This window comes from Perissodus microlepis, chromosome 13, assembly GCF_051167445.1.
Source record: "Perissodus microlepis isolate ML-2025 ecotype Zambia chromosome 13, ASM5116744v1, whole genome shotgun sequence".
Taxonomy (NCBI): domain Eukaryota; kingdom Metazoa; phylum Chordata; class Actinopteri; order Cichliformes; family Cichlidae; genus Perissodus; species Perissodus microlepis.
In genome coordinates this window covers 23,271,720-23,342,345 of record NC_140473.1, presented here as the reverse complement: position 1 = coordinate 23,342,345, position 70,626 = coordinate 23,271,720, and the positions used below count along the sequence as shown (strand labels likewise).

The window sequence follows — 70,626 nt, the reverse complement described above, 5'->3', positions numbered from 1 at the left end:
CACATTTTGGGTTATTTAGACCAAAATATTGAATTTTGCTCTACAAGGGCCTGATATCCACTTACCAGGACATTATACTGCTACAGTTTTATCAAAATTTTAAACGAATATCCTCATATTGATATGTTTTTCTTAAAAACAAAAATAAGGTTAAAAAAAATCTGGTAATTATTTGTTTTTACGTTCATCGGGCCCCAATGTGACCAAATATCAAAGAGAAATTAAAAATGCATGCCGTGGAAGAGTTCGGGTCTTAGAGGAGGTTAAAGTCTTTTTTTAAAGTTGGTATGTTCGGAATCTTTAATGCAGCTTGAAATTAGAGTTACTATTGAATAATTCTGTGTTGTTAACACTGGAAAAAATAAAATTATGCATGCACTAGTTAGGATATTTTGGGTGAAAATCGATACTACTGTTTAAATAGAATTTATTATTAAAAATCTTTAGCACACAACCTTTAACCAATTAGGCATACGATGAACATCAGCCATTGCTTGGTAAATACTGGTAAATTCAATTACCAATTAATTATTTTCAGGGTTTCTGAAAAGTTTGAAAGGCCCACGGATGTTTAATCAGTGTACCTGATTAATATTTATGACTGAAACAAACACTCCCGTTTCAGGATGCTTCAAACATTTAAATGGAAACAACAATTTTCATCACTGGGTTTTATTGAGCCTGTTCTTACATGGAAAACATGAATAAGACACTCTTTCCCCAATTCTGCCATGATTCCCACTGCTTGACAAACAAAAGCTCTACAATGCAGATAATGTACAGGGTGGTTAAGTTCACACCCTGCCTGGAATGTGTTAAGTAGCTCTTTCGCTGAAACCAGTGGGGGAAGCTGGGGGATGTAATGTAGGTTTATTTCCAGACACTGTCTCAGCTTTTTTCTCTAACACTTTTCTGTTATTTAAGTCATAAAAAACACAATCAGGATCTCTGTATAATTTAATATTTACAGGACAGTGAAATGGGAATTGTTGATCAACTGGGAGAAAACATGAGAGAGGGTCACTGAAGATGTATGTGAGGGCTCATTTTGCATACTGGAGTCCACCCTGATAAGTTTAGTCTCTTGATCCTGTTGTCAAACTCTAATTTACAAGTTTAGTCGTTCTGGTTGAAAGCTGTCCCAGATACATTTCAAAGCAGCTTAAAGTCAATAAAATGCTCAGGTGACAAAATCGTTTTTGTAAAAGCCACAAAGGCCATTCTTTGCTATTTAGCTTACAGTTTCTGCAAGCTAAATGTGTATATGTACTAATGTTATTTAACAGTCTGTTGTATACGACTTTAAACTTTAAAAGTTTGTGAAATTTAATTTTCCATTAAATTTCACATAGTGGGGAAACTGCGTGCTATTTTTCCTGGTGTCTATTTCGAGCACTGAACAATCTACTGTGGGCCAGAGCAAGCAGTAAAGTATGCAAAGTATGTACCAAGAAAAATGATGTGTTTGTATTGATGTGTTGATGCTGATATTAGAGAGTTTTGTTCATGCATGTGTGCTGATGAATTATTGTTTGTATGCACATACATTCCCAGATTTAAGACAGAACACAGTGAAATACCTGCACCCCAGACCACATATGGTCCCTGCTCATCCTCTTGATTGCCAATTACTTCCAGTATAATATGGGTTTCAGCATTATATTCAAGTGGCATGTTAATTAATCCTAATGATTCACACCATGCCCAAGCAGTGGGGGGTCTACAATTCACATGCAATATCATTGACTCCAAATGCCATGAGAGGCCACTCGAAACCCCCCACCCCACAGTTAATTAAAAACAAAGTAGCCTTGTTAATTAGTAGCAGCAAGATTATGCAAGACTGATTAGTATAATTATATATGGAAGGATATGTTTATCTTGGGGGTCAGGGATTTATTAACATTACACATTTGCACATCCAATAGGCTAAATTCATTAAACTGTATTTCTAAAATATAATTTATGACAGTATATCTGATATTTGTCTTTTCCTTGTCTGTTCAAGTAGCATTTACAGTGTGGATTTTGTTGACAAGTTCATCAAGGATGGGAAACTTACTGAATTTAGTATTCATTTATATCATTAGCTCAAAGAAGAAGGTGTGCTCATATCTAAGGTTAGTTTCAATAAGTTTGGTCAAAGAATAACATGGGGGTCATTCCATCTTAAATTCTTTTTTATAGAAGTCTAGGGAGATTTGAAAGAAACAAATTGGACTTCTTTAAGTTATATGAAGACGGTTTACCTCTCATCTGAGAGGCTTCTTCAGTTGTGACAGTTTCTGAAGGGTAAATAGTTATATCCTTCAGAAATGGGTAATAAACATGTTGAATGACATGAAATTCTTAGTCACAAATATGAAGAAAATGCCATTTTTATTCAACTTTCATATTCTTTGAGAATATATGATAAATTATACCATAAAAAAACAAAAACATCAGTATGTAGTCTAATTTGAATTAGACTATCTCTTCCAAGTTAACAAATTGGTAGTCAGAAATTAGAAGTAAATATGAAATTACAGTCAAACTGAAGCTGGAAGCATAATGAAATCAGAAGAGGTTTAAAAAAAAAAGGTCAAGTTACTACAGTAAACTTGCAAGCTTATGGCTAAATAGTTGAGTAGAGCTACTGTGTCTGTGCATGGGAACAGCGTTATTATCATTATCATTATTGTTGTTGTTATTGTTGCTGTTGTTATTGTTTACCACAATTTCAGATCATGTGCGGTAACCCATTCTTTAGTTTCTCATTGTGGCCAGGTGCAGTACACAGCACCATCCAGGAGGTGGCAGCAGTGAACTGTAAAGCTGTTTCCCAACCGCAAGAAATATGAAAAAAAGAAGAAAATGTTCAATATGTCTGCGCCCTTTAGCAAGGTGGTAACGACGCAAGCTGTCTGTAAATGATGTTAATAGGACGTTTCTAGACAATGTTTAAAGAATTAATGACTGGAGCCTGTTCCGATGTAGCCACCGCTAACTGGAAAAATGGATTAAAGCATTCGGCAGCTTGACATTTGATTTCATGATCACGTTGAGCTAGCAGGGAACCTTCAGTGAGTTGTTTACCTCCTCAGATATTCATATCATGTTTTTGTAGATTAGTTCAGACTTAATAGTAAAACCCCCGCCCATCAGCCATGTTTTGTCAAAGATTTTCTAAATCCAAAAGAATAATCTGTTGTTGGTTGTAGTATTCCGCATTATAGCTGCTCACCACTGACTTGAACCTGTTACAAAATTTTAAAAAAGTAAAATTATCACTACCGTGTTATATTTACGCCGAGTTGAAGAATTTTTCTTCACTATATAGGCTGTATCGTAACCCTTGAGTTGTCCTCGGGTCAAAAATGGTCCCTAGCATCTGGGAGTAATTTATTTGTGTTAAAACATAAATAAATACCAACTTTTGTATTTTTGAATGAGATTTGGCTAAATGGACTAGAGACCGGCAAGAATCAAGTCTGTTTACTACGCAGTGAATATTTCAGCCACATCTACATGTAAAATGGCTTACAGAAGACTTGTAAACCTTCTGCCCAGAGTAAAAGAGTCTGCCTATAACCTATGGATACCTCACTTTCAAAAACCACCATATGTCTTAAACCAAACTGTTGAAAATAGAGCTAAAAGAACTCTTTACACCAGCACACCACTGATGGTGAAGTTGCTGTCAGTGGATGAGATTTTTGCCAGGAAGTCTCTGCAGGAGCACCTGAGGAAGACTGAGGCACAGTACAGCGAATGTTTACAAGCCATCAGTGGTAATTTGGGAGAGGAGCAGTGCAGTGAGGATGAACTGAAGGCCAAGAGGACCAAAGTGTCCCTTCTGGCTCCTCTTATCCAGACCATCAGAGAGCTGGACACCAAGCAAAAAGAGATTGCAGAGACTGAGATGCTTCTGAAAGGTTTGTGGAGAAAGATCTCTAATTAATAAGCCACAGTTGGCTCTCACTTTGTGAGAGTAGAATCACTCTCAGATTATGGTAAAAATTGTATTTGTGTCTGTTTTTCCTCAAAGATGAAGACCCATCTTTGCGGGAACTGGCAGAGGTGGAGAGAGCAGGCTGTTTGGAAGATATTCAAACTCTTAGACAAAAGGTAGAAACTTGATTTTTCACTTTGTGATATCAAGGTCTCAACCGTGCTGTTGGTAAATCTTATTGAGTGCGCTGACAGCGTTTCTCTTTGCTTTTTCAGTGTTGTTATACTTGTCGCACAGCTGACACATTATCACATTTCTCTTGTTAATCAACATGCATCATCAAATCAGATTCTGGATCTATTGATTCCAGAGGAGGAGACTGATCTGAGTGACCTCGTCCTGGAGGTCACCGCTGGCGTTGGTGGTCAAGAAGCCATGCTGTTCACTGCTGAGGTCAGGAAGTACATATGTGTATTAGTTATTTTAAATTGAATATTGCTATTGCAGCAGGCCAAAAACGGGATGCTCACAGACACACATGCCATCTGCAATAAAGAATAAAGCAAAATGTTTTTTTTCTGTATTTACATGCCAACTTCCTCTCCCCTTAAGGTGTTTGACATGTACCAGGGCTTTGCTCATCACCACGGCTGGTCCTTTGACATCCTGGAGCACACAACCAGTGAGCTAGGTCAGTGGACACATACATTTCTATTACAAAATCTTCCACATATTTATTTTTGCCATCATATCATTGTTAAACCTTTTAAGAAAACTATCATTACAGTTTTTTTTAAAAAAAAGATTCCCTTAATTTATTTATTGGATTTCCAAATGAAGGAAAGAAATTAAAATAGATCTGTTCAGTTAAAGACACAAGCTCAGCATCATATATATGAAATCATGTAGTTTACAGAAGCCAAATTTCAAATTACTATATTTACTCATAGCAAAGTAATAATCCTAAAAGACAAAAGAAAGCACAAACAAAAATAATGCCATGCACTAAGAAAACTTCACAGAGAAACAGAAATGCTTGTTTAACAAATTTGAGAGAAGAATCAAAACTAATCAAGAATTATTCTTGATTAGTTTTCGGTGGTCTCAGTCACGTGGTCACTCTTACGCTTTTATGGATTTTCTCTTGTTTAGTATCTGTCAGAATCAGAGTGAACTCAAATTTATGTGTCCTTTCCACATGAAAAAGACAGTGTTTGGCAATTTTTCAGCTAGTGACTGAAATTTAGGTTATGAGGTGATGTCTAATTAAAAAAAGAAGAAAAAGTAGATTTGTAAAATATGTATTTACAAAAAACAGCAAAGGCCTGAAGCTTTGATTTAGTAAAATTGTAATAACTTATATCAAGCACAAGAGGGAGCCCTTGTGTCACAGAGATGCTGAATGTTTGGCGGTATGGATTCAAATAGTGCCAGTAAACAGTGAGCAAAAGTTCATTTTTAAACTTATAATCTAAAAACATGCACCAAAACAAATACTTTATTCATGGTCACATTAAAAGACTCAATTCACTCAATTCATACCTATTTTTTTCCATCTGTTTTTGTATTAGAGTAGTGACATTTAAGCGGTTGTTATAATAAAACAACATCAGGGAATTCAGCTTTTTTATGCTACAGTGCTTAACAAATTCCTTAGACCACCAGTTGTAAAAAAAACCCCAAAAAAAAACAAACCCAAAAACAAGAATACACAAATATTACATTTATTTATGTTAATCTATGTTAATTATTTGCCAAATAAAAAACTGAATTCACATTTTTTCACTGCTCACATATGAACAGGTGGACTACGTCACGCCTCAGCTAGTATCAGCGGCCCTCAGAGCTACAAAAGGATGAAGTTTGAGGCAGGAGTTCATCGCGTTCAGAGGGTTCCCAAGACTGAAAAACAGGGCCGAATGCACACCAGCACCATGACTGTGGCTGTGCTGCCCCAGCCCACTGAGGTACAGCTGCACACGATAGATGGATGAATCTAAACAATAAGGATGCCGTTAAAACAGCTCAGTTTCCTCAAATGAATCCTCAATAAACTTACAAAGTTTCCAGAGTGTTTTGTTCTGTTTAGCTGCTGCTTATCTAAATATATGTAGTATATGTAATTTGTAGAGTTTGTGTGTGTTCTTGTCAGATCTCTTTCACGATAAACCCAAAGGATCTCAGGATAGACACTAAGAGGGCGAGTGGAGCTGGAGGTCAACATGTCAACACCACAGACAGCGCTGTCAGGATTGTTCATCTTCCTACAGGTAAAAACTGTACAAACTGAATGCAATACATGGCAAACAAGTTTCGGGCATCTTTTATTCTTTCCACTAATGGGGAAAATAGACTGTTTTTCATAGACTATTAATGAAAGGAGATGACAGTGCTGTTTAAAGTGGTTGAAAGGAGCTAGGTTAATTGGTGATTGTAAGCTGACTGTAGGTGTGAATGTGAGCGTGAATGGTTGTTTGTGCATATGTATTAGCACTGCGACAGACTGGCAACCTATCCAGGCTGTACCCTGGCTCTTATCCAGTGGATAGGCTCCAGATCCCCCACGACCCTGAATTAGATAAAGGGAAAAAGATGTAAGGATGGATAAATGCAGTAAAGTAGATCTTTATTGTGTGTTTGTTGGGCAGGTGTGGTTGCGGAATGCCAGCAGGAGCGGTCCCAACTGAAGAACAGGGAGAAAGCCATGAAGTCCCTGAGAGCAAAACTGTACAGCATGAAGCTGGAAGAGGAGACCAGCAAACGCTACAACCAGCGGAAAATACAGGTGGGACACAGTGAGATACAAAGGACAGTTAAAGGTAAACCACAGGTGGAAACCATAAAATACAGATGTGATGCTTTGTCTCTAAAACACTGACATGATGTTGAATTTGACTGGTGTGAAAATATAATGAAAACAGGGGTAAGATATTAGTGGTTTTGTTGCTAGAAGTAACAAACATTGCTAAATTCAGTGCTTCTCCTCTTCCTTCTCCTCCAGATCGGCACTAAAGGACGATCAGAGAAGATTCGGACCTACAACTTTTCCCAAGATCGCATAACAGACCACCGGATCGGCTTGACTCTGCACGATTTAAAAAGCTTCCTGCTGGGAGAGGATCTTCTGGATGAGATGAACTCCTCACTTCAGGAGTTTTCCAACCAGGAGATTCTCATGGAACTGCTGGGAGAAAACAGTCAGGACAGCTCATGAGTTTGTCTCTGACAGAATGTGCATTTATTTCAGATAATAATGTAATGCTGGTCATTCCTAGACTGTGAAAACTGTGCGGGGAAAAAGAAGATGATGCATTGAAAGTGGGCACAAATCTCAGCAGTGCCTGATACGAGATGCGTATCTGAAAGTGATAAGCAGCGTCACAACAAACAAAAAAAAAGTGGCAAATAAAATGTATGAGCTGCACAGTGATCACAAAGTCGTATGTTTTGGTACCTCATGAGTTGAAGAAAGAGAAATTCAAAAATGTAATTCTGACACGTTTCATGCAACAGAAATGAAAATGAACACAGCAGATTCTTCATCTGTTTTCATTATAATAGCAGATGGATTCTCCAGTGATTGTCTCATGCTGGGCAGCCTTCAAAAAATGCTGCCAGATGTGTAACAAGTATTAACTGGACAGGACAAGGCAGGAATCTGCTGCCAGGAAAGTCTGAGCTCTTCTGCAGGGGGTGCGTTGAGATGGAGGGCAAGGTGGCCCTAGCCCCTCCTGATCTATTACCCAACCCCAATAAGCCAAATCACCGAATCACACATATGAAGCTACCCACTCACTGTGGTGACTCACTGTGACCAAGGGAGGAGCTGAAAAAAACTTTAGGTGATTTTTTTATGTTAAATGTTCGTACTGCTTAAGCAGGATTATAAATTTTCTCTGCTTCCTTACTACCCAAGAGGTCATCACAGCAGATGGATCTATATATTTGATTTGGCACAGATGTGACACCAGATGCCTTTCTACAACCCTCCTATTTATCCAGGGTTATGACCTCTGGTCTCAAACTAGGGATGTTTTTAGGCAAACATGCTAACCACTAGACTATGGAAACACTTCAGTAAAGACTTTAAAAACTTGTTCCACCAAAATGCAAAACAGTTATTCAGTACAACATGCTATTTAATCTCTTGCACAGTGCTATTAATCATATGCTGTCATCTATATTGGAGCATGGGGTGGCAAAAAAAAGTCTGAAAATCAAGCCCAGTGCTTAATAAATTTATTAGACCATCTGTCCTAAAACCAAGGAAACAAATATTTTAGAAATCTTTTAAAAACTTGTTTAAAAGTTTAATTTTTATTTATTATTTAAATAAGTAAGTAAGTAAAGTTTATTTATTAAGCGCTTTTCATAGACAGGTAGTCACAAAGCGCTGCACACAGAGATGAAAATAAACAGTACGATAAATAGCAAAATGCACAATATACACAATATAGAGTTTAAATGTAAATTAAAAATGTAAAAAGCATTGGTCAACAGAAAGCTTGTTTAAACAGTAAAGTTTTTAACTGTTTTTTAAAGGATTCCACAGAGTCAACCAAACGTAGTTGTAGAGGTAGACTGTTCCACAGCCTTGGTGCCACAGACTGAAAGGCTCTTCAGACGTGTTCTGGGAGCAACCAACAAACTCTGAGTCTGTGAGCGGAGACGGCGAGCAGTAGTGTATTTTGTGAGAAGCTTGGATAAATAATCTGGGGCTTGGCCATTTAGTGCTCTGTACGTTAAAACAATAATTTTAAAACGAATTCTAAAATCTATTGGCAGCCAATGTAAAGAACATAAAATAGGAGTGATGTGAGCTCGCTTGCTAGAGCAAGTTAGTAGTCTGGCTGCTGCGTTTTGTATAGCTTGGAGGCGAGAAAGAGATGATTTATGATTTATCCAAGCTGGTAAACAGGGAATTACAATAATCTAAACGCGATGACACAAATGCATGGACAATTTTTTCCAGTTCAGCTAAGGAGACCATATGTCGCAGTTTAGAAATATTCCTTAAATGCAAGAAACAGGAACGAGACAGAGATTTTACGTGTGAGTCAAGGCCCAAAGAAGAGTCAAATATTACTCCAAGATTTTGAATATTTGGCTTAGCAGAAGAACAGAAAGGGGCAAGAACCTGACTGATTTTAGAATATAGATCAGGAGGAGCTATGATCATGGTCTCTGTCTTGTTCATGTTTAGAACAAGGTAATTGTTAGAAAGCCAATCAGAGATTTGAGTTAAAGCCTGGACTAGGGTGGACAGCCTATCCAGCTGATGAGGACATATACAGCTTAAATGTCATCGGCATAGAAATGATAAGACAGGTCACGAAAAGACTGAATAATGCCAGCTAAAGGAAGCATATAAAAAGAAAATAATAATGGACCCAAAACTGAACCCTGTGGAACCCCGCAGGTTAGGGCAGCAGTGTTAGAGGAGAACCTATCAGTCCTAACAGAAAAAGTCCTGTCTGATAAGTAGGAAGAAAACCAGTCTAAGGCGGTGCCAGATATACCAGCCAGAACCTTCAGCCTGTTGAGTAGGATTTTGTGGTCGATGGTATTGAAGGCTGCGCTAAGATCTAGCAAAATGATCACGGAACAATTTCCTGCATCAGATGCCATTAGTAGATCAGTATAGACCCTTAAGAGAGCGGTCTCCGTAGAGTGCTGCTTTTGAAAGCCAGACTGAAAAGGGTCAAAAATCTGCAATCGGCATAGTAAGGACCTGAACTGATTTTCTACAATCTTTTCTAGTAATTTACTTATAAATGGCAATCTTGAAATAGGACGATAACTACTAGGGGAGGTAGGATCTAGATTCTGTTTTTTTAACAGAGGGGTTACCTCAGCATGTTTAAAATAGGACGGAACACAGCCTTGCCTCAGTGAATTGTTGATGATGGATAGTAATGTGGGACCAATGCTGGTGAGAGTCCCAGACAGGACAGAGGGAGGTAATATATCTAAGGAGCATGATGAGGATTTCATTTTACCTATTACTGCAATTAAGTCATTGAGTGTGATTGGAGAAAAAGAAGTAAATGACCCGGGACAACAAGGGGCATCTTCATAAGGGGAGGCACTTGAGGAGATTTTGGATCTCAAGTCCATCACCTTATTTACAAAGTAATTGAGGAAAGTGCTACAGTCTTCGTCAGAAAGTAACACAGCATGCTGAGTTGGAGGAGAAACAATACTATTGATAGTATCAAATAGAATTCTTGGGTTATTTTTATGACGATTTATGCGATTATTGAAGTAAGAGGATCTGGCCTCTTTAACTGACTCATTATATAAGTGAAGAAGTTCTTTGAAGTGTTCCCGATGGACAACCAGCCCAGTGGACTTCCAGAGACGCTCTGCTTTTCGACAGGAAGACCACGGGTTTGATTATTTAACCATGGTGTGCAGGAGCTAACAGTGCAATGACTAGTTTTGAAAGGAGCAACCTGATTAAGAATGGCAAGACAGTGTTCATTAAAAGAATTAATAAGGATGTCAACCTCGTCAGAAGAAGGTTTAAAATTAAAAAGAGAAGAAAACTTTAAAATGACAGAGTCATCAATAAAGCGCCTGCGCCTAATAAAACTTTGGAAACTGTGAATTGAACGATACATTACAAAAGACTGACTTATGTTAAAAGAAACATCATTTAAGTTCATGTGGTCAAGGGAAACACCACAGGTGAAGACCAAGTCCAGAGTATGCCCAGCTGTGTGAGTAGGACCTGATACATGTTGAACAAAATTGAGAGTCCATAATGCTCAGGAACTCCTTAGTGGTACTATTTGATGAGTCCTCTGCATGAATGTTGAAGTCACCAACAATGATGACCTTGCCCAGTTTAATCGTGGAAGTTAAAAATTCTTGTAGGTCTGACAGAAAAGATGCAGCAGACCCAGGTGGACGATAAATTAAAATGCCGTATATGGGCTGTTCTCGTCCAATTTTTATCATAATCATCTCAAAAGAGTTGTAACAGTTTGAGGAGATCATCTGGCATAAGAATGTCTTTTTGAAAATTACCGCTGTTCCACCCCCTCGTCCAGATATCCGAGGTGCACAGAGAAATGAACAGTCAGCGGGACACAGCTCTAAAAGATGTGAGACTTCATTCTCACGCTGCCACGTCTCAGAGATAAACATAAAATCAAGCTTCTCCGTACAGAACAAGTCATTTAAGATATAAGACTTGCTGGCAATTGAGCGCGCATTAATTAACATCCATTTAACGCTGCGACCCACCGGGACAGGGGTAGAGTTTCCAGGAACAGAGTTCGTACTATGCGGTAAGCTGCGCAGCAAAACAGGGTTCCTGCCGCGATGAGGCATTGCTTTCCATAGCAAACTGAATTCATGTTTGTATACCTCAATTTGAGCTCACTCACTGGTTACAAATGAATCAAGCATAACTAATTTTTCTGCTCAGGAATGCAAGTGGATTACTTTAATTTGGCATCTTAATAAAAAAATAACATGCTTTACTGTTTTACAAAAAAACAGAAAAAATAGTAGATTCGTGGACCAGAACAATAATTAGATTTTAGCATTAAAAATACAATTTTGATTAAAGAGCTTGCACGTACTGGTGAATTAACCATTACAGAAGCACATAAAATTATTTTGGTAACTACCAATACTGGTAATTTAAGGCAGCTGTTGCATAAACTTTAGATTGAATGGTAGTATAATACATTTGTTAAAAACTGTATACACCATTCTTGTTGAACTGAATCTGATCAAATATTCTGATTTTCAATTTCCAGTGGACCCCCTTAGCAACCTAATTTTATTTATTTATTTTTAAGTCTTTGAGTCACCCTGTTTCTTGTGGGATCTTGCTCTAATTCAATCAAAATGACCTAAGTACTGTTCTCTCTCTGTCTCTCTTTGTTTTTAAGATATGGGCTATTGTGCTTTATTTTTATATGGATGGAAAATACATTAAAAGAACCACCCTAAACCACATTTGCACTTTCTGTATTAAATAGTGCAAACTCTACTTCGTTTATTTAGAAAATACACTGCTCAAAAAGAAAATACAGGGAACACAAAAATAAGACATCCCAGATCTGAATGAATGAAATATTCTTATTAAATACTTTGTTCTTTACATAGATGAATGTACTGAAAATAAAATTACACAAAAATTATTAATAGAAATCAAATTTAGCAACCATGAAGATCTGGATTTGGAGTCACACTCAAAATTAAAGTGGAAAAACACACTACAGGCTGATCCAACTTGATGTAATATCCTTAAAACAAGTCAAAATGAGGCTCAGTAGTGTGTGTGGCCTCCACGTGCCTGTATGACCTCCCTACAACGCCTGGGCATGCTCCTGATGGGGTGGCGGATGGTCTTTTGAGGGATTTCCTCCCAGACTGCCAACTCCTGGACAGTCTGTGGTGCAACATGGCGTGGGTGGATGGAGCGAGACAAGATGTCCCAGATGTGCTCAATTGGATTTCAGGTCTGGGGAATCTTGCAGGAACTGCTGATACACTCCAGCAATATGAGGTCTAGCATTGTCTTGCATTAGGAGGAATCCAGGGCCAACCGCATCAGCATATGGTCTCACAAGGGGTCTGAGGATCTCATCTCGGTACCTAATGGCAGTCAGGCTACCTCTGGCAAGCACATGTGGCTGTGCAGCCCCCAAAGAAATGCCACCCCACACCATTACTGACCCACTGCCAAACCGGTCATGCTGGAGGATGTTGCAGGCAGCAGTCTCCACGGCATCTCCAGACTCTGTCATGTCTGTCACGTGCTCAGTGTCAACCTGCTTTCATCTGTGAAGAGCACAGGGCACCAGTGGCGAAGTTGCCAATCTTGGTGTTATCTGGCAAATGCCAAACGTCCTGCACGATGTTGGGCTGTAAGCACAACCCCCACCTGTAGATGTCGGGCTCTCGTGCCACCCTCATGGAGTCTGTTTCTGATCGTTTGAGCAGACACATGCACATTTATGGCCTGCTGGAGGTCATTTTGCAGGGCTCTGGCAGTGCTCCTCCTGTTCCTCCTTGCACAAAGGCAGAGGTAGCGGTCCTGCTGCTTGGTTGTTGCCCTCCTATGGCCTCCTCCACGTCTCCTGATGTACTGGCCTGTCTCCTCCATGCTCTGGACACTACGCTGACAGACACAAAAAATCTTCTTGCCACAACTTGCATTGATGTGCCATCCTGGATGAGCTGCACTACATGAGCAAATTGTGTGGGTTGTAGACTCCGTCTCATGCTACCACTAGAGTGAAATTTTCTCCATCAACTCCCCACGCTGCCACCTACAGAAGTTCTCTGACGACTCTGCCATAGTCGGCCTCATCACAGGTGAGGACGACTCAGAGTACAGACAGTGGACTCTGGACTTTGTTGACTGGTGTCAGCAGAACCACCTGCTGATCAACGCTGGGAAAACCAAGGAGTGGACTTCCGGAGACGCAGACCCACCACACTGACACCGGTGAACATCCAGGGAGTGGACATTGAGATAGTGGACTCTTATAGGTACCCGGGTGTTCACCTGAATAATAAACTGGACTGGAGCCACAACACTGATGCTCTTTACAGGAAGGGTCAGAGCAGACTCTACCTGCTGAGGCGGCTGAGGTCATTTGGAGTACAGGGAGCGCTTTTAAAGACCTTCTATGACTCTGTGGTGGCATCTGTCATTTTTTACTGTGTTGTATGTTGGAGCAGCGGTTTATCGGCAGCTGAGAGGAAGAGGTTGGATAAACTCATCAGGAAGGCCAGCTCTGTTCTGGGATGCACCCTGGACCCAGTGCAGGTGGTGGGAGACAGAAGGACTCTGGCCAAAATAACATCTCTGATGGACAGAGTCTCCTACCCCATGCATGTAAATGTTGCTGAACTGCAGAGCTCCTTCAGTGACAGACTGCTGCATCCTAGATGCATGAAGGAGCATTTCCGCAGGTCCTTCCTCCCTGCAGCTGTCAGACTGTACAATCAGAACTGCTCCCAACAAACATAGATGTTTACATCTGCGCTGTAACTGCAATAAGTTAATTAACTGATTCGCACTAGAACCTGGTTTGCCTCTTATCTGTAGTTATTTTTATTTAATTTAATAACTGTACAGTACTCTCTGTATATAGTAACCACTGTCCTTAATCTAAATATGTAAGAAAAAATGTGTATGTTTCTGTTCTGTGTCCTGTGTACTGTTTGTTTGTATATGTGTCTTTTTGGCTGCTGTTACAACCAAATTTCCCCTTGTGTGACAATTAAAGGATTATTCTATTCTATTCTAAATCACTGCCAGCATTCAAAAGTGACCAAAAAATCATCCAGAAAGCATAGGTATTGAGATCTGTGGTCACCAAATGAAAAACCCTTCCTTTATTGGGGATGTCTTACTAATTGCCCATAATTTCCACCAGTTGTCTATTTCATTTTCACAACAGCATGTGAAATTGATTGTCAGTCAGTGTTGCTTCCTAAGTGGATAGTTTGATTTCACAGAAGTGCGAATGACTTGGAGTTACATTGTGTTGTTTAAGTGTTCCCTTTATTTATTTATTTATTTATTTATTTATTTATTTATTAGCAGTGTAGTTTGGTTGGGCGCTCGTTTTCTTTATGAACTACATCACCCATAATGCTCAGTGCGCTAAGGGAGCTTAATAGAGTGATGGGCTCATCGGTCTACTCCTCAACATCGTCCAATTTCTCCCAGCAGTCGCATCCTGCCTGCAGCTCCATTGCTACCGTTAGCCGGGGCTAATAAGGGAGTAGCAAGTCATTTTTTACACAGGGAATTTCCTTTTTATGTACCTACATTATGTTATTTAACTAAGCAGTTTGTTTGGGAAAATGAATTTGACTTTTTTCCGCGGCACGGCGTCTTCTGGAAGAGAAAATTCTCCCTGTAAAGTCAGTGTTTTTTCGCGGCGACCTCGGTAGCCGACCGGGTTTAGCAAGTCAGTTTTGGTAACCGATAGATTCATCTGTCCGCCTCTGCTGCTTCTCTGTCGGGGGAGAAAATCAGTCAGATGTTGGACGGTGAAAACATCATCGGAACTCTAACATTTTTACACCGGGTTGCGAAGTTGAATTACCAAGGTGAACATCTTTCGAGAAAGAGCCAGCAATAATAATAATAAGAGGAGGAGAGCGAGAGTTTGGATCTCGCACCGAAGGAAGAGAACCCGGAGAGAAGAAGGGACGCTAGGGGAAGAAAATCCTGATGCCCAGTGATGGCAAACGAGCCGATTATCCTAAATGTCTATGATATGGTAAGTAGAAGCGGAAACGTGAACGTTTTCTTGCTTATTTGTTATCACTTGATCTAAGAAGTATGTTTGAGAGGAGTATTATTTATCCAGGACACAACGCTGAAGCGCGTTATAAAAATGCTATTTTAATTCATCGTTGGTTATCAGCACATGTACAATAATGGAAGAAAAACACTTAAAAGCATTTTCGCGTAATTACGAACCACTCTTCAATTCGGCATACTCACACAACACCAAAGCAATTGCCGTTTAATGCAGTTCCATCTTTAGTAATTAGTTTGCTTATTCCCCCTCAGTTGTTTTCTTGCAAAACACAGTGAGTGAGTCAGGGTTGCAAGCGGTTGAACCAATTCATGTACGCTTTATTGTCGTATGATCCTTTTCGAAAGGTTTTTGTCTATTTGTATTAGATCCAACATTGTTTTGGTGTCTGTTCAGTGCAAACAAAATAAGCCGGTTTGCAAATGGCGACAGGAAAAGCAGTGTGAAAAGAATCAAGAACGAAAATTAAGCAACTTGAAACCCACAGCTGATTTGCTAGTCCATATATTAAATCTCCGTTTGTTCTGGCTATCTTTTATGTATCTTCCATGATAGGACTGCCAGAAAACTGGTCCACTGTGGACTACAGACAAAAAACAAAGCAAAAAAACTAGTAAAAGTTTAGGCTTTACAGGAAGTCACTATTTAACTAAGCCTAGTTTTGCATCTTAAGGATTTCAGTTCACTCTAAACACCAAACCAAAAGCAGATGTGAAAGTCGCATGGTAATTTCTACTGCATAGAACGTGCTATCGACTCTTTGTTATAGCATTAGTCTGAGGTTCAATAATTTGAGTCACTATGTTGTCACCATGCTGGGATGAGTCAGTGGGGATGGGTTCTGGAAATTGATGTATTGATGAATCATTGATTGATATGGCTTTAATATGGCTGAAGATTACATTTAAAGTGGGTCTTGCTTGAGGTTATAAAACAGATCGGGGTAGTGCTCTGGGACAGTGTGCATGAACTCCTGGCTGGAAAACCACAACATCCTTTGTATGTACACTTGGCTTTTGCTGCATTTAGATGGTGTTATTTCTTTGTGACCTGTGCATCGTAAATCATGACGGTCTTCCTTACTTGAACATGTTACTCCCTGGTAAAATATAAATGGCCTTTTTTAGGACTCGATTCTTTTCTTCTTGGTCCTGCTTTTGTTCTATTTATTGATGCAGCTGCTGGTCAATATATCTGCAGAGGTTTGGGGTCACATGGGTTGAAATGGATTAACACTGAAAGCCAGAGAGTCATTAAACAGACCTTTGAGAGTCAGTAGAAAGAGTAGTGTGTTGCACGATTACAAATTATATACATTGGTATATATTCATTCCTTTCTTCCTTAGTTTCTTATTCTTTATTCCCCTTTTTCTCTCTTCCTGTTCTCTTCATTACTTTCTTTCACTTTCTCTTGCTTTCCACATGACTTGCATTCTCTGTAAAGTCTGAAGAGCTTTTATTTCTGTCTTGCTTCCATTCATGTGAATAGCTGCAGGGGCGGTTGCTTTAAGAAGCTACTCATACACATCTAAAAGACACATGTGTAGGATTTTTAGAATATATTTGAGAATCAACAGTAGAGACGGAAGGACATATTTTCCATACAGAAGAAACTGTGTTTTTTGCTTCTGCCTAACGATCCGCTCTGAACCATGCATATTTGCAATGTTTGTGTGGAAACTGGTGCCGCGGCAAACATTCACACTGTGGCAGGAGTCCAGTCCTTCATTCCAGCACTTTTTAAAGGCTTCCTCTTTCTTTTAATCAGACAGTTCAGACCTAAGTACTGTAGGAGGGGTGACCTGCTAGTGGCATGATCACTAACTGGTGGGTACATTTTGCTGTCTGCTGGTTGTTAATTGGCTTCCTTTCCTTCACTTTTGACAGTTGACCTAAATAAAAATCAGTTTTGCTTTGTACATGCATTGACCCCCACGATGATAATAACGGTACAGCAGAACTAATGGTTTTGCACCTCGGTTTGAGTGTAAGTATACAGTACTGTGCAAAAGTTTTTGGCAGGTGTGAAAAAATGCTGTAAACAAAGAATGCTTTCAAAAACAGAAGTGCTAATCATTTATTTTCATCAAGCAACAAAATGGAGTGAATAAACAAAAGAGAAATCTGAATCAAATCAATATTTAGTGTGACCACCCTTTGCCTTCAAAACGGCATCAATTCTTCTAGGCACACTTGCACACAGTTTTTGAAGGAACTCGTCTGGTAGGTTGTTCCAAACATCTTGGAGAACTAACCACAGATCTTCTGTGGACATAGGCTTCCTCACATCCTTTTGTCTCTTCATGTAATCTCAGACACACTCGACTTCCAGTACTTCTTGTTCTTCTTTACGTGGAAGCTAGTTCTTAATGACTTTGGCTGTATATTTGGGGTCGTTGTCCTGCTGCAGAATAAATTTGGGCCCAATCGTATGCCTCTCTGATGGTATTGCGTAATTCTATATTTCTCAGCATTGAGAACACCATTAATCCTGACCGAATCTCCAACTCCATTTGCAGGAATGCAGCCCCAAACATTCAAGGAACCTCCACCATGCTTCACTGTTGCCTGCACACACCCATTATGGTACCGCTTTCCAGCCCTTCGATGAACAAACTGCCTTGTGCTACTGCCAAATATTTCAAATTTTGACTCATCAGTCCAGAAAATCTGCTGCCATTTTTCTGTACCCCAATTTCTATGTTTTTGTGCATACTTGAGTCGCTTGGCCTCGTTTCCACGTCGGAGGTATCGCTTTTTGGTTGCAGCTCTTCCATGAAGACCACTTCTGGCTAGTCTTCTCCGGACAATAGCTGAGTGTACTTGGGTCCCACTGGTTTCTGCCAGCTCTGAGCTGATGGCACTACTGGACGGCATCTAATTTTGAAAGGTAACAAGCTCGATGTTCTTTCATCTGCTGCACTAAGTTTCCTTGGCCAACCACTGCGTCTACGATCCTCAGCATTGCCAGTTTCTTTGTGCTTCTTCAAAAGAGCTTGAACAGAACATCTTGAAACCCCAGTCTGCTTTGAAATCTTTGTCTGGGAGAGACCTTACTGATGCAGTAAACTACCTTGTGCTTGTTGATGTGCTCAATCTTGCCATGAAATGAAACTCTTTCACCTTACCTTTGTAGCAGAGGCTGTTCCTCACCCAGTTTTAAGCCTCCGACACAGCTGCTTCTGTTTCAGTTAATGACTGTTTCAACCTACGTGCGACATTGATGATCATTAGCACCTGTTTGGTATAATTGGTTGATCATACCTCTGACTATGATCCTACAAAATCCCTGACTTTGTGCAAGTGTACCTATAGGAATTGATGCTGGTAGTAACACCAAATATTGATTTAAAAAAAAAAAAAACTGATAAAAAATATTATTTATATTTCTGGAACCATTCTTTGTCTACCACCATTTTTTTCACACCTGCCTAAAACTGTGCATAATACTTCACTTGTATGGAAGTTCTGTGTAAATGTGTTTTGCATTCAAGGAAAAAACATCAATTTTGCTCTACTGCACCATAGATCAATTCCAGTGAGTGTTGTTTGACTGATTTGCTTGGAGGCTGGTTGAGTCACTTGGTGGGGGACCATCAGTTTATAGGTTGAGTCACTGTTACTGGGCCACCAGTAACAGGGTTTTCTTTTACTTGTGTTCTATGCATATTTTAGCCATGAATCTTTACCAGTACCAAGTACCAGTCCACATTGGAAAGCTACAAGTTGAAGTTATCTGTGGAGCTTTTTCCCCTCCATTATATGCTAGCTTGTCTGCCACTGATGTTGCATTAAGTAAAAAGAGAACAACATGAACTGAAGTGAGTGGATCGGACAGCGGATTGACTCATCACTGATACCAGTCCAATGTTTTTGGGTCACTATCAGACCAAAATATCAGGTAGATACATCCCCAGTGTACAGTAATTTAAAGATTTTCCCAAATGTTTTTTTTTTCTGTTTTTGTGCACATTTTACCTTTAAAACATCAATTATTATATTAACTGTACGTAATAATCTAATAATCAAGCCCAGATGGGTGCATTTGTAAAGTTTGGAGAAAAGCAGACTATCTAAGCTAAGTGATTTAGCTTCATGCTTTGCAAATACATCATAACTCCTAAATAAGAAAGGTAGTGGCAGTGTATTTCCACAATAACTCTCTTTGAGCTGGAATAAGATGTTAATATTTTAGTTAAATAAAAAAATAACAATTGGATTTCTATGAGGCTATCGTTTTAGCTTACAAAATGTAATCTTGTATTTAAGGAAACTGGAGAAGAACAGAGCACTGACAGATGAGGACAAGCTTCTTTTACTAACTTGGACTCATGTTGTACTGTTTTTTCTGATGTTCCCAAAATTCCAGTTAGAATATTTTACCATCCAAAATATTCTTTATTCTTTGTTGTTTTGCTCTTGTGAGGCCACTTTACAACTGTAGAAATTCTAAAGGCTTCTCAGAAAATGTTATACTTCACCTCAGTAATAATGTCTGCATTCATTAAACCTTTACAACATTAAAATGTCAGTGGGACAACAAAACTGTTTCATTTTTTAAAGTTTTTAAACCCCCAAAGTGGTATCAGATTAAAAAAAAAAGTCTGAACAGCAGTTGTAAATCAGGAAATATTTAGATGACTTTGATGATTATGTCACTTTAAACCAGTTTCCTAATTTATAGGTTGTTTCTTCTTAGTCATCCACTTGAGCAAACAGCTCTAATTTCCTGCGATTATGTTCTCATAGAAGTGAGTAAGGAGGCTGTTTTGTCATGCAGTTTATTTGATGGTCTCAATGAGGCCTGTTTTATTGGGAGGTGTAAGCTTAGGGCTAACATTTAATGTAAAAGAAGGTGAGAAAACTGCAAAGATCAGATGATTGCAGAGGTCAAGACAGTTGGGTAGCAACTCAGGATCCTTACCTCAATCTCAAGAGCATCACCATTTATGCAGTGTGTGTGAGTCTGCCTGCTCTGTTGTTCTTCTTGGAGCACAACTGTGAGCATCTACTCGAAAAGATTGATAACAAGTCCCCATCCCCATTGAGGATCGATAATGTCACGTGACTGTCAAGAGTGCATGTACAGACATGATTACAGGCGCCCCCTCAGCCCCAAACCACTGCTTTTTCCCAATTCCCATTCTGTGAGGTCCTCCCCACAGTCCTGCTCACATCTCAGCTAAGTGGATTTCCTGGACAGCTCTGAGTGGTTTAGTGCACTGCTCTAATGAGACAGCATTATCTGCACACCACCTGTCTGCCTGCCAGCCAGCACCACGGGTTTCTTTGTCTCAGAGCGTGTGAGAGGACATGTTAGGATATTAGGTTTAACTGTGTAATGTAGTCTGATACTCAGCCGAGCAGGCTATGTGTTGGCTGCAGTGTCTTTGTGTGGATCAATTGGGGACATGCAGCAGTCATGATTCCTCCTTTTCTTTTTGGCCACCTAGTTTACAAGGTAACGTGGCCCAAAACAAAAGAAGTTGGGAGTGTACTGTGTTGCTACAGCCACATAAATCTCTGCTAGTGGAATATGGTGCAGCATCTCTAATGGAAGAAATCTAAACCAATTAAAATAGTACTATAGCTTGGGTGTGTGGTCAAGGTTATCATTCATTAAACATTGCAATGATGGCAGCTTTCACCTCTGTTTTATTATGTAATTGTAGACAATCCGAGTTTGGAACCAGACCTAATTTACTGTACTTCTCAGTCTTTTTAATTAGAGCTAACAGCTGACATGAAACTGGAGATTTTTTCCATAATAAACAGTCTCTTAATACAAGTTCCTCACATTTGATTCACTCACTCAGTATTCACTTTATTATATACAAACATAAAAACGAATACAGTGCAATCTAAAGCTATCAGTAATGGAAACAATATCTGAACTCTGAAATCCTTTGTGTGTAAGGCAAATGTCTTAATGCTACACCACAGGTTATGGGAATGTCAAAATTGCTCATTTGTGTTAATAAAATCAACAGACAGCAGTACAAAGAGCTCACAGGAATCAGTAACTTGGAATCAGCAGTGATCTTTTTTTTTTTTTTTATTATTAATCAATTGCCTAGTTCAGTGTAAACCTGCTGAGTGTTTAAAAATAAATAAAATAAAAATGTAACGCACTTTGCATGGGAGATTTAAGATAACTTTGTGGGTAAAACTAGAGCAAACTATTGTTGCAGATGACGGTAAAATTCACCAGAACCCATCTTGTGGCTGGTAGTAGCTTCCTTCCATCGATTTCTGTTTTGAGCTTAGTTTCAGTCCGCTTGTTTCCGCTACACTTTCAAATCAGCGGTGTACATCTTAACTTAAAAACAGAAGGAAACTACAGAGCGTCTCTACAGCAAGCATTCATCCACCTCTCTGTCTCCTGTTCCTTTCATTATCTGTCTTTTAATTCATTCATAAACACTCAGCCTGTTCTCTACAGCACACAGGTTTTAACAAGCTTTGAAGTAATGAGGTCTGAGATAAGAGTCTTATTTCGCCACCGACAGGGGCGAGGAGTAGCAGCGTAACAGACTATTTGTCTTTGTTACTCCTGTTAACGGAGTGGGAGACAGTCATTTTGCATTTCGATGCAGTTTAGTTTTCTTAAAATAACTCCTACACACGTTCTACAAGGACATATTGGCACATACTACACTGCCATTGGGTGTTAGTTCACCAACCTGCTGTTTATGTTTCGCCTTATATAAAGTCAGTTAAGGAAGTTTTTTTGGGTGTCTGTTTATTTTTAGCAGCTCAAATGCTGATGTGTGTTCAAGTTTTCTAGACTGGCTTCTGTCACCATTACTGTAACAGAAATGTAGAAAATGTTTTAAAAAGGAGCCAGCAGCCAAGGCTTCTTAGTCAGTGAGAACCAGCTGGTGCACACACAGATGGCTGCTGTTCCTGGGCTCAAAGAAACCACTTCAGAACTGATACAGACATGATTTCATATCCGTAGGAGATCAGCTGATGTGAGAAACTCTTTGGTGGGAAAAACCCTACCAGAAGTAATGTTAGGAAATTGTGTTAGTTTTTGGACTCAATGTTGGTCCTTTATTACTGACCTTTATCAAAATCAAAAAGGTCTCTATAGTGAGAGATACGTCTGCAAGCTCTAAATGCACAAGCTGTAGCTGGACTCTGGTAAAATGGGGATATGCAGTGGCATTTTTGCTTCTTCAAACAAAACTACTGACAGACTCATGCTGTGGCTTTCTTTGTGCAACATTTGACCCATATATAGTTCAGGAAACAGAAACCCAGCAGCATGACAAGTTTGAAATGTGGGTTTGAAAAAACAAAAGTTGTGCCAAAGCCTCAGTAAATGTTGTATTTGATCAGAATGCAGATTCTGTTTTAAATCCAGTTCCCTCAATAAAGTTTAAGGGTGTAAAATTGTGTTTATATATGTGTGTATATATATATATATATATAATATGTATATATATGTGTGTGTGTGTGTGTGTGTGTGTGTGTGTGTGTGTGTGTGTATACAGTGGAACCCCGACTTACGAAATTAATTCGTTCCCGAGGGTCTTTCGTAAGTCGAAGCACCCATCGTTCCTTTTGAGTGAACGATAGGCTAATTGCTAACTGCAACTACAATACCTCGTTCAAGTGGAACAGCGAAGCGCAAGTAAGAAAGCCAAGGGGGTTGTCACATGATTCGGAAGGCATTGTAGGCATTCTGGGGTCAGCCAATCAGAGCCAGCGGATTTCATTACGCGGGCATTTTGCCGTAACACGAGCAGAAATATTGCCGTTAAGTGCCTTCGTAACTTGAATTTTTTGTTAAATGGGGTATTCGTAAGTCGGGGTTCCACTGTATATTTTCTTCCCGCATATACTGTTACAATGGTGGGTGTGCATATTTAACATGGCTGGCTCTGTGCAAGTTATCCTATAAGCCTAAAGCGTAGGTTTCAGCTTGGTTTCATGCATTTGGATGCTCTTGGCTCTGTATGATGTCAGTGAAAGGATATCCTAGTATGGTCATCTCAATCACAGAGCTCTGGCTGTGAACACGCAGCCCCAACCATCTGAATTCAAATAAGGAAAAATTGAAAGAAGCACATCAGATAGTGGATAAAGCGTTTAAGGTGCACTGTAACTGTTTTAGATATTCTAGTAGAGTTGAAGAATACATCCAGTTTACTCCTAGTGCTTTTTTTTTTTTCATTCCCAAGACTGGAAAAACAGGGAGCATGGCATTCGGAAGGGCATACAGCAGGTAGCATCCGCAAAGCCTTTGTGATCAGTTGGTGTTTAAACTCTTACATTCCACAGAGGTTATATTTTGCATTGCAGATGTGGTGGAGACCAGCAGCTCTGCCACAAGTGACTTTAAGCAGCTACATAATGTATTTGCATAATGACAGACGGGAAATGTGATAACTGTTTTAAATAGCATGCTGTCTTCTGTGATACCTGATAACTGTAGTTTGCATTGGAAGCTGTTTTTATGTCAAGAAGGAAAGCCTCTGTGTGTACACACTAATAAAATATGTCATTTTCACGTAATTAAGTTGTTTATTGTCACTCTGGTTAAACACATGTAATGCCTCAAATATGTAAGATGGAAAGCTCTAATATTATATACAAATCCAAATAATACTTAAAATCGATTTCAACAGATTTCTAATGTCAGAATTGATGTCTTTAAATGGTCAGCATAACACAGAGCTCAAAGAAACTGTAAAAACTCAAAGTGCTACATCTCAGACTCTACAGGCCTCAGTTAACTGTTAAAGGTCATGGCAGTACAGTTAGAAAAAAAGACATGTATGGCTTTTTTGGAAGTGTTACCAGGAGCAAGCTGCCAAGCATGGTGTCACAGGGGTGATTATTTGGGCTTGTTTGGCAGCCGTAAGACCTGGGAATCTTGAAGTCAGTGAGTTGACCACAAATTCCTCTGTATACCAAAGTATTCTAGAATCAAATGTGAGCCCATTTGTCCAGCAGCTAAAGCTCAGCCAAAATTAAGTCATGCAACAGGACAGGGCTGCCACGATTAAGTCGACTAGTCACGATTACGTTGACTATCAAAATCGTCGACGACCAATTTAATAGTCGAGGCGTCGTTTGAAGCTTTGTAAGATCCCAAAACACGCAGGAATAAGTAGTAGGATTTAAGCGTGTAATAACGGACTGAAACAGTAGATGGCAGCACTGCGTGTACAAGGATGCCAGCTGCCCTTAAACCCCGAAGAAGAAGAAGCTGTGTCCCAGAATTCATAGCGCAGCCCAGCTAAGTTTCCAACAATGGCTGCCGCTAGTTAGTTTTAATATTACTCTTATTATTCTTTATGGGTCACAAAATAAACGTTTAACATATTTTCAGGCGAGAATGTAGCTGTGTAAACCTCAAATATCTGCTCAGTTTATCAAGACACCACATATTTTCAAAAGCGCTCCGATGTTTTCGGATACGTCTGTTACCCACCAGCTCGATACCTAGCCCGGGTTCAAGGCTCACTAGAGCCGGTGAAAACACCGGACTCCCGGCAAACCCACCGCCGTCTTTCGCTACTCAGGTTAAAGATGATATATAAGTCACTTAAATAACTTAAAAATATTATTGTTTGGCTTTTTTCAGTATTTTATTTGTTCCTGAGTAAATCGGTTTGGCTGAGATTAAAGTTATAGTTTTGAATAAACGTCAAGCAGACAACTGATGATCAGAGGTGTGAGCTCAGAATACTTTATTGATCTCTAGGGGAAATTATTTTGCTCGAGAATATACTCCGGTGTGCTGTTATATTTTAGATAGCAAGGAGCAGACGGCTGAGTTTATTAAACTTCACCGAAACAATCTGCAAATTTCATTAAAATTTAATAAACTATCATCTTGTCTTTATTTTTAGTTAGGGCATACCTTGAACACTTCAAGCTGTAAGCTAATGATAGTTATATAAGAGCAGATGCACGCTAGTGCAATAAGCTGTACGTTGTACGTCCAATGGATGCATGATCTAATTAGTCGACTAGTCGCAAAAATAATCGGTGACTAGTCGACTATCAAAATAATCGTTTGTGGCAGCCCTACAACAGGACAACGATCCCAAACACAACAGCAAATCTGCAACATAATGGCTTTTTTTGTAGACTTTGTCTACAAAAAAAATTGTCTCAGATTTGCATGGTAAGAAATCTGTCACCTTTGTTACAGTGCACTGGCAGAAAGGAACTGCTCTTGGTAAACTTGGCATGTTTTAATCATGCTGATCAGCACTTGATTTGGTTTGAAGAAACGTCAACAGCACCAAACTTTAAAACTGATCAGGTCCAAGAGAATAATCAATTAACTGATGACGTGGCACAGTGACGCAGTAGAAAGATGTTTGAGGTATGAACAAATATTAGATTTAGAGATTATTATTCAGCTTCCTGAGATGCTTCGCCAACACTCTTCTCTGCTCCATCCTTTGTGATAAAATAATGTTTTTGAGTGAAAATTCTGCCTAGCAACAGTCTGCCCAATCACCTTGTAGACACAATGTTTAGCAGGCATACTACAGAAAAGATGGATAGCAGTTTCAAAGATTAGTGCAGCAGTTATTAATTTATTTCTGTGCAGCTTGACTTTCATTGTCTGCATGTAAAGAAATCTTGTGTAAGCATCAGGGATAACATCTGCACTGTGGTCATAAATTCCCACAGAAAAGTCTGTAAATGTGTTTTGTAGCTGAATTTGATTATTCTGATATGAAGACTGGATAAATGCCAAGGTACAATAGGACAATGACAATTCAGTAATAAGGTTTGCATAGCTGCAGGATGTCAAACATATTGCCTTTTCAATATTGCCTTTTCAGCTGGGTTTATTGCAGTGGAGGCTACATTTTGAAGGAATTTCCAGTCTTTCAGAGGTCAAAAAATTGAACTATCACTTGTAGTTATGCAATGATTCACTGTCTGTCTGTAACAGCAAGGATTTATAGATGCCCTGGAGCTGTCTGTGCATACTCCTCATTCCTTCTTTCTACCTCAGTGAGGGGGAGGTTTTGTCTTCTTCCTGAAGAATATCCATATAAATTTGATATTACATTGTTTTAGCACATATTTTTTTTATTTGATTCTTGTTGCTGTTTCTTTCACTTTACTATGATATGTTTACATTTTGAACGGTTTAACAAGAAAAGCTTTCATGTTGGGAAATTGTGATGGATTGTTTTCGTTGACATTTTGTAGACTAAAAATTTAAATATAATAAATCAATAGGTGTAGAAAACATGCATTATTATTTTACTGTAATTTAACAAACGTGTTATTCTGTGTTTCTCCTTCTGCCTTCAGTACTGGATCAATGAGTTCACCAGCTCTCTGGGCATCGGAGTCTTTCACTCAGGGATTGAGATCTATGGAAGAGGTAAGGTTGCCCGGAAATAAGACTCCGCCTACATCAAGTCATTTGCCTAAGGATAGTGTTACAGAGAAGATGCTTATTTTATAGCTCAGGATATATATACACACACCACTGTTTTCCCTTCTGGGCATGTCTAAACATACTTATATATAGTGTATATATAAAACTGTATGTTATCTGCTAATGGCTTTTGTTACATCAGCAGCTCAAATTTGTTCTTGTGTGTTTAGAGTTTGCCTATGGCGGACACCCGTACCCATTCTCAGGGATCTTTGAGATTACACCAGGTGATGCAACTGAGCTTGGCGAGACCTTTAAGTTCAAGTAAGTGTGGGATAATTGGTGTCTATATGAGACATACAAGTACAGATATGCATGTGTTCTGTTTTGCTAAATATCTTTCGCAACAGCCTAGGCAGCTCGCAACATGCTTGATGGAGTTTTTACGGTGAAAGAGTTGGCCTGTTTAATGTAGAATGTTAATCAAATGGCGAGTCAGTCAGGTTACCGCTCAGAAGTTTGTTAGTCTATTAGCTATTAAACTCAGTAGTGACGAGAGGACAGTCGTTCACGCTCCAAGGGCTGGGCAGTAAAATAATGGCAATGAGGAATGTATCATAAATCTATTTGGGTCCACCCTTATCTGCGCAGTTACCTCAGTAGGTTGAAGCAACACAGGATCTTTGGAAAAATGAGTAACTGCAAGGGTTGCCAGCTGGCACACAAGGGAGGGGAAGTTATTGGGAATCTGTAGAAATGGTTCTAAACATGGAAAAATAGAAAATCTGTGCTGCAAGATGTTCCAGCAACCCACAACAACAAAGACAAACACAGCCATCCTTTGTTCCTATGGGGCTGAACTTCAAGGCACACCTGAGACCACTTTGAAGTTTATGCTAGAACATTTTCTAGTTAAGAGTGCCAGGTTCTGCCCCAAAGGCATGATGCAGGCACCTATTTTATATGCACCTATCTAAACAGCTATTAGAAGTCACTTAACATTACTCACTTGGTGTAGGTTTTAATAACCGTTAACAGCCTTTTAGGTTTGCTGTGCAAGAACAATCTCAGTTAAATCCATTCTGCTCATTAGATGCCCGATTGTTCATGTCATTCTTCCACAATAAGATTATGTGTAGAGCAGAGTGATCAGTTCGGAAAGTCAGACAATGTGTCAAATGTCTTTTGACTACTGACAGTAGTTTGGTTTAGGTGGAGATGCTGGTAGGTTCTGGGTAGCGCATACAGTACGCGTGTATAGTGACTGTTTTGGTCAATCAGCCATTGGCCAAGTTAGAAAGCACTGATTTGTTCCCTAGATAAGTTAGAGATTCATGTGCCTGTTCTTTATACCCATTTGATCAGTTGGTCAGCTGTTAGTTGAGCTGTTTAATGAATTTGGGTATTTCTCCTACAGTAAAGCGAGCTCCTGTACATGATGTGTCAAACATTTTAATGCCTTTTTGTAACAGTTCATGGCCTATGTCTTGGTCAAAGACTGAATAAAACAGAAGATTGAGATTGGAAAACCGCAGACTGCAGTTCCTCTTATGGTCACTCAAGAAAAAATATATATATTATTACTGCTGGAAAGTTGGACATTTTTCTTTATGGATCATTTATACTTTCATGACATCTGAGGGGGGGGGCAATAATATTTTATTTAACTCACCAGGCTAAATTGTGTTTAGGCTTGAACACAGTGTTTGGCTGTAATAAAATTAAATAAAATTCATAATTGTTGATGTACTTTTCAAGTATAGTCTAACAATTTGAGTTTTGCAAATACACTGCAAACCAGTGCAGCTTTTTACCATATTGCCAGCTGTCTTTTAAAAGCTGTTTTTGTAGTGGACTGCAGCAAAATGTGTAGTGTTTCTGATTTGTTTTTGTTTTTTTTCCATCCTGCAAAAGATGCACATGATGCTCTTTAGGAATGTGGAATCCAAATGTACAAAACACGACAACTGATTTCAGCAAATCAGTTCAGTATGTTTGTGTGCTTGTCTACTCAGACCTACTCTGCTGCTAAGTATTACTTCTGCTCTAGTTGATTTGCCCTGTGGCTTTAGACAGACTCCGCCTGTCGCACACACAGTAACTGTCTCCAAGCAGGCCACTAGACCAAATATGGATCATCTGTGACAAATGCCTGCTTATTATCCACAAAGCTGAGGCCTATCCCAGTGAATAAAGCACTCTCTCATACTAAAATCATAATAATTTCATTTCATTTTAATTTCATTTGATGTTAAAGCCAAAAACTCAGATCACGTTTAAAATGTTCTCAAAGTTAACTACTTATTTTTTGGCTGAATGGCAAATCACAAAAAATATGTCAATGTTTTCTTCAAAAAATGTGCAACATGTGCAACAATCAGTGTTTTTTAAATGCACACAGTGTTGAACATTTTTCACTATTTTATCTGCTGTCAGACAGCTTTTTCCAACACGAAGTGGAATAGTCACCCTCAGCCAGACTCCACTGACAGAAACAGTAAAGAATATATCAGTAAATGAAAATGGTAAAAAGTAGAATTGGATTAGAAACATTTCTTTCCCAGAAGATGCTCTTTCAGTAACATCAGTACCTTCTGCCTGTTTGTCTCTGCAGAGAAGCTATTGTCCTGGGAAGCACAGACTTCACAGAAGAGGATGTGGAGCGGATCGTGGAAGAGATGGGGAAGGAGTACAAAGGCAACGCCTACCACCTCATGCACAAGAACTGCAACCACTTCTCCTCAGCACTGTCGGAGGTGGGTTAAAAAAAAAACACATCATTTCATTGCACATTACTCTGAGCTGCGCTGAGTTTAAAAGCCAAGTCTTACGGTGATTTCGCACCTAGTTTGTTTACTGTGGTTGAAATCAGTTGATGAGTTTGTAAACTTGTAGCTTTCCCCATTATTTGGTTTGTTTTCACACAGAGAAACATTCAAGTAAACGCCAAGCGAACCAAAATGCATCACTCAAAAAAAAAAACCATGTGAGACTGTTCGCTCATTGGTCAGATGTGTGTGGGGCGGGAGCAACAACAGTAAATACAGGAAGACGGTGCTGTAAGAACAGCGTGTGTGTGTGTGTACGCACCCGTGCACGTTGTTTCAATCAGCTTATCCTGGTGTGACTAATGAGCAGGGAGTTTTCCAGTTAGCATCTAATGCTGAGTTGGGGATTAGGACACTGATACGAGCCCAGACATGCAGAGCCAGCTGGCAAACACACACACACACAAATGCGTAGAAACACAGACAATTAATAAAAGACACATCCTTACAACATACCGTGGTATTTTCTAAACCTTAAATGCAGACAGTACTTCACATCAGTGCAATACAATAAAATTCAGACATGTACATGGAAATAAAATCAAGCACACGTGCAGGTTTACCATTGAGAGTCATCCATCTTCCATCTCAGGATTTGATTTTTTTATGCTTACTCTAACCGCATTACCTTGAGAGGCTGACTCAAAGCGACAGAGTAAAAAATGGCAGGACACATTGATTGTTGTTGCAGGAATGCAGGATGCTTGAAAGATCAAGCATAAAAATTAAATCTTCAGAAAGAATGTTTGATGTGTACGACTTAGATGTCAGATTTCTTTTTGAAAAATCAATACTGTACTCCCTGCAGACCACTGAACTCTAACAGTAGATCAGTAGAAATTCCTAATAACCTTTCAGTATATTGTAGTCCTAGTAGTCTGACAGAAAACTAGATCTATAAACCTTTACTTGCCTCTGTTTTATAAAATGTTGGCCACAATGTGGGGCTCTAGCCAATTGGAAGACTGTTTGTTTCAAAGAAAGGTTGTTACTCGAAACACGGTGTGCGCGGAAAGTTCCTTCACATTGTGAGATGATAAGCACGTTTAAAGCATTTGCATATTGCTGAAGAGTTCAAAGAGATATTTAATACTGTAGTATTTAAATATGTAGCTGTTTGGTTGTGTTGATAGATTTACCACAAAAGCACGTGACAAGTTTATCCTTCAGCTAACCATAGCCAAAAGCTCATGATTGTGGGAATGGGTTATCTTTAAGTACCATATGCAGTGCATGCGTATAACTGTGTTTGGCTTTGCAAGACTTTTGCCAGCTTTAAATCAATGGTTCTGTCTTGTTTTGTAGCCAGACCTAATGTATGATAAGAATCATTAAACAGGAATTTCAAAGTTACAGTCATGCCTGACTTATTTCTCATTTGAAATCGATTTCTCGTGAACCAGCAGACCACAGGAAGCACTTCTGCTCTTTTTAGGTCATCTGTAGAAATCCCATCCTTTAGCATGCTTGCGATTTCACCACAGATGCTAAACTTGCACAGAGTGTAAAACTGACTGTCTCAGGCTTTTGAAAACTAAGCTGCAACCAACTGGTTCCAATTAAATAATGATGAATGTCCAAGGGCAAAGATGAAGCCAAACCAGAGGCATGTTCATCATTTATTTTTTATATTTATTTATTTATTTGTTTGTAAGATGTCCCATCCTGTAACTTCATCCTCTACCTGAAAATAAAAAATCAGGTTGAAGGATCACCTTTTTGACACATTGGAGGTCTAGCTCTTGTGACAGAGAGATAAGTGCATTGAATACAAAAATATAAAAATAAATATAGGAGTACAGTGGTCCTTTGTTTATCGCGTCCTAAAAATAACCCGTGATAGGTGAAATCCGCGAAGTAGCCAACTTTATTTTTTACAATTATTATAGATGTTTTAAGGCTGTAAAACCCCTCACTACACACTTTATACACTTTTCTCACACAGGCATGAATATGTTCACACTTTTCTCTCTTGTTTAAACACTCTAAAAGTTCAAACCTTCATAGAAAAATAAGTTCAGTATTATAGAATGAAACCAAAGGCTCCCGCGGGTGTCTTTGACGGTGCAAAACGTTTTGTCGACATTGTTGTGTTTGTTGGGGAGAAAACTTACAAACATACAGTACAGCACTTCAGAGTCACGCTGCTAGCGATCGAAGATTTATGTAAATTTGACAAGCTGAAGGCATTCTGTACTGTACTGAAGGCACGGGGCGAGATTGATTGACAGTGATCTACAGCTAATCAGGACGCAGAACACAATGCGCTGTTAAAAAAAAAAAAAAAAAAAAAAAACGTGCAAAATTGCACAAAAAAATCTGCAAAACAGCGAGGACCACTGTATAGGAGTTGTAAATGAGGAAACAAGGAATACCTACACAGACTTTCAGGAATGTAGGCCACCTCCTCTTCTTCTGCAAGGAGCAGTCCTTGCTGAGTCTCTGAAGAAGTGGAAGAACCTCATCGCTGGAGCCTAAACAACCTATGCAATCTAGTATCATCAGCAAAAATCAGCCACTTTGTAAGAATTTTTTTGTAGATAAAAGCAAACCCACTGTCTCTGTCTCCTTACACGTCTGTAAAAGCAGCTCGTCAGCAGCTTCAATAAATGTTCTGATCAAAGCATAATTAAGCCCTTTTACTAGGAAAACACTTTGAGTTTCTTGGAAGCCTCTTTTCCCATTATGCTGTAATAACCTCTAATAGTGCTGAGTAATCATAATTAGCCCTAACATAGACTGTGTCTGCCTGTGCAAGCATGTTAGTTGTTAAGGAAGATTGTGAGAGAGAAATGTCAACCACAGACTGAAAAAGGTCCAACTAGACGTACTCGTGAACAAGCTGTTACAGTAGGTTGAGAAATCGCGAGCAAAGAGTCATATTACAGATTTATTTATGGCATAGAAAGTCAGGAAATCTGATTCAGTTTCCTGGAAGTTCAAGACACAGGCAGGATGTAGTTTCTGGTTATGCAGTCATTGTTTCAGATTCATTTCCTCCACAGCATTCTCACAACACTGACAGGTTCTCTTATGGAGAACAAACTAACCAGGAAGTGACAGAAGTGACTTATTGAATATAATTTAATACTTATTACTGCTCTTTATCTCCCTCAGTGTTGGCATAGTCAGTTATTTTATATAAGCTCTAGCACTTCACTTGCCTACTGACACAACTCACTGGTGATATGGAAATTCAGAAAATACTATAATATAATATGTGGAAGTAAACTTTGCAACTTTTTATTTGTTAGCTCTTTTCTCTCTCCTCATGTCCCTCACTCTCTTCCCCGTGGAAGCTTATTTTCACCGCTGAAACAAAAGCCCTACATAATCCTGCCAGTCAAAATTTTGACTTGACTTGCGATTTCAACTTATTCTTTTCAATTTCCAGTTATTTTACCACAAGTTTAAGTTTATAAGTTGACATTTTTAGATACTTAACTCAAATTTTAAGATGATCTAAATGTTCTAGATAACATCCTGAAATTTTGACTTAAGGATGGCAAAAATGTGTTTTTCAGTGGCAGAAGCTCCCATACTTCCCTCTCAAGGTATTTTCCTGTTAAAAGGACTTGGGAGCATCATTCGTCTTTTCTCTCTCATTTGGTTCGTTCTTTGCTCTATAATGTAAAGCTATTCGAGTCAGATTTTGTTTTGAACTGGGGCTTCATACATAAGTTGAATTTAAGTAAACCTTTGATTTTTCTGTCAGTCTAGTAACTAATGATTTGTATTGGTATTGTATTGCCCAGCGATCCCCAACCCCCGGGCCATGGACCGGTAGCGGGCCGCAAGAGTTGAGCGGGTGTGAAATGTATGGTTTTCGGGATAATAGGATAATTTTTTTTTATCGGTGTTATCTTTAACTTGATTTCCCTGGGTCTTTTCATGTTGTGTTATGAATAAATCTTTTTTGGTACCGGTACTGGTTTTATTTTGTTGTGTTTATCCGCAACACCTTAAAGGCCGGTCAATGAAAATATTGTCAGACATAAACCGGTCCTTTGCGCAAAAAAGGTTAGGGACCAGTGGTATTGACTACTAATTAAAATACACCAGTTATGGTCAGTTATTTGTAGTCTTAGATATAAAAATAGTAGGGTTGCATGACTCGCAGATCAGTTTAACCCTCGTTTGTCATGTACTGGGTCTTTGTGCAGATCCTCAGTTCATCTTCTGTCTGAGAGGAGTCATTGTAGTTCCCTTCCACCTCCCTTTAAGCAAACTTTATTCTGTCCCTAACAATAAAAAGACTTCAATAGTAGGTGGATAGAGCTTTTGTCTCTGAAATGACTTCTTTGATTTAATTTTATTGTACTTTGTATCATTTGCCGTTGTGGCTGTATTGCATGGCTTGATGACGTTGCAGAAAGGGGTCTGCGCTGTTTTTGTGTGAATATAGTTCATTACGTACCACAAACCTGCAAACCATAACAAAACATGTAAATGATAGGCACTAAACACGACTGATTACTTTTTCCCTTGATTTTGATGACTTGCATGGAGTTGAAAAATGTAATATTATTCATTCACTTAAAAAAGAATATACATTTGCTTTAAGAAGTCACTTCTTGTGTACTGAACTTACTAAAACGTTCCCTTCCTGTCTTTCTTCTCAGATCCTGTGTGGCAGGGAGATCCCTCGCTGGGTCAATCGCCTGGCCTACTTCAGCTCCTGCGTGCCATTCCTCCAGAGCTGCCTGCCCAAAGAGTGGCTGACCCCAGCTGCCTTACAGTCCAGTGTGAGCCAGGAGCTCCACGGAGGCGAACTGGAGGAGGCAGAGGATGCCGCCGCCACAGCCTCCCTGGCCTCCATGTCACCCTGCTCACCTTCTTCGTCCTCCAGCCCATCCTCCTCCTTGCCTCGTCACTCTCGCCACCAGCCCCGCAGGTAGAGGCTGCATGGCATGCTGGGAAACTCTGGGCTGGACTTCTTACATTGGCAGCCAGGTAACAGAAAACCTGCTGCAGTTGATGGATCTATCTACAGCCAAAGGTCCTGTCAGACTTATCCTCGCGCATGGTGGGGTGTCAGCCAAACACTTGAAGAAATCCAGAGCAGTGAAATGTTTTTTTTCCTGCCGAAGAAAGGAGCTCTTATTGCTGACAAAGACGGGAAACCTGTGGTCATCGCTCTCATCAATCTGAGATTTTAACTTTTTCACATCGAATATGTTTTCGTTATTTTACCTGCCAAATTCCTTCATGTGTTTACCAGCCACATCCAAACTATACCAGTGCTTTATTTATCAGTGGTGTTGATCCTCACCAAAAGGGTATGATTTAGGTATGTTAAGACTTATGGCTGTGTTAAAAATGTCAGAGGACTGCTACAAGAATTAAAAGTGCTGGATGCTCTGCCTTATACTTTTAAGTACAGCAGGTCTGTGAGGGGATTTTATTGTCTTGAGCGACCTCCCAATTATTGGTGGTTTTAAATGTCCAGGAGCTGAGCGCTGATATCATTTGATCTGTGGCTGGTAAATGTTTCCACTGCCGCCTGCTGTATTTCAGATCTGGTCTGGGACAGGTGGGTGCTACAATCTTGAAAGTAACAGGTGGATTTTGGGAATTCTTACCCTTTGCCTCAAATTGCTGGATCCTCTGCCTTTTAATTTTTATTACAGCAGGCTGTAGGTTTGTAAACAGCCTAAACCAGAACTACAATCAGCTGCATAGACAAGAACAAACAGATCCAGAACCACTGTCAATCCATAAGACTTTCTTAGCTTCACAGAGACCCCCGCCTTTCTTCTATGATGTCAGATCCTCCCTCCCATCCTGAATAGCCTCACATGCTTTGATTAAAGCAAACTAATGAAGTGGATTTACTTAATAATTATGAAGTAGCAACAAGTATTTCACCACCAATAATGTAAAATGTTTCTAAATCATTTCGTAGTTAGGTTCTAGTGAAGGGGGAATTGATTTAAGATGGGAAACATTTCTTTCTCAGTAGCAGCTGCCAAGGTGCCTTAGAGCACCCACGAGTGTTCTGTTGGTCAACTGTGGAAGACTCCCAGTAGTTTAAAAGCATAAAGCAAAATGTTTTATCCGAAAAAATCGAGGTCCACGCTCACACTTAGGACACAATGTCAGTCTGCCATGTATAAAAATGTGTCTGAAGAAGAAGCGAAGACAGACGAGCTCTTCTTTAACTGACCTCTCTTCAGCCTGCACTTCTCACAGTCTTTCTTCACACTGTGTCCAGTTAGGAGCGACACAACGTGGTGCCGTTTTGAAACATCGCTGCACAGTTTAGTTAAGTTTGATTATCGGAAGGTTATTGGTGGGGAAAACCTCATGATTTGCTCAGACAAATATATATCCTGTTAACAAGGAGACATATGCTGCATATTGTGTATTGTCCCAAACAAGAGCCATGGATGTTCTGAAAACATGTTATGAAGACTAACTGATCTTGGATACCCTTTTTTTTCTTTTTTTCTTTTTTTTTTTTAAATCCTTATAGTATTTCTACAAAATAAAGACTCTGGCCTTTTTGTCTGTTTTGCCCTTAAACTCAGGACTCTAAAAGGCTTTGTAACATATGATCTTTTAAACTTTTTTATCCCACATGCTCATTTGCGTCGTTGCTGTTGCTTTTCTAATGCAGTTGTCACTCCATAGAGCTTTTCAGCAGCACACTGAGGCAGTGCAGTTTTCTACTCTTCGCTCAGATTTAAAGAAAAAGCTTTTGTTTACATCCTGTATGCTTGTTTGCGAGCCTGCACACTTTTCCTTTTTCTTTTCTTCTCCTGTCTGTGCATGAATGTAGGAGCGTGTGCCCCCACTTATAGTATAAGCGGTTTCAACGAGCTACCAACTGGGCCAAATTTACCACACATCTCTCACACACTGCAAAGAAATATCAAACTTAACAAATGTAGCACTGTTTTCAGGGTGTATTTACAAATGCGTCTGCATCTTTGAGATTAGTTGTATTCTTTTTGTGCTCACGCTAATTTTTAGCAACATTTTGTGGCAGTGTCAACCATCGGGTAAAAATGTTGTTTTCGGGACTTTCTAACAAAACTGAAGCAGTTTTACAGGAATCATGTAAAAGACACAAAAACCAGCATATTTTATCTGATTTGAAGTGAAAGGATTTCATTTTTAAAAGTTATTTTCATGTTTCACTAAATAAACTTTATAATGCACACTCACACGTACTGTTGTTGATGACGCCCTCTGCTGGCTGTTATTTGTACTGTTACTGAGGTTTCCTGTAACCTTCATAGCTTCAGGTGGTTTTCAGCTGTGATACAATCATCTGTCTGTTGACAAATACACAATAAATAATTAAACACTAATCATCAACAAGCTTAGTTATTACTTTACTTGTGATTGCCAAATTTAAGGTATAGTAAATTAAAATGACCAAAGATGGCTGTAACGTCACTTTCTTCTTCTTTTGTTTCTTTTTGCGTTGGCAGCCTATGAATTGTAATCACCCTCATTCCTTGTGTGCATTTATTTTCTCAGAGGAGTAAATATCCTTTAAAGTGATAACTTGTGAGATTTTGCGCCACCTTTGTGAGCTATGAATGCAGATTGGGAAACCTCAATGATTCAAAACACAGAAAAACTGACTTCAGCCATTTCACAGTGAACTTGCAGAGACTTTAGATGGAGCCGAACACATTTGTATCTGTTGGAAAGTTATTAAAGAAAATATACAATCTGTGACTGTGTTTGTGTCATGGCGAATTAGTTTTATGGCTATAGATTTTGTTCTAGTAATGTGATTAAAGATTCCCCTTGTTTTAGGTTTAAATGTGTTAGTTTGCTAGTAGATTGTTTTCTTTAGGGTTTAAACATTTATTTCATGGGTTGATATTTGTTTTAGGAGGGCTTTGCTTAATTTCAGAACTAAGCTGCAGTACAGAGTGACTTGGAGGGTTGACACTACTTTCTACAGAGAATTAAACCCACCTATGAGTAATCTTTCTCACTGGCAGATCGGCAGCAGAAGTTAGTTATTTAAGGTCATTGATCCTATTGTGTTTAAAAACACACCTAAATGCAACTCGGCAAACTCCCAAATCTCTGCTTTCATAGAGGTGCTCACATGTGTTGACAGTCATTTAGTCAACTCTCGTAAGGGCTTTTTGTTAAATAATGAGATAGGATTAAAAACTCATGTTTGGGTTATTTGAGGTTTTATTTACTCATTTTTATTTATTTACCTCATTTTAAGGCCTGCTAAAGAACAGATTACTTTTATTTTATCCTGCTGTGTAAAATCTTATGAGTATACTGCAAGTGAAGTTACCTGAAAAGAAAGTTAAAATCTGAAATGACACTCAAAAAAATATATCTCAAAACATGTCTTTTTATTAATTGTATTTTAAATTCCTCAAATCATTTGGGATCACACTGTTTTTTTTTTTAACATGAATAAAGTAATAAAAAAACTATCTGGTGCATATTTGTTACTAATAAGCCAAAAATAAGTGCATATAATTAAAAAGTGTGAGTAGTAGCAGAGTGCCTTTTGATGCCGTAAAAGTTTATTACACACTGACACTTGGCACACTGATGATCATGTCACAGTAACCTGTGTCACTGATGTTTGATCAGTATCTTTATCTCTTTGGGCCTCCTGGGTTATTGTGTAAAATGAAAATAATAATAAGCCAGATAGATTAGATTAGGTGACATGTTACAGAGCCCCTATGTGATAGCAAAATGGTGTTTTTCTTCTGATTCAACTGTTAATGCAAAGAGTGAAAATGCAAACAAAAGAAGATTAAGAAGCCTCTGAACCTTTTTTGTCTCAGAGTCCGTTGGCCACAGAGAGGCTTTAAGGTCGCTTGTTTTCCAGCTGGCAGCCACATTTCCTCTCCTGTTTGTTGGAACAAAGTTAAAATGTTTTTCACCTGGACTTTGCTGGCCCTGCTTTTTACTTTGATTTTACTGTGAGTATTCCTCCAAAGCAATAGCTGGGTGTCATCCTGGCAGTTTTGTTTTTTTTTGTTTGTTTTTTACTGTCCAACTAATGATCCCATTTTTTTCCCCCTTTTTTTGTAACACAGATATGGAATATGGCCATATCGATTCTTCAAAAAGCTGGGGATACCTGGACCTCGGCCCCTGCCTTTTGTTGGAACAATGCTGGGCATGAGGAAGGTACACACAGAAACCAAACTCAGCCAAACCAAACGCTTGTTTTCCAGCTCTCAGCCACATTTCCTCTCCTGTTTGTTGGAACAAAGTTAAAATGTGTTTCACCTGGACTTTGCTGGCCCTGCTTTTTACGTTGATTTTACTGTGAGTATTCCTCCAGAGCAATAGCTGGGTGTCATCCTGGCAGAGTTTTTTATTTTTTTATTTTTTACTGTCCAACTGATGATCCCAATTTTTTTCCTTTTTTTGTAATACAGATATGGAATATGGCCATATCGGTTCTTCAAAAAGCTGGGGATACCTGGACCTCGGCCCCTGCCTTTTATTGGAACAATGCTGGGCATGAGGAAGGTACACACAGAAACCAAACTCACCTTAGAGACTGGGATATGAAGAGCTGACTGATTTGATCCTTGAGAATTCGAGATGAGTGAGCTCTCTGTATACTTTAGATGTCCTATTCAGTGGTTTTTTGACACTAAAACAGATTTTCTTGTAACTTCTTGTAGGGATTTCTTGCTTTTGACAGAGAGTGCCATGCCAAGTATGGGGATAGCTGGGGGTGAGTTCTTGCTTCATCAGTATACATACAAGAAATCACCAGGAGGTCTGTTGATATCAAATTCTGTCTGTGAGCCATGATCACTGCCATAATCACTGGGACAGGGTGGAAAAATATTCACTGGCTCACATTTTTCATGAAGCCATTTCTCCTTTTGGCCTGAAGCAGATCTCTTTTAGTGGAAGCATAGCATCCAATTTTCTTTATTTTAGGGATAAAAGGGGAAAAAGGTTGGGGACAGTTCTTTACAACACAAGGCGAAGTTTCTGAAATGCATATATCCTACTATATCTACACTAGGTTCACAAACAGGTTCACAGTATAAGTATGTCAAAATTCCTTTATCAATATTTAGATTAAAATTTATATAAAATGATTAATAGAAGATTTGAAAAGCAGTTATTTCACTTCAGCTTTAAATTTGTTCATCCTTTTTCCCTCTTTTTTGCCAATTGAATTCCAGTCAAAATATGAGTTCAGGGAATGTGAAGTGAGAAACATATGAAAACCTACAAAAATAAACTCTATAAAATTTCTTATTCCATTGTGATGTATTTATTTAATAATAATAGGACCGTGATATCCCATTCGTAGCATCATGTGTAATCGATGTAATCACCATCGATGTGTAATTTTACTACCTGCACAGATGAAAAAAACGCTTTGATTAACTGAAGGTGCTTTACATATCCAGATGCTTAATAATGCCTTAAATGATTTGCTGTGATTTAAGATACTGTGAAAGGCTCTTTCCTTTTCTGCAGGTTGTACGATGGACATACGCCGGTGTTAATGGTGACCGACCCTGAGATTGTTAAAACTGTGATGGTAAAAGAGTGCTACTCTTTATTTACCAACCGCAGGGTAAGAGGCTCCGCTTTTTATCGTACAGTAGAGTGAAAATTCAGCAAATCATGAAACCTTTGGACGTCCTGTCAGCGCAACACTCCCCAAAAGAGTTTTATCTTTTGCTTTTTTTTTGAAAGCTAAACTGACATATGTTCCCCCCTAGATATATCATTAACATGGGGTAGAAGGGTAGGTTAATAATTACGTTTTACTCTGGCCTGTCCAAACTGTTCTAATTCCATATACATTGATCTGTCCAATCAAAGTACTACATGAAAATGCATAATATAGAGCTAACACAGAAATGATGCTACAAGATATTACAAATGATATTACATTATCTGAGCAAACTACACGCGTTGTTAGGGGACTGGAAGATGTTGGTGGAAGCAAACTGTAAACACTAAGAGTAGCTTTTCCTTGTCGTTTTCCTTTTCAAAGGATTCTGGTTTCTTCAGTGAACCTCTGGATGATGCAGTGGCAGCAGTGAAAGACGAACGGTGGAAACGGATTCGCAACACTCTGTCTCCATGCTTCACCAGTGGAAGACTGAAACAGGTCGATATCATATGTGGGTTTATTAACCACGTCTGTGTTTAATGTGCGCTTACAACAAAAGTAATAGATTTATTTCTTGTTCAAATGTCATCACTTTGTATTGGGTTTTTTTCCTCAAACTACTTATACAGGCATCATTAAAAAGTTTTGGCACCTTTACACATAATATATAAAATCACTAACATTTAGCTGTTTCTTTGGATAATACTGACATAAAGGTACACAGTAATTTGAGGTATTTCAGGAAATCACTAACATAAGGCACTATTTGTAGCTCCTAATAGCCTTATTTCACTATTTCCATTTTAATTTAAAGTGAATTGTGTTCTGGTACTTGCCGTTCCTTTTTTAAGTTCCCAAAGTGTGCAAATAATTATAGCTACATGTTGTCCACGGCTCAAAATATAACCAAATAACAGACACTTTTGGCTGCCCCCTTATTCAAAAGGTGTCATTACACCTATTACATTTAGCAGATTGTTATACTAAATTTCTGTCTTCTCCTGGTACCAAACCAGTGAGTTTTTGCTTGTTTGGCAATTGTGAAAACCACCTTATTATGGAGCTACCAAACATACCACTAGTTATTATTATTATTATTGGATATCACTAATTATTTATAAATCCTCAGAGAAATCAGTAATTTTCAGAATAAACAAGAATTTGACTCTTTTATTGCTCTTTTATTGTTTTATTTTGTGACAAACATGGGTATATCTCTCCAAAATAAAATAAAGGTACCAACATTAGAGCATTCAAAATATAATATAATTCTCTTATTTTGTCTTTTATTCCTTTAAGGTTTTTCCCCTCGTTGCTCGCTATGCAGAACAACTTGTTGCAAAACTTGAGGAAACGAATTTGGATGAACCCATCAATGTCAAACAGTATGTTGTTAATCTGTAAAATGCCAGCACATTACACTGTTCATCCTAAAATAACTGAAGCATTCACCACATGTATTTTCAAATCTTATAGGTTTGTAGCTCCTTACAGTTTGGACACTGTGACCAGTGCTTCTTTCAGTGTAGAGACAGACTCCATAAACAATCCAAACGACCCTATTAATGTTAAAATTATGAAGGTCCTTAAAGTCAACACTGGGCTTTTCTTTTTGCTAAGTATGACCTTACTTTTACTCTTTTACACAAACTCCATTTGATCATATCCTTTTGTTAACCACTCTTTACTCTTCTTTCAGTGGCATTTCCCCTCAGTCGTCGTCTGTTAAAGCAGCTCAAAATTGAGATCATGCCCAAAGAAAACATAAACTTTTTCCTCAACATTATCAAGCGATTTAAAGATGAGCATCATGAAGCCAAATCTGTAAGCATTATATCTGTAAAGGAAGACCAACATCATCTAGTCTGTATGCACTTACCTCTAGGTCATTTTCAAGTCCTGCTCTGAATGCTTGTCTGCTTTAAACCAGACACGACCAGACTTCCTGCATGTGTTGCTTCAAAGTGAGATCCCAGAAAAGAACTATAAGAACAATGAAGAACAGCCAAGTAAAGGTATGTTTTTATCGGAGAAGTAACCAAGCCCAAGTTAGCCTCCAGTCTCAAATATGAGGTCTCCGATATATGATGGAGTCTTAAGAGCTTTGTATTTCAGGATGAGGATTTTAAATTCAATTCTGTATAGCTGTATACTGATCATTTATTTTAACAGTTAATGTCAAAATACATATTTTAAGAGGGAAAAATACAGGGCAGAGCTCACGAATGTAGTTGAGACAAGCTCTGGGTGATAGTGAAGAGTTTTGAGTGTTTTTAAGTGTTGAGGGGAAACTGCGAAGAATGTGTTTGGTGTATCCTCTGGATAGAGGAAAGAGGACAAGGAGATTTAGTGATTTAAAAATGGAGAAGTACAAGAAAGTATTCAAACGTAGAGGTTAGCGAAGAAAATGTGAACTAGGGAGATGAAGACAGTACACAGGAGAACTGCTTTTGCTTTCACAATGTTAATGGACACGTTGACAGATGACCTCAGGCAGTGCTGTTCACCGATGACATTTGTAGTGAGCGAAGGGAGCAGGTGGAAGAAAGCCTGAAGAGATGGAGGTATACTTTGGAGAGAAGAGGGAGGAAAGTCAGTAGATGCAAGACAGAATACATGTGTCTGGATGAGAGGGAGACAGATGCTACAGTGATGCTGCCAGGAGGAGAGATACTGAAGCTATAGGAGTTTAATAGACTTGTAGTCAAGACCGCCTAAACCGTGACCAAGACAAGACCAAGACCAAAGGGTATCGAGACCAAGACAAGACCAAAACCAAGACCAAGTCGAGACGAGACCAAGACCGAGACAAAAAAGTCTTCAAACTGAAAAATTGGCTTCTGAAAAAATGACCCGGGCTTAAGCCCAGTAAGCCACCCACCCCCCGCTCCGCCAGTGGTTGACTCCAAATCTCCCGAACACTATTTCAATCTGAGAAGTAAGACCGAGACAAGACCAAGACCAAAAGTCCGTTGAGACCAAGTCAAGACCAAGACCACATAAAAGTGGTCTTGAGACTGGTCTTGAGACATCCAACTCTAGAGTTTAAATACTTGGGGTCAACCATCCAAAGCAACAGATAGTCCAGAAGAGAGTGGACTGGACATAGAGTGAAGTGGGTGTATATGAGGGGGGGAAAGCTAACAAGAATGTAGTTGTGCCTACATGTAAGGTTTAGAGATGGTGACCCTAGAAAAGGCTGAGCTGGAGGTGGAAAGCTCAGGTTGAGCACTTTAACGATAAGGTTAGAGAACGAAGGCTGAGATAGTTTGTACATGTCCAGAGGACGGATAGTAGATATGTTAGGTAAAGGGTGTTGAAAATGGAGCTGCCAGGAGGGAGGAAAAGGGAAAGACTCAGAGGAAGCTCATTTATGTAGTAAAGAAGGACACGCAGAGCGTTAGTGTGACAGAGGAAGATGCTAGCGACAGTGTGAGATGGAGAAAGATGATCTGCTGTGGCGACCCCTACAGGGGGCAGCTGAAAGAAGATCAACAATGTCAACCAGTATTTGGTCCCTGCTCCACTTTTTATTACCATAAAATCTTTTGTTTTTTGTTTTAGGTTTGACTGAACATGAGATACTTTCCCAGGCCTTCGTCTTCATCCTTGGAGGCTACGACACCACTAGTAACACTGTTACTCACATCCTTTATAATCTGGCTACAAACCCTGATGTGTTGCAGACCTTACACAAAGAAATCGATGATAACCTGAAGGAAGATGTACAGTAATTCTTTGCATAATTTTCTGCCATCTTTGTTTGAATAATGGACAACAATTTATTTTCTTTTTGTGCTTGCCGCCTCCATTATTTGTCTAGGCGCCCATTTTATACGAGGAGCTGACCAGTCTAAAGTACCTGGACCAAGTTATACTTGAATCAATGCGACTGTTTCCCATTGCCCCTCGCCTCGACAGGGTGTGCAAAAAAACTGTCAAAGTGAATGGCCTCACCATCCCTGAGGGAACTGTGGTTGGAATTCCTGTGTGGGTTTTGCACAAAGACCCACGCTACTGGAACTCACCTGAGCTTTTCAGACCAGAGAGGTAAATGTGTGCCATTACAAACTTATTGAAAACTCATCCACTGGGACATAATTCTTAAAGAAAATGTTGTATTTGTGCAGAGTAACCCAGCCATATCTCTCTTTTTACACACCTGTTATGTTATTTTTTAATGTTTCAAATAGCGGAATAAACGTAATTTTAAAAGTCTCATCTGTATCTGCAGGTTCAGTAAAGACAGCGGGGAGGAGGTGAACCCATACGCGTACATGCCATTTGGACTCGGCCCTCGTAACTGCGTTGGGAGGCGCTACGGCCTACTCACCACGAAGATGGTTATTGTCCGTCTCTTGCAGAAGTACACTTTGGAAACATGCAAAGAGACCATGGTAAGAACAGCACTCTGCCACATTCAGACTGTCATACAACTATGCTGTCATGTTCCTGATTTTCTTTTCTTTTTCTTTTAGATTCCACTTCAGTTTGACTGGAAGTTTGAACCTGTTCAGCCTGTAAAACTCAAGTTTGTTCTCAGAAAAGAGTAATCTAAGAGGGAACGTCTCCAAATCCCATCAAACATGTTTTTATATCTGCTGCCAAGATAAATTCACTGAGTTGATATTTTCAACTATTTTAAAATGTTATTGAACGAGAACAGGTTAAACATCTGATTTTGCTGTGTTGATCTCTTTTAATTACTTTTATTTAAATAGTGTTGAAAAATTGATCTATTTTGTGTCCAAAAGTTACACCAGTCGGTGTCTTAAATGGACCTTACACTCAAGAGATTTTGACTGTAGCGTTTATACATTTTTAAATTGTAATTGCATTTATTAAATCATAAGGCTACTGCTTGTGCGATACACCTCTCACTGATGACTGTAGTTTTGTTATTGGTGGTATCTGTCTCCACCTAGCTTCAACAGCTGGCAACAAGCGTTTGATTTGTTCTAAACTTTGACGACTGTCCATTGCTGGTTATATCGAAAGAAATTTCAGATTGTGTCATCAAATGCAAATACTTGCATCGCCTGTTTACCGTCAGTGTCTTTCATGTTTTCACAATAAAATATGTCCAAAATCCAAAGTTCCAGCATATGTTTCCAGAACTGAGCCTCTGTGCTTCTTCTTCTACGCTGACAATTTGGACAAATTTTGTTTTCCAGAAGGAATAGTTCCACATGCTCCTTCTCTTTTATTATTTTTAACAGTGGTATGTTGAACAAATGCAGTACTGAGTAAAAGTCTGTAAAAAACTGTAAAGTCTGCGCGTTTTTACAGTGACAGGAATGCTTTCATGTCAACAGCATCAGCCAAAAGATCAGATTATGATCCTTCATTTTCAGGACCCTCATCACATGCACTGAACATTAACTTTTTACTCCTAAGTGGATTTCACTGGAAAGGATTTCAAAGGTGATACAAAGTTTCCTAGTAAATTTTATACCATTTCATCAATTTTAAAACAACAAATATGTTTAAAATAAGCTAAATGGAACTATTATGCTTTTAATAATTTTAACTCATATATATAAGTTGCAATGCTGATGGTTAACCAGTTTCAAATAATAAAGTCCGAACGTGTAAAATCCCTACAAGGCTCACTGAGGTCTTTTCATGTACAAAAGCTCCACCCACTTTATGTTTAAATCATCCCTTTAGGGTTAAAATGGCTTGTTTCACAGACAGGATAAACTGGGGAGCTGAATAAAGCAGCGGTCCTAAACCTTTTTTGCACCACAGACCGGTTTATGCCCAACAATATTTTCACGGACCAGACTTTAAGGTGTTGCGGATAAATACAACAAAACCAGTACTGGTACCAAAAGACAAAAAAAAAAAAGATTTATTCATAACACATGCGAAAAGACCCAGGGAAACCGAGTTAACGATATAAACCAGCGGTCCCCAACCTTTTTTGCGCCACGGACCGGTTTATGCCCGACAATATTTTCATGGACCGGCCTTTAAGGTGTCGTGGATAAATACAACAAAAAACTAGTACCGGTACCGAAAAAAGAAAATGTATTCATAACCAGTGTTGGTCAAGTTACTTGAAAAAAGTAATCAGTAACTAATTACTGATTACTTCCCCAAAAAAGTAATCCAGTTACTTTACTGATTACTTATTTTCAAAAGTAATTAATTACTTAGTTACTTTTTAAAAACACGATTTACAACCTGAATAGGTGATAAAGTGATAGATCTTTCAGCCCAATTCTACTTTTTCTGCATAATCCATCATACAAAATGTAATCAAATGGAAAAGTCTCTTTTTAAAACTTGTTTTATTAGTTTTAATCTTTTAACTTTATGCATCAAGCAAAAATTTAATTATATGCAACATTCTCTGACTGGAAGAAATTTGTTTAATATTTAAACCTATTTTCTGCAGATTCCAGCACATAAAATATATATATTTTTTTGTGTTTACACTCACTCTTTCAAATAGATGCAAGTAAAACACAGCAGAAAATAAATAAAGTCAAAGACTAGCGGTCCTTTTGCTCTATTTTCACCTGTAAAGTAGGAGTAGGATAGGCGGAGGTTTACCCTGGTGCAGGTGTGCCGCAGCGGTCAGTGGAAGAATCCGCGAGTTTCTCTGTGAGTTTCCCATTACGTCGTAGCGCACTCGGCGCTTGCTTGGAAGTTTAGGAGGTTTTTTCGCTGTAAAAAGAAGTTTTCTTCCCAGGCACAACGGACGCTAATATTTTTGTCACTTTTTATGGAATCAAACTTAAAGTAAGGTCAGTACTTCCACGCTTTAAACGCTGCACGCTCACATTCTCTCCCGCACTCCATATATTATCCATTGTTGATCTGCACACAGCTGTTGTCACCAATGTCGCACTTGCTTACGTCACTGTCATGAGACATTCTCGCAAAAAAAAAATCACGGTTTTAGTAACGCAGCGTTCCTACGGGAAAGTAACGGTAATCTAATTACCGTTTTTGCAATAGTAATCCCTTACTTTACTCGTTACTTGAAAAAAAGTAATCGGATTACAGTAATCGGTTACTGCCCATCTCTGTTCATAACACACGTGAAAAGACCCAGGAAAACCGAGTAAACGATAAAAACGATAACAAAATAACGCTGAAAACCAATAAAAACTATACATTTCACACCTGAGCCTCAACTCTCGCGGCCTGGTACGAAACGACTCACGGACCGGTACCGGGTTGGGGACCGCTGATATAAACGATTAAAAAAAAAAAAATGATAAAAAACCTGAAAACCATAAATTTCCCACCCAAACCTCAACTCTCACGGCCCGATACTGGTCCGTGGCTCGGGGGTTGGGGACCACTGGAATAAAGCATATGATAAGTAGGACAGCTTGACCTACTCTGGAGTCCAAGTATACAAATATAGAACAGGAATTCAGCATAACTGGTCTGTTTTAATTAGTGAGCAATACAAAACATTGGTTTTTGGACTGTCAGAAAACCACAATCAAACCTGTGAGTCCAGAATGAGCCCCACTAGCTGTTGAAAAATGGGTGGAGACAGAAACCACCAACAATAGGGCTACAGCCATCACTGAGACATGCATCACTGCCAGCAGCATATTTAATGCACATGACAGATTTTAAAAAGACTGTCTCTAGACTGTAGACTGTATTTATTTTATATTTATTTACTTTGTACTTATTAACCCATGAAACGCATACGCAAAGAGAAATCAAAATCTACCAAACTGCCACAAAAGTAATCAAACAATGATGAAAAGCAAATTTAAAGCAGAAGTATCACAAAATAATGTTTGCACAAATCCAAAGTCATTAAAATTTATTAATGCTGCAAGAAAATTCAAGTGTTTACACTGCACTGACTTGATAACCTTTTAAAATTTAGCAGTAGAAAAAAAAAATGCACAATGAACATCATCATGGTAGCAGCTCCCTCTTAGACTACTGATTTCTGGGAACAAACTTGAGTTTTACAGGCTGAACTGGCTGAAACTTCCAGTTAAACTCAAGTGGAATCTAAAAAAAAGAAAACAGAAATGGATGTAAAATCAGTGACAGGACAGCAGAGTACCATGACAGTTTGAATGTGGAGGAGTGTTGCTATTACCATGGTCTCTCTGCATGTTTCCAAAGTGTACTTCTGCAAGAGACAGACAATAACCATTTTCATAACAAGGATGGCGTAGCGCATCCCAACGCAGTTACGAGGGCCGAGTCCAAATGGCATGAACGCGTATGGGTTCACCTCTTCCATGTTGTCTTTACTAAACCTGCAGATACAGATCAAACAAACCTTTAAAAATGTAGATATGTAGAGTCCTATAATTCACTGTATTTAACCACGATGTTCAGGCAACCTTCAACATAAAGAGTAGGAGGGCGTAGTTCAGGGCAAAAATATACTGTTACTTCTAAAGCTTTGAGGAGCTCTCGGGCCTGATTGAGGACAAGTCAGATCAAAACCAGCTCCACACTGCAGCACCCTCAGTCTGGGGGAACAGTTCAGCTTCCAGAACAACAATGACTCAAAGCAGACAGCTGCAGAGGTTTTGGGATGAAAAAGATAAAGCAAACGTCCCAGATTTCACTGATTATTCTCTCTTGTGGAGAGCGACAGGGTTCTTCTTGGCTCTTGGCGAAGGCGGTCGCACTTTTTCTCCTCTCCTCCTTCCCCTTATCTTCCCTGCTTAGCCTCTTGTGTCCTTGTCTTGTCTCGTGTGTATTACTTTCCCTGGAACGGTCTCTCACTGTCGTTCTCTAAAACCTAAAGAGAATTCAATATATGGACACCACGGCACCAGCTGCTCAGGCCCAAGGCTGGAGCCGACCAAAACAACTCCCTGATAACGACTGTGTGATGACTATTCTTCCCATCCCATGCAAGGCCACCTGGGTTGGCTGGCAGACTGTTTACTTAGCCTGATAGAGCGAAGGACACTGTCTCAACTGAACTCTGGACACGCACACACATACACTTACACTGATAAGCACGCACTCATCCCCCTCCCTTTCCAAACGCCTTCGATGCTTGTTTTCTGTGGGGGAAGACGGCGGGTCTGTGTGCCGCGCTGGAATGGTAGCGCTGTGTAGGACGACTGCTGTGTTCCTTCGGTTTACTCCTCACCCCCCTACCCAACCCCTGTGGCTTGTCACGTGCTCCAATGTTGTGATGTGGACATTTATGTGCTCTCTGTGCAGAGGAGTTTTTTTTGTTTCCTGTTCTCATGCTGTCCTCCCATAGGTGCCCAGCGTGAGAAGAGGTCTCTTTTTTTCCTCTTGTACTTTTCCCATTGTTGTGTACTTTTTCAGTGTTTTTTTTTCTGTAACGCTGCCGATCTCCGACTGTATTCCCATGTGATGTCTTTGTTGTGTGTGTAAGTCGGGGGGGGGTCCTATTCCTCTGCGGGGCAACCTGCATATGGCCAATAAAGCATTCATTCAATTCATTCAATTCAATTCAATTCATAACCTTGTGATGACACACCTACATGCACATTTACCTCTCTGGTCTAAAAAGCTCAGGTGAGTTCCAGTAGCGTGGGTCTTTGTGCAACAACCACACAGGAACCCCAACTATGGTTCCCTCGGGGATGGTGAAGCCATGCACCTGCACAGTTTTTTTGCATGTCCTGTCAATTCGAGGGGCAGTGGGAATCAAACGCATTGATTCAAGTATAACTTGGTCCAGGTACTGTAGACCGGTCAGCTCCTTGTATGAAATGGGTGCCTAGACAAATAAAGGCAGCAAACACAAAAAAAAGACAATATGTAAATGATGTCCACTACTAAATCAGTGATGGAAACACATCATGGGACGAATTACTGTACATCTTCCTTCAGGTTAGCATCAATTTCTTTGTGCAAGGTCTGCAACGCATCCGGGTTGGTGGCCAGATTATAAAGGATGTTAGTTAGAGTGGTGCTGGTGGTCTCGTAGCCTCCAAAGATGAAGATCAAGGCCTGGGAAAGCATCTCATGTTCAGTCAAACCTACGGAAAAAACAAAATCAAAGTCCGTTTATAATTAATATAATAACCCTAAAGTAATCAGTAACGAGTACTGAGCCAATCTCACACTGAAACTAACAACTGATCAAAAAGAAAAATGCCAGAGACAGTTTCCTAAATCTGAAGGTGATGTGAAGAACCACATAATGTTTGACACTCCTGAGGAATTACTTTAATAGCTAACAGATAGTTAACTGAAGGTAAGACAAACTAATTATTGCAAGTGTTTTGTGACATGGATGCAGTGTTTTGAGCTTGTGTGTTCTCTATTTTGTGTCTCTAGGTTAATTATAGCTGACTTTTGTCCGTTCCCTTTTGTGCCTGTATTGTGAAGACAGTCATGTCTCTGTATTCGTTACCTGTGTCAAGTCCTCTCGTCTCCCTCTCAGTGTAATTTCCTGTTTTATTGTGATAGTCTCTTGTCTCAGGTGCTTTGTGTTCAGTTTAACTTCCCTTGTCTTGTTATTCCTGATTTGCTCCCGGTGTATTTCCCACCTGTTTCCCATCTCCCCTCATTACCTGCTGTTTATTTATTGTCTGTCTCTCCTTGTTCTTTGTCATGTTGTCTTCTCATGCTGTGTGTCTTCTCCTGTGTGTTAAATTTCTCCAGTAGATTCCAAGTTCCAATAGCTCTAAAATGCTGTATAGGAAGTGGTAACACCAACGAGAAATAGACATCCCATTTCTCCTGGCTACTCTTCCATGGCTCCCTCATCTTGAAATACAAAGCCCTTAATGCTCCACAATATCTCATACACCTCACAGTGCCTCATAGGGCCTGTTACAGTCCAGGCTCACTTTGACATCTCTCACATACAATTTAAAACACTTAGCCAGGCTGGCTATATAAATACTTACAGGGATATTACAGAGGTATGTACAGCCCTTCATTTAATTATCACCCAGGTCCTGATTTATAACATGTAACACTGGCAGGTCTCTTGTACATGAGACATATGAGCAGATTGATGTCATGAGAAAAAAATTGTGTGTAAAACCCCTGATCCTGAGTGGTCTGCAGTACATGTGACATGAGTGACTTGAAAGTGGACAACAAGCTGAGCCCTACACTTTGCCCTACTCGCCCTGATACTCCTGTGGTAAAAACATACCTTTACTTGGCTGTTCTTCATAATCCTTATACGTCTTTTCTGGGATCTCACTCTGAATCAACACCTGCAGAAAGTCTGCTCGGTCCTAGATAAGAAAAGAAAACATTCATCGTTAACAACAATTCCAGAAACCATGTATGAAATTGAATATTCCAAAGTTAAAACAATACTAGAGTAGCACACACAAGTTAATACAGGTGAAATTAGTTCATAAGGAGAAGTTATAGAATGTTATAGGAAAATAGGAAATAGAGACAGCTTATTGTAGAGGACTTCCATGTTTTTAATGAAGTCCAGTTTATCATCAATGTGAACATCAATTCAATTTTATTTATATAGCGCCAAATCAGAACAACAGTCGCCTCAAGGCACATTTTGTACGGCTTTTTGCCGCACACACCTCATGGATGAAAACAGGCGTCACTGGTGTTCTTGTCCAAAACTACATCCAAAAAACAAAAAAACAAACAAAAACAAAAACAAAAAAAACGCAGAAGTTTCTCTAAAGTTTTTCCCTGAAGTAATTTTTCCTAATGGTCACCAGGGGGTGACTACTCTTGTTTCAAAGCTACATAAAACAACACTTTAGCTACATTGTGTCAGTAAACACTTTCCTGATGAGGTGATTGGCTCTGCAACTAGTTTCATTTCCTTTTAAATTCAACAATACATTTGCTTTGTAAATTATGGTGCCATTAGAATGACACAGCAAGAAAAGGCATGGGATGTTTTACTATGTGATTGAGAAGTTGCAGGTGAGGATAGAGCTGCTCATTGTTTGGCATGTTGAGTTTAAAACATCAGGATGGGGACACTGAAAAGACTCAGCACAACTATAGTACTGCTATACTATTGTTGTACAGTATTATAGCCAAGGATATGTACAGTCCCTCGTAGCATCTTCCTTTTCGACCCCACATAACATGAAGCTACAGCTACATGACAATGACCCAAAGGTTAGTGCATACAGACAAGACAATGTTGATCTTCCGTTTTAAATTGAATGCTTACAGATTTCTCTTCATGATGCTGATCTTTAAATCTCTTGATGATGTTGTAGAAAAAGTCAATGCTGTCCTTGGGCACAATATCAATTTTCAGGAGCTCTGCCAGACGTCCACCAAAGGGAAATGCCACTGATAAGAGAGCAAAGAGTTGTTAACCTAAAGCTAAAGATAGCATATTACCAAATGGTGTTTGCATAAAAGGAGGGCATACTTAGTAAGAATAAAAGCCAAATTTTCATCTTAAGTAGTTTCTGGACTTGAACATTAACTGGATCATTCTGATTGTTTATGGAGTCTGTCTCCACACTGAAAGAAGCACTGGTCACAGTGTCTAAACTGTAAGGAGCCACAAACCTATGAGAGTTGGAAAAGACAAATGGTCAGTGCATTATTTATTTTAGGACGAACAGTATCGTATGTTTGCATTTTACAGATGAACAACATACTGTTTGACAGTGATGGGTTCATCCAAATTCATTTCCTCAAGTTTTGCAACAAGTCGTTCTGCATAGCGAGCAACGAGGGGATAAACCTTTTTTTTTTTTAATAATGGAAACAAAATAAGAGAATTATGTTTATAATTTTTTTTTTTTTTTAAATCTAGTCTAGGTCGATATTTTTTGTCCATGATTTTTTTTTAAGTGTAACGGTTCCAACAGTTTTAGCCATGCCTGGGAGTTGTTCTCCCAACATATTTGAGCAAGTAAAAAATGCACTTCATATACATGTTAACACACAAGTGGTTAATGAACTCAGATGTGATATCAACCTGTTTCAGTCTTCCACTTGTGAAGCATGGAGACAGGCTGTTGCGAATTCGTTTCCACCTTTCATCTTTGACTACTGTAATAGCGTCATCCATAGGTCCACTGACAAAACTGGTATCCTGTGAAAAGGAAATAACTTTACTGTTGCTTCCACCCTGTCACACAGAAACTCAAAGTTTCCTCAGATAGTGTAATGTCTTCTAACACCATTTTCGCCAAAGCGCAAGCGCTTATGATGTTTTCATTACAACATGACGTCAACCTGCGTTTATAGCAGATTGCTGATGTCTGACCTTTGACCCCTGACCTTGAAGCATTACATACTAAAATTTTATGACCAATATGATTTTATTACCCTTACGATAGGAACCAACGATTGTTGGCTGAAATCTTTGGCTTCTAATATCTGAGATCTTAAGACATTCACGCAGTGTGTGATTTTATACAGCTCTCTCCAAGCCCTTCTATATAATATATTATAATGCAGACCTTCCTAAAGTGTGGGGCCCGCCCCCTAGGGGGGGCGCAGAGCCACTGCAGGGGGGGGGGCGCGGCATGAAAAGGGAAAAAACAAAACAATGCTTGGACACTGCTAGCACGGGGCGCCCACACAAACGCAAAGCAGGAGCTGAAGCATCGCTGAATATGTTTCCAAACCAACTTCATTCTAAGCCAAAGACTAGAAAATATGGTGAAGCATATCTTCCCTTTGGTTTCACCTGCACAAGTACCAAGGTAGGTCTCCTCAGCAGAATTGGTTTTCCCTTCGTCGGGAGCAGTGCTGGGCTCTCCAAATCACAGACAAACAGTATCCCACATTCTTGACTTTTAGTTCACAAACACTTGTTGTAATAAATAACTACTCCTGACATTTTGGAGATATTAGCTCTGTATACAGTAAAGTTACAGTGGGATAAAAATAATATGAGGCTGATCCTGCCAGGATTTGTTCCCTCGGTTCAAATCACGGACAAACAGTATCCCACAGTTGTTCATGTTTTTAAACCCATTTTGCACAGAGAGGCATTTTTGAAAAATGTATTGATAGCAATGTTGAATATTATTACACAGGGAAAAAAAACAACTACATGTAAAATAATTACACCGTGACACCTCTGCCTTTGTAAATAGAGGGACAGTAACTGCGTGTGTGTAAGCCTGTAAAACCTGAAGTTAGAGACAAAATACTGTTAATCTGACTATCTGCCATTCTGCAATTCATTTCCTGTAAACAATAACGTGGCACACAGCGTGACGTGGAAAAAGGCACATACCTTTGACGCTGCGTGACGAACTCTGTATTCCTCGTCCACACGTAAACCCAAAAAAGGAGTTTTAAAAAATCTCAGTTTTCGGTGATTCCAAACGCCGTTTACGTGTGGACGAAACAGCTGCGTTTTCAAAATCACAAAAACAAAGGGAGGCCCAGCAAAAAAAGTTTGGGAACCACTGTTATAATGTATATGTTTTTTTTATTTTATTGTCAAAGTCCACTTTGACGTATGTCACTAACAATGAAGGTCAACCTCCAGTGCTTAGTCAACCTAGGTACTCATGTCATATATTTTTTGGGCTGAGGTGCTTAAATGACATTAGGCTCATGTCTATTGAGAATGTGAAGTGAATGTGGGACAAGCATAGCTCGGGACAAGCAGGGCTCAGCCCACAGGAAATTAAAATTAAAACACGCTTCTTTTCTGTGATCTGTCATTTGTAAACACATTTACATGTACATGCACCATAATCTTTGAATTCAGACTTTTCAGTCCCATTGCCACAGCAATTCTTCTATTTGATGATGCTTAGTTAAATAGTTATATAAATAAATATCACATTTTAACAAATGAGCCCTGAAAAACATCCCTCCTTTTAATCTATTCTGAAGCAGTCCCAGAAAAATAAATGTCACAAGGTGAATTTGTTTAAATATTTAAAACCTTTGTAAAAGTATCTCTGATTCTGCTATACAGAGCAAGAAAGATAACATCTATCTTTCATCTCTAGGTGGCTACAAAACAATGAAGTGTGTTGCTTGGTTTATTTCATGTGTCTCAGCTCCTGTGTACGTGTGGGCTGATGTAACCCTTGAGTATAAATGTGTAACTCTTGGTGAAAGTAAATCTGCCAGATTTGAACATTACTTCATTTATATTTCATATAATACCAGTTGGTCCCTGTAGTTATTGTGTTATTACACACGTCAGCCTCAGACTATAGCGCCACTGAAAGCAAACTTGGAAAAATAATAAAGTAAAAAACAATGTTTTGTTAGCAGACTCTATGTTACATGAAGAGTGTTGCACTGACAGGACTTCTGATATACAACAAGATGAACCTCTTACCCTGCGGTTGGTAAATGCAGAGTAGCACTCCTTCACCATCACAGTTTTAACAATCTCAGGGTCAGCAATCATCAACACTGGCGTTCGTCCATCGTACAACCTAAAGAAAAGAAAAGAGTCTTTCACAATTCTTTTTTTGTACTATTACACATCTGGATATGTAAGCTGATTCTTGCACTTATCCCTAAAGAGAAAATGGTTTGTTATGTTTCCACCGAAAGATATTTGTTTACCATCTCATCTCAGATTTAAACTATTTTATCAGATCAAGCTCCAAAGTAAGAACAACTTCATAAAAAGAGGAAGCCAGTAAAAAACTTTTTTCAATATTCCATCCTGTCACAGTGTTGACCTCACAACCACAGTCACAATATGTTACATTTTTAACATACTGTGAGTTTGGCTCCCAGAGATATTTTGGTATGAGTGGATATCAGTGGTGGTTTTGAATGAGTCTTCTATCAGTCATGATGAATTAACAACTCACCCCCAGACGTCCCCATACTTGGCATGGCACTCTAGGTCAAAAGCAAGAAATCCCTGCAAAAAGGTAGACAGGAAAAAAATGTGTATTAGTGTCAAAAAGCCACTGAATTGGACGTGAGCACAGACAGGTTCATCAAGCAAATCCTGATCTCTAAATCTCAATGATTAAATCAGTCTGCTCCTCGTATCCCAGTCGCTAAGGTGAGTTTAGTGTATGCACGTACCTTCTTCATGCCCAGCATCGTTCCAATAAAAGGCAGGGGTCTCGGTCCAGGTATCCCCAGCTTTTTGAATAACCGATATGGCCATATTCCGTACCTGTGTTGCAAAAAGAGAGCGAGGATAGGAGCCAGTTGGACAATAAAACAAACAGCAAGCCTGACACCCAACTGTTGCTTTCGAGGTAATTAAGAAGAAACAAGATTCCAGGTGCGGTGGCTTGACCGCAGTGAACAGTCGAGGAATACTCACAGTAATATCAGCGTGAAAAAGAGGGCAAGCAAAGTCCAGGTGGTTGCTGAAAACAGCGTGAAAAACATTTTGACCTCGTTCCGACAAAAGCGCAGGTGTAGCTGAAGGCTGGAAAACCAGCGAACCTCAGACGTCATGTGGTGGGAGGAGCGTATGAGACAAAAATGTGTTTACGTAATAAGGTGTAAAAAGGGTCAGACGCTTTTAAAACGTTTTTAGTTTTGCGTAAGTCTGAATAAAATACTTTAACCATCAACGATTTCTAATGTGTCTGCTATTTCTGCTGCATGAAATGATCCGCTTCAGGGTGTCCTTGGTTTGTAAATCAACTTTCGTTTTGATCTGTTTTAATACTTCCCGGTAATAACGAAGTTCTCCATTATCCTCCCAATAATTATTTTCTCACTTTCCACGGTTGCCGTCCGGTCTAGTTTGTCTCTAATCGACTTTTAACATATAAGTCTTGTGAATTTTTCTACGGGGCTATTACTCCTGCGCATGCTCAGCAGTTGTTTGAGACCCACCTTTTTCTACAAAAACCAAGGAGGCCCTGCAGAAGCTGATGTAATGTCCCTGACACAGGCTGCTGTAATTCTTCTCTCACAGCTTTGTGGAAGTGTGCAAACATTACTCTCTTCAGTACTTTTGTTGTGTTTTACTTAACATGTTTATCGCTCTGATGACGTGATCCATACTAATTGCAGTGAGATTTATCTAATTCTACTATGCATTAGAGTTTTGCTGGCGCGTTATTGTCCAAACTAAAGAACGATATCTCCTAGAGAGTATAAAGATTAGCAAAGGAGTAGGCACAGGGTTTGCGACTTTAATTACATTGAAATGTGTAAACATTTCCAATTCTGTTTTTCTTGTTTGGCCAGCGAGTTGAGAATCCAGCATGACATACAATGACCCCATGCAGCTTGAATCTGGTCTTAGTTTCTCAGTTAATTTCTATGCTTTCATCATCAAATAAATATTATTTTCCCAGCTTCTCAGTTGGTTTCTTAGCCAAGTCTCTCCCTGCACTACAACCTAATTCTGAAGTTATCCAGAAACATTTCACAGTATTCATCATTAAGTAATTGTTCCTGCTTTGAGATTATTAATTAAATCATTTCTTTTATTTTAAAATTTACACCAATTCAATTCAATTTCATTTATAAAGCATCAAATCACAACAACAGCTGCCTCAAGGTGCTTTATATTGTAAGGTATAAAAATACAAAGAAAAGCGAGAAAACCTCAATAATCATACAACCAAGCCCTGAGGAAGTGCTTTGGAGACGGTGGGAACGAAAAACTCCCTCTTAACAGGGCGGATCCTACCATATTTTGTTTCGGATTTTTGTTGCACTTAAATGTTTCAGATCATCAAACAAATGTAAATATTAGACAAAGATAATACAATTAAACACAACATGTATACAAAACGTCTAAATGAAGGTGTTTATTATTAAGGGTGGAAAAAATCCAAACCTAAAAGGTCCTACATATTCCATATGTTTGTAGAATGATCCCCGTCTTACCTGGCCACACCCAACAACTTATGCATAAAACATCTGTGCTCGTGGAAATCACTGATAGTTTAATTATAACGTTCTCCAAGTGGCCCTAGAGCTGGAGAGAGTCTCTCACTGAGACAACCAAGATTACAACATAACCAAACATTCTCTATTGTATCTTGACTGTCTCTCCGCTCTGTTAACTCTTTAAGACACCCCAAGAGGAGGTGGAGCAGCCCAATATTCTGACCACAACACTGTAAAAACTATTAATGAATGTGTATATTTACATGCTAACTAGGTCCGGGCTTTGTAAAATGTGAGCATTCATGCCTGAAAGCCAGAGAGGCTATCGGTCTACAAGACTCAAGACTGGATGCAGGAGGGAAAATGGAGTGTCCGCTCTGACTAGCCCACAAGACCCTATGCCTTTGGAAACCTGACTAGCTGTGATGGTAAAACCACTAATAAGACTACAGCCATCAATGAGACGTGTATAGCTGCCAGCAGCTTATTTCATGGACTTAACTGTCCCAAGAGATATTCTCATAAGTCTCTAGATTTCAAACTGTAATTTTATTTATTCATTTGTATAAAGCTCATGCATGACAGAAAACAAGACAAAATTAACAAAGGCAAACCTAAAGATCAAGTGTCACAGAATAATATGTTTGCACAAATCAAAGATGGTTATCAGGAAATTCATACAGTAAACCATTAGTAAAGTTAGCTTTTTGAAAAAAGTTCAACACAATTTAAAGAAAAGTAATTAAAATACATTTGATTTATTAATATTGCAAGAAAATTCAAATATTTACACTGCACTGATTTAACATTTTACAGTTAAGCAGCAGAAAAACGATGAATACCCTTATGGCAGCACTTGCCTCACATTAAAAGAAAATCATACAATAAAATGTTTGATAGGATTTTTTTTTTGATAGGATGGAGATGTTCCCTCTTAGACTACTTATTTCTGGGAACAAACTTGAGTTTTACAGGCTGAACTGGCTGAAACTTCCAGTTAAACTCAAGTGGAATCTAAAAAAAAGAAAAGAATTGGATGTAACATCAGTGACAGGACAGCAGAGTACCATGACAGTCTGAATGTGGAGGATTGCTGCTCTTACCATTGTCTCTTTGCATGTTTCCAAAGTGTACTTCTGCAAGAGACGGACAATAACCATCTTCATGACGAGGAGGGCGTAGCGCATCCCAACGCAGTTACGAGGGCCGAGTCCAAATGGCATGAACGCGTATGGGTTCACCTCTTCCATGTTGTCTTTACTAAACCTGCAGATACAGATCAAACAAACTTTAAAAATGTAGATATGTATAATCAAATAATTCTCATTGTATTGAGCCATGATTTTTAGGCAGTCTGTAGACCTACAACGTAAAGATGCCAAACCATCTAAGCAGGGATTAGGGACCCACTGGCCAGTTAGATCTTACAGCAGGGAAAAACCTATGATCAAAGCCGTACTTAGGTGGAAGCTATAATGGATAAAACATCCGAAAGATCTAGCAAAGATAAAGCAAAGCATAATGTCCCAGGTTTCACTAATTACAGGATGACCAGGTTCTTTATAACCTTGTGATGACACACCTACACGCACATTTACCTCTCTGGTCTGAAAAGCTCAGGTGAGTCCCAGTAGCGTGGGTCTTTGTGCAACACCCACGCAGGAATCCTAATTGTGGTTCCTTCAGGGATGGTGAGTCCATTCACTTGCACAGTTTTTTTGCACACCCTGTTGAGGCGAGGGGCAGTGGGAAACAGTCGCATTGATTCAAGTATAACTTGGTCCAGGTACTGTAGACCGGTCAGCTCTTCATATGAAATGGGTGCCTAGGCAAAATATAAAGAAGAAGGCAAACATAAAAACAAAATATGCAAATGGCGTCCACCACCGAATCAAGGATGGCAACAAATTATGTGATGAATTACTGTACATCTTTCTTCAGGTTAGCATCAATTTCTTTGTGTAAGGTCTGCAACGCATCAGGGTTGGTGGCCAGATTATAAAGGATGTTAGTTAGAGTGGTACTGGTGGTCTCGTAGCCTCCAAAGATGAAGACCAAGGCCTGGGAAAGCATCTCATGTTCAGTCAAACCTATGAAAAAACATAATTAATTATCTTATTTAAGCGTAATCAGTAGCTAGTACTTTCTCGCCCCTGCGGGCAGTTAGAGTTAGGGTTAGGGTTAAAGCTGGTGCTACTAATTCCTACAGGCGTTCTGAATTTTCTGGAGTCTTGGAACACACTGTGGTACCATACCCTCATGAGCATCAGTTTAACAGTGTTGTACTGCAGAAAGTAGTGTGTTACTACAAAAATGGCAAGAAAAAGGCAATTAAGATGGAAGAGAGACAGACTATCATAACACTTAAAAATGTAGGTGTTTTTTTTACAGAGAAATTGTAAACAAAGTCAGACCCAAAGAAACGACTGAATTCGAGGACAAGTTTCTGAGAGTTAACAGCTTGCATGATAGGCAGCTCACAGGAACACAGCTTAATAGTGGTTGTAGTTATTAGGAGTTGGGATGGTGTGTGTTGTTGCTGTCCTGTCATTTCCCTTTTTCAGTGCAGACGGGCAGGACTGTGATCTATTGGATTCCCTGGCATACCTGCAGGGCATCAGGCATCATCAGCTGGGGCTATTTGAGGAGCAGCGCAGCTGGTGTCAGAGTATTGCCTCATCCAGAAGTGGTAACGTGTTGGTCTCTTTCTGAATATTGGTCACCCTCATCAGCCTGCACCATCACCAGCCCGCACTCTATTTGCCTAATCCACCAGCTCCTCACACCCCCTGGCCCAGCCTGTCACCAAACTTGTGGCAAGTAAGCTCTCCAACTTTCTCACCTCACATAGTCCTCGTCTTCCTCTCACGGTGTCTATTCTCTAATCGCTGCTCCCTTGCCTTCCCATAGACTGTTTGAGTCCTCCACCAGTTATAACGGCAATCCCAGAACTGTGTTATTGTAAAGAAATCATTTACGCTGTAGCTTAAAGTGTCTGTGTGATCTGCTACCTGGGTCCACGCAGGTTGACCCTAACAGCAGTAAGCAAGTCTCAGTTTCAAATGTACAGAGAAGACTTCAAGCTGCAGGCATGACAGGGCGAGTTGACGCAAGACGCTAAGTCGCTAAGACGTTGGAACAAGACAAAGAGGCTTGCCTCGGTCATGAAACACCACCATTGGACTATTTGAAGACTGGAAGAAGGTATGGACTGATGAATCCAAATTTGAAATCTTCAGTTCATCATGCAGGACATTTGTACACCATCAAGAAGGCGAATTTTCGGTTCCACAGTGTGTGGCATCAACTGTCAAACATGGAGGAGGAAGATTGATGGTCTGGGGCTGACTTGTACAGAGGGAGAGGCACCCTGAACCAAAACAACTACCACAACATTCTGCAGCGGCATGCAACACCCTCTGGTATGAACCTAGTTGGTCAGGGGTTCATCCTACAGCAAGGTAATGACCCAAAACATAAGTCCAAGCATTGCCAGACTGCCTCAGGAAAAAAAGAACAAGATGTAACCTTGAAATCAGGAAGTGGGCAACACAGTCTCCAGACTCAAACCTTTGGTTTGGGTTGGACTGGGCAGAAGAGTGAAACCAAAGCAACATACAAGTGCCACTCATTTATGGGAACCTCTGCATCAGATATGAGAAGAACTTTCTAAAAGAATATTTGATATTTTTTGTTTTATTGTAGAAAGAATGCCACGGGTGTGTCCAGCTGTTATATCTGTCAAAGGTGGCTGCTTTGATGATTAAAAAGTTTAGAATACATTTTGGTTCATAAATTGATTCCATGATTTCTTTTTTTTAAACTCCAACTGCATATTTGTAATATTCATTCGTTTCATTTCAGAGTGCAATGACACATTAAACTGCATCATTTTTAATAAAAAGATACAAGAACAGACTTCCCTGTTCTTGTATTATTTTTCTATGCTTTTAAGATTAATACTAAAACTTTCTGTGATGGAGTGTGGTTTGTGGCTCAGCTGCAGGGGAAGGGTGTAGCAGCAGGTTCAGGGTGTGGTGTCAGAGGCTGCACACACCTGAGCTCCATCATCCAGTCATGGCTCCCTGATAAAGGATGTGCTGGGACCTGAGGTAGGAGGTGTGTGTGCTACAGGGCAGCTGAAAAGTTGCTCAGTGAAACTGTACATTTAGTTAAGGGTATGCATTGGCACCAATGCACACCCTTAACCTTGATTCTTGTCTTCTGTAGTTTACATTCTGGCTGAAGGGGTACATGTTGACCTGAGATCCAACTTGGTTAATGTAATTTTTTATAGCCAGATTATCAAAAATGTTACAATAGCTAGGATGGTTCTATAAATATTTACAGGGCTGTCATGGTGATGTGTAGAGCCCTTCAGCTGATTATCATCAAGCTCCTGGTTTATAATATATGATACTGACTGACTGGTCTTTTGAGACATATGAGCAGATTGATGTCATGAGAAAAATGTGTGTGTTAAACCCTTGATCCTGAGTTGTCTAAAGTAAATGTGACATAGGTGACTGGGTTATTCTGGATTACTTCTGTGGTAAACACATACCTTTACTTGGCTGTTCTTCATCGTTCTTATACGTCTTTTCTGGGATCTCACTCTGGATCAACACCTGCAGGAAGTCTGCTCGAGCCTACATCAGAAAAGACAATATTCAAATGTGCTCACATGTGGATGATTGAGAGTCAACAGCAGAAGAAAAATATCAATAATGTTTGCGGTGTGCATAGACTGTATATAAAAAATGGCAAATGATTCCAGGTATTGCCCTAAATTATTTTCCTGTAGCTTACAGGGAGCGAGTCCTGTGGTTTCAAAGCTAGATGTATGTGGAAAACAACCTTCTCTTGTCTCTCATGTCTATAAACATTTCTGATGAGCTGATGGCCTCTGTGACTAGTTTCATGTCCTTGTCAATTTAATGCTTACAGATTTGTCTTCATGATGCTGGTTTTTAAATTTCTTGAGGATGTTGTAGAAAAAGTCAACATTGTCCTTGGGTGTGATTTCCATATTCAGAAACTTTGCCAGACGTCCACCAAAGGGAACTGCCACTGAAAGGAGACCAGACCGAATAAGCAAAATTTGACATCCTGTAGATACCATTGAGTTTGCTTTTTGAAAACAAATCAATTAAATGAGTTTTTAAAAGTCAAAAGAAGGACATACTTATGAATAAGAAAAGCCACATATTGAATTTAAGGAACTTTTGGACTTGAACATTAACTGGATCATTCTGATTGTTTATGGAGTCTGTCTCCACACTGAAAGAAGCACTGGTCACAGTGTCTAAACTGTAAGGAGCCACAAACCTATGAGAGTTGGAAAAGACAAGTGATCAGTGCATTATTTATTTTAGGATGAACAATTTAATATGTTTGCATATTTCAGATGAACAACATACTGTTTGACAGTGATGGGTTCATCCAAATTCATTTCCTCAAGTTTTGCAACAAGTCGTTCTGCATAGCGAGCAACGAGGGGATAAACCTTTTTTATATAATGGAGACAAAATAAGAAAATTATGTTATTAATATTCTGTATATGTTAAATGTCTGTCAGATATGTAGAAAGAAAACAGATCAAAACACACTGATGATGTTTTTACATTTTTTTTGTAAACTCGTTTTCTCTATTTTAAAAAGTTTAACAATGTCTTTACAGTGTCTGTGAAAGAAATAAGAACATATAATGGGAATTGCTGGCTTTTATTTTTGTACTTCATTTTGTATATACATTAGTGGTTATGTCTTGATGCATGCTCAATCATCCAGGTATTGAAATCCCAAAACGCTGATTCTTTTTTTCTGGACGTAGCGTTTACAGTGGGGGAAATGTTTCATCACCTTTCACCCACTGAAACAAACTTTTTGGGATATAAGTGGTTAATGAACTTTAGATATGATATCAACCAAGTCTTCCACTGGTGAAGCATGGAGACACGCTGTTGCGAATTCGTTTCCACCTTTCATCTTTGACTACTACAAGAGCGTCATCCATAGGTCCAGTGAAAAAACCAGCATCCTGTGAAAAGGAAATAATAACTCTCAATGTTTGCTTACATTTCCAACATTGGTTTGCACATATAATAATGTAATTGGAATCTTCTCTGTGTTGGCTCTATGTTGATTATTCATATAGAACTTCCTTTGGCTAGATCGACACACATGGGTACATGCAACAGTGGAAAGTAAACAAACAGCGAATACCAACATCACCATAAATAAGTACTACAGTGTAAAGAGGTTCGAGTAAAATGTAATCATTAACCCGTCATATTTATCCAGGTTTGTTTGATAATATAGATGCGGGGAAACATGTGATATTTGTTAAAAATATCTTAACTACTACCAGTGCTTAATGATGATTGATTAAATAAGCACATGTCAGAAAACTGTTTCAAAGTACACCACTCACTAGTACAATGCTGATAATTTATATAATTTATATATTATATAACATATTTATATATTGTTTCTGTCCTAGAAACAATAATGTGATGAGTTCAATTGGTTTAAATTAGGGCTGTCAAAATTAACGCGTTAACGCAAATTAATCTGCCATCGCGGTCAACGCGATTAAAATTTTTAATGCAATTAACGCATCTGGAGTGCAGAATGACCCAAAATCTCTGAAATGTTTTTGTTAGGCATTTCGAGCAGTTTGTCCAAGTAGAGTTACCTTCACACATGCACAAATGGGCAGTTGATCTGGTAGTGACGGGCATTGAACCAATCAACTCAATATGGAAGATGATAAAGGCACACTGGCCCTCTAGATAGGAAATTTGAGTAGTAAAAGAATAATAAGCAGGGGCGGATCTAGAAGGGTGGCAAGTGCCACCCTAAAATGATCCCTTGCCACCCCAAGTGCCACCCCAGTTTTGCATATGACAGTGTTGTTTATTAAAATAAGATAGCATTAACAGTTTGAGCATAGTTACAGTCAACAGTGAATATAAATGCTAAAACTGAATATATTGCATAGTGAACAACACCATGGGAATTTCAGATTATACACAGGTGGTTGGATGTTACACTCTGTAAATGGAAGGAAGGTGAGTGTTATTAACCCTCTGTGGTCCACGGACATGCTGCACCTCCAAATCACATGACTGATTTAAGTTAGCAAAAAGCTGCAGCCACGCGGAGTCTCTATTTCAGCCCACATTGAAAGTTCGGACTTCAAAGTTTATAAATTTTAATTACAGGCCAGTAAATCCAGAGTTATGATAATATATATAAGCCATGCTTTTTTCTAAATACTGTCATCACGTTTGTGTGTGTGTTTTAAGCGTTTTCTAAGGACAGCGCGAAAACAGTAAAGAAAGGAAAAAAGCCACCTCTTTCCTATCGGTGGAAAAATGTACCAAGTCGACCAATTAAAAAAAAGTCAACACTGAGATTTGGTTGTTTAGGAAGAGGGGAGAGTTTTGGGAGTGACGGTAACGACAGCGAGACAGAGCGAGCGAGTGAGAGAGAGAGAGAGTTTTTAGATGTGGGAGATTTGTGACGGTTAGTGTGTTGTGTTGTCTTGTGTAGTCGTTTTGCTTTGTGTGTCAGTGAGGGCACTAATGAACACAAAGGCACATTTGTAATGTAAAAACTGTCACTAAGTAGAAAACCAGCGGAGTGATACCCCTCCTGTTGTCAGGCCTGCAGGTTTATCCCTGTGCTGTTCTCCTCTGTCTTTTGGTGGACAAACTTTTTTTTTTACTGGCACACATCATTTGTGGGGCATCTTATTGCGAAACCTGATTGTTCTCTCATTTTAGTTTTAGTAATATTTTTAAATAGTTGTGCAAAATTTAAAAACTCAGCAGATGTATTGGCTGCATTTTTAGATAAATAGTTGTATATGTTTACAAAATGTACAATTATATTATATTTGCATTTCAAGTTATAAAAATGTACTCAACATGTCTATTTTTTTTACAGTAAAAAAATTCTACTAGGATTTTAAGTAATACTAATGCAGTATGTCAGTGAAAAAACAACTAAATTCAGTTGAGCTAAAAAAAAAAGAATGATACCAAACAAGGCAAGGGGAAAAAATAAAATAAAACAATTTGAGGGTGAAATACAAACGTAAACTCAAAAGGAGTTTGTTGTATTTCAGACCTCAGTGGGTTAATCCAACAAATGATGAAAAATTAGGTTTCAAGTTTTGTTCATGACAGTGCAGATTTCTGACATTTTGTGCAATTTAAGCATGTAACAATGTGATTGTTTTCTAACAAAAAAAAGTGTGAAACTTAATTTAGACTTGTGTTTTTAAATGAACTGCCCCATGTTGTGTAGCTTTCTGGATTTTATACTTATCGGGCTACATATTTATTTATTATACAGGCTATACAGTACATAACATCAAAACTCAAATGTTTTATGTAACTAAAGTGTGTAATTATGTGGGCTACAGACAATAATTAAGTTATAGACTATATTTATTTGAAAAACATACTTACTGCATTTGAATCATTTTAACCATATGTAACCACCTGCATATGTGTTTGGAAAAAAAATGCTTTGATTTTGCCACCCCATTTGATTTCTTTGCCACCCTCATGCCACCCTAAGAAAATTTCTCTAGATCCGCCCCTGATAACAAGACGGAACAGTCGACCGACATAAAGTATTATGCACGCTGTGCAAGAATGAATTTTCTTTTCATCAAAGCACTTCCAGCTTAAATTATCACATTGACGCGAACCATACGTTAGCCAGGGGCGCTGCAAGCACTTTGACTAACGCGTCACCCAACTTGCAGCAAACCACTCACGGAGCATCGGGGGTTCAGTAAGTCTGCCTCGGAAATATTGACTGACACAGTTGCCAAGAGGATTGCAACAAACTGCAGACCTGTTACTATCGTTTAGAAGATGCGCTTTACATAGCTTTGGTTCCTCGTTTCAAGGACTTGAAGTGACTCTCCAGAGTTACAGAGAGAGTTGATAAATGTTTACTGAGTTTTTGTTAACATGAATGTTCAAGATGTTCAATAAACATGTTAGATGCGTATATTTTCCCTTTTATCGCGAGTCTGTTTGCTCATGCAAAATGAAATGCGATTAATATAGAAAAAAAATGAATGATATTTAGTCGTGATTAATCAAAATTAATCCACAGTAACCCTGTGATAAATCAAATTAAACATTTTAACTGTTGACAGAACTAATATATGTTATATATTAGTGTATACTTAACTATTAGTATATAGGTTTTTTTTAAGTTGTATTTCACAGGAGAGAACCTGTGTTCAGAGATTGAAGAAAACTATTCAAATTCTCTTTGAATTTAAGCACACATTCTTTGTGTTTATTCTGCATTTACTTCATTATATTGCATAAATGTCAGTTACAAGCTTAACTAAAAGTTTAAATTTAAAGTTTTAAAAAAAGTAATATCAACCAGGCTATTGACCAAGTAATTGTGATTAATTATGATTAATTACAGAAAGTTGTGAGATTAATTAGTTAATTTTTAATCTATTGACAGCACTAGTTTAAATACATAAACCCTTCATGCAATTAGCTTTGATTCTGTTATGCACAGTAAGATAGATAACATCTGTTTTTGTTCTCTAGTTTTTATGTGACACAGTGAAGTGTGTTTCCTGGTTTGCTTCATGTTCTTCAGCTGCTGTGTTGGCTGATGTAACCCTTGAGTAATAAAAGTGTAACTCTTTGTGTAAAGCACAGAGAACTACTGCAAGTCCAGCCTCTTGGATTTTAATATTACTTCATTTACATTTCATGTGGTAACAGTCTTTCCCTGTAGTGCTGTTGTTGTTGTTTTCCTAAACACATCGGCCTGACACTATAAACTACAGCATTTCCCAAGTTGCTTTTGAAATCACTGCTAGCAATTTTGTTAAGGTAAAAAAGTGAAAAAGCATTTGTACCTATGTTTTGCTACCATTTTACGTTCTATGGAGAGTGGCAGGACGTCCAAAGGTTTTGTAAAGGTCCAGTTTTGTTTATTGATCTAAGCCTGAACAGCTACGCGTAGTGTCCAGTAGAGGGCTCTGTTGCTTAGTTAGCGGCAAGCTGTACTTCCAGCTCAGACCGGTTTTGTGGCGCACATGTCCCAGTAGGCAGCTCTCAATGAAGCGTGAAGCAGCGTGATACCGGACTCTAGCGAAATTAACAATTTGCAGCCCTTGGAATGCGGAGCGAGGTACATGTTTTAAGTTGTATTTGATTGCTTAGTTGATATTTTGTTGTATTTTCTGCTTTATTTGAGTTCATATTTGTAATAAGCGTCTAAGAAAATGTATTTTGTGTTTCTGTTTAGTTTTCACGGTGCATTGGCGCACCTCAGCACTGTTAGATTCTGAATGAATCTCAAAGTAAAAATTACTGCACCCGTCGAGGCTCTCTCTATTTCTTCCTTGGTCCGTGGGACTGCTACAGGTTTCATGAAATCTAATAAATTATCCAACTTGACAGAAATCTGAGAGCAGATGTCAGCATTGTACTACATCTGATTTGCTGAACTTTCACTTTGGTATATGATAGAAAGAGGAGCTTCTTACCCTGCGGTTGGTGAACACAGAGTAGCACTCCTTCACCATCACGGTTTTAACAATCTCAGGGTCGGCCACCATTAACAACGGCGTTCGTCCATTGTACAACCTGCAAAAAAGACAACAGCCTTTTATTTTACAATAACACAATGACTAATTGTTTAACACATTTTTTGTTTTTGTTTGGGTTTTTTTTTGCTTTAGATCGCAGCATTATTGACAATGAATTCAGAATTGTTGTATTTTATTTCTTTTTTAAATTTTATTTCTTCTTCTTTTTTGGGGGGGGGGGGGGGATTGCATGGCTCACAAACATATTTTAACATGAGTAAACTTCCTGGTTGATGAAATACTCACCCCCAGACGTCACCATACTTGGCATGACACTCTAGGTCAAAACCAAGAATTCCCTGCAAAAAGTTATAGGAAAATGTGTTTTAGTGTCAATATGCCACTGAGTAGGACATGTGCATTCAAAATACAGAGAAGTCAGGCAGGTCAGTGACGATTGATAAGGATATTAAATATGTCCTTCTCACTTCTTCAAGATCAAATCAGTCAGCTCCTCGTATCCCAGTCTCTAAAGTGAGTTTGGTTTCTGTGCGTACCTTTCTTATGCCCAGCATCGTTCCAATATAAGGCAGGGGCCTCGGTCCAGGTATCCCCAGCTTTTTGAAGAACCGATATGGCCATAATCCGTACCTGTGTCACAAAACAGAGAAAATCTGAAATCGTCAGTTGGACATTAAAACAAAGGGAATACAGGAGAAACAAAACTCCACGTACGGGTGGTTTGACGGCGACATAAGATAAGGGCTTGATTGTCTTGCAAAACAGTAGTCGAGGAATACTCACAGTAATATCAGCGTGAAAAGCAGGACCAGCAAAGTCCAGGTGGTTGCTGAAAACGGCGTGAAAAACATTGCGACTTCTTTCCGACAAAAAGCTACAGGTGAGGAAGAAGGCTGGAAAACCTGTGTTTTTAAAGCATCTGCCTCTGTGTGGTGGGAGGAGTCTATGAGACAGAAATGTGATTATGTAATAAGCTCCATAAAGGGTTAGAGGCGGGTCAGAAGCTTTTAAACCTTTTTTCTTCGCATTCTCATTCAGTTGTTGTGCAAACACAGTGAGAAGAAAAGACACTTTAGCCTTCACACTGATCACCACTGCCTGCAAAATATGGCTTCTCCAAGAAAATCAAGCAAAATAAAGTTTATTTAAGCTAAAACGTTTAATTTCTTTTTTTCTTTTTCTTTTTTTTTCTTTTTTTTTGGCTGTTGTTCTTATTAAACGCATTTCTGATCTGTTTTCATCTTGTCGGATATTCAGTTGCATTCAGGGTAGAAGGTCAACTAAAAGACAAAAATATTTCTGCCGTGAGTGTGAAATTGCTCTGTAAATCAGCTTTCGTTTTGAACCATTTTAATATTTCTTCACGGTTATAATAAAGCAGTTAGAATCTGAAGTTCTTCGTTATGGTAAATGGCCTGCATTTGTATAGCACTTTTCTAGTCCATAGGACCCCAAAGCGCTTTACACTACATTCAGTCATTCACCCATTCACACACACATTCACACACTGGCGATAGCAAGCTACATTGTAGCCACAGCTGCCCTGGGGCGCACTGACAGAGGCGAGGCTGCCGGACACAGGCACCACCGGGCCCTCTGACTACCACCAGTAGGCAAACATGGGGTTAGTATCTTGCCCAAGGATATTTGGCATGCAGCCAGGAGGCAGCCTGGGATCGAACCACCGACCTTCTGATTAGTGGCTGACTTGCTCTGCCACCTGAGCTACAGCCACCCAAATCCCCATAATAGTTATTTTTTCCACCTTCCACAGCTGCTATGTGATGTAGTTGGTCTGTGATTGACTTTTGACATAAAAGTCTTGTTATCCGATTCTCTTTTTTTATGATGTTTGTGTGAAACTATTACAGCTGCGCATGCTCTGCAGTTTTGTGTAACCTTTCCCACAATAACACAGTAAACGCAAAGAGATCTGTGGCCAACTACTTTCTCCCATTGCATGAAGATGGCGCCGGATGTCATGGCACGCCGTCTCTCGGTTCTGCAATGTTTATGTTTTATGTTCTTAGTGGTGTCCCTGCTAGTTTTAAAAACCCACTCCCTGTTGGTATATGAGCGACAGATGCTGCTTAATATCCGTGACTCACTGTTGAAGCTCCCCAGCGTTAGCGAGCGATGTGGAGGACTCCCGCCGCCTCTGGCTTCGGTACCGGGGGAACTGCATCGCCGTGATCCCCCCTGGAATCCTTCGAAACGGAAGCGCTGGAGAAGTGGACGAATGCGCGGCACGCGCTCTGGGAAGCGTGTTCGG

At 39.2% G+C, this 70,626-nt stretch overlaps 5 protein-coding genes across 5 annotated transcripts; 3 read left to right on the top strand and 2 right to left on the bottom strand.

The window, feature by feature from the left end:
- The first annotated feature begins 2,853 nt into the window (after positions 1 to 2,853).
- Positions 2,854 to 7,491, top strand: mtrf1l (mitochondrial translational release factor 1-like). The gene is made up of 8 exons (XM_084949542.1): positions 2,854 to 3,914; positions 4,028 to 4,107; positions 4,280 to 4,384; positions 4,544 to 4,622; positions 5,735 to 5,898; positions 6,084 to 6,201; positions 6,580 to 6,716; positions 6,933 to 7,491. The coding sequence occupies exons 1-8, from the start codon at positions 3,515 to 3,517 to the stop codon at positions 7,143 to 7,145; spliced, it is 1,296 nt and encodes a 431-aa protein (XP_084805668.1). The 5' UTR covers positions 2,854 to 3,514; the 3' UTR covers positions 7,146 to 7,491.
- Positions 7,492 to 14,611: 7,120 nt separating this feature from the next.
- desi2 (desumoylating isopeptidase 2) lies at positions 14,612 to 37,122 on the top strand. Its single transcript, XM_084949595.1, has 5 exons — positions 14,612 to 15,195; positions 26,536 to 26,608; positions 26,836 to 26,929; positions 29,220 to 29,361; positions 34,056 to 37,122. The coding sequence occupies exons 1-5, from the start codon at positions 15,157 to 15,159 to the stop codon at positions 34,329 to 34,331; spliced, it is 624 nt and encodes a 207-aa protein (XP_084805721.1). The 5' UTR covers positions 14,612 to 15,156; the 3' UTR covers positions 34,332 to 37,122.
- Positions 37,123 to 38,574: 1,452 nt separating this feature from the next.
- On the top strand, positions 38,575 to 45,689 carry LOC146375178 (cytochrome P450 3A40-like). The gene is made up of 13 exons (XM_084949592.1): positions 38,575 to 38,709; positions 38,823 to 38,916; positions 39,075 to 39,127; positions 39,892 to 39,991; positions 40,418 to 40,534; positions 41,336 to 41,421; positions 41,513 to 41,655; positions 41,736 to 41,860; positions 41,967 to 42,051; positions 43,601 to 43,761; positions 43,860 to 44,086; positions 44,271 to 44,433; positions 44,515 to 45,689. The coding sequence occupies exons 1-13, from the start codon at positions 38,660 to 38,662 to the stop codon at positions 44,587 to 44,589; spliced, it is 1,479 nt and encodes a 492-aa protein (XP_084805718.1). The 5' UTR covers positions 38,575 to 38,659; the 3' UTR covers positions 44,590 to 45,689.
- Positions 45,690 to 45,997: 308 nt separating this feature from the next.
- Positions 45,998 to 56,545, bottom strand: LOC146375177 (cytochrome P450 3A40-like). The gene is made up of 13 exons (XM_084949591.1): positions 56,211 to 56,545; positions 55,964 to 56,057; positions 55,741 to 55,793; positions 55,254 to 55,353; positions 52,914 to 53,030; positions 52,591 to 52,676; positions 52,356 to 52,498; positions 52,149 to 52,273; positions 51,138 to 51,222; positions 49,847 to 50,007; positions 49,519 to 49,745; positions 48,126 to 48,288; positions 45,998 to 48,034 (listed from the first exon to the last, which is right to left on the bottom strand). Exons 1-13 carry the CDS (start codon positions 56,345 to 56,347, stop codon positions 47,960 to 47,962), a joined length of 1,566 nt encoding a protein of 521 aa, XP_084805717.1. The 5' UTR covers positions 56,348 to 56,545; the 3' UTR covers positions 45,998 to 47,959.
- A 1,772-nt stretch (positions 56,546 to 58,317) lies between these two features.
- LOC146375176 (cytochrome P450 3A56-like) lies at positions 58,318 to 70,078 on the bottom strand. Its single transcript, XM_084949596.1, has 13 exons — positions 69,138 to 70,078; positions 68,891 to 68,984; positions 68,640 to 68,692; positions 68,292 to 68,391; positions 63,674 to 63,782; positions 63,163 to 63,256; positions 62,928 to 63,070; positions 62,688 to 62,812; positions 62,307 to 62,391; positions 59,672 to 59,832; positions 59,341 to 59,567; positions 58,846 to 59,008; positions 58,318 to 58,756 (listed from the first exon to the last, which is right to left on the bottom strand). Exons 1-13 carry the CDS (start codon positions 69,203 to 69,205, stop codon positions 58,682 to 58,684), a joined length of 1,497 nt encoding a protein of 498 aa, XP_084805722.1. The 5' UTR covers positions 69,206 to 70,078; the 3' UTR covers positions 58,318 to 58,681.
- Positions 70,079 to 70,626: the final 548 nt, after the last annotated feature.

Coding starts and splice junctions, on each gene's coding strand:
- mtrf1l (XM_084949542.1), top strand. CDS start 3,515: ATGGCTTACAGAAGACTTGTAAACCTTCTGCCCAGAGTAAAAGAGTCT. Junction 4,108..4,279: donor TTCAAACTCTTAGACAAAAG/GTAGAAACTTGA, acceptor TCATCAAATCAG/ATTCTGGATCTATTGATTCC. Junction 6,717..6,932: donor ACAACCAGCGGAAAATACAG/GTGGGACACAGT, acceptor CTTCTCCTCCAG/ATCGGCACTAAAGGACGATC.
- desi2 (XM_084949595.1), top strand. CDS start 15,157: ATGGCAAACGAGCCGATTATCCTAAATGTCTATGATATG. Junction 26,930..29,219: donor GGCGAGACCTTTAAGTTCAA/GTAAGTGTGGGA, acceptor TTGTCTCTGCAG/AGAAGCTATTGTCCTGGGAA. Junction 29,362..34,055: donor TCTCCTCAGCACTGTCGGAG/GTGGGTTAAAAA, acceptor CTTTCTTCTCAG/ATCCTGTGTGGCAGGGAGAT.
- LOC146375178 (XM_084949592.1), top strand. CDS start 38,660: ATGTGTTTCACCTGGACTTTGCTGGCCCTGCTTTTTACGTTGATTTTA. Junction 41,656..41,735: donor TGGGCTTTTCTTTTTGCTAA/GTATGACCTTAC, acceptor CTCTTCTTTCAG/TGGCATTTCCCCTCAGTCGT. Junction 44,087..44,270: donor GAGCTTTTCAGACCAGAGAG/GTAAATGTGTGC, acceptor CTGTATCTGCAG/GTTCAGTAAAGACAGCGGGG.
- LOC146375177 (XM_084949591.1), bottom strand. CDS start 56,347: ATGACGTCTGAGGTTCGCTGGTTTTCCAGCCTTCAGCTACACCTGCGC. Junction 53,031..55,253: donor CTGCATTTACCAACCGCAGG/GTAAGAGGTTCA, acceptor TCCTTTTCACAG/GATACCAGTTTTGTCAGTGG. Junction 51,223..52,148: donor AGCATCATGAAGAGAAATCT/GTAAGCATTCAA, acceptor TTTCTTATCTAG/GACCGAGCAGACTTTCTGCA.
- LOC146375176 (XM_084949596.1), bottom strand. CDS start 69,205: ATGTTTTTCACGCCGTTTTCAGCAACCACCTGGACTTTGCTGGTCCTG. Junction 68,985..69,137: donor CTTTTCACGCTGATATTACT/GTGAGTATTCCT, acceptor TTTGTGACACAG/GTACGGATTATGGCCATATC. Junction 62,392..62,687: donor AGCATCATGAAGACAAATCT/GTAAGCATTAAA, acceptor TTTCTGATGTAG/GCTCGAGCAGACTTCCTGCA.